At 49.7% G+C, this 70,365-nt stretch overlaps 2 protein-coding genes across 2 annotated transcripts; one reads left to right on the top strand and one right to left on the bottom strand.

Moving 5' to 3' along the window:
* Window positions 1-20,467: 20,467 nt before the first annotated feature.
* Window positions 20,468-54,273, bottom strand: LOC144301118 (uncharacterized). The gene is made up of 6 exons (XM_077877661.1): window positions 54,153-54,273; window positions 53,774-53,905; window positions 34,902-35,075; window positions 33,768-33,831; window positions 23,742-23,915; window positions 20,468-20,601 (listed from the first exon to the last, which is right to left on the bottom strand). The coding sequence occupies exons 2-5, from the start codon at window positions 53,901-53,903 to the stop codon at window positions 23,753-23,755; spliced, it is 531 nt and encodes a 176-aa protein (XP_077733787.1). The 5' UTR covers window positions 53,904-53,905; window positions 54,153-54,273; the 3' UTR covers window positions 20,468-20,601; window positions 23,742-23,752.
* Window positions 54,274-54,491: 218 nt separating this feature from the next.
* DUSP5 (dual specificity phosphatase 5) lies at window positions 54,492-67,477 on the top strand. Its single transcript, XM_077877659.1, has 4 exons — window positions 54,492-55,025; window positions 59,467-59,615; window positions 62,847-63,066; window positions 65,979-67,477. Exons 1-4 carry the CDS (start codon window positions 54,647-54,649, stop codon window positions 66,377-66,379), a joined length of 1,149 nt encoding a protein of 382 aa, XP_077733785.1. The 5' UTR covers window positions 54,492-54,646; the 3' UTR covers window positions 66,380-67,477.
* The last annotated feature ends 2,888 nt before the right edge of the window (window positions 67,478-70,365 follow it).

The raw sequence follows: 70,365 nt of genomic DNA, 5'->3' as shown, positions 1-70,365 counted from the left end.
TGTCTGTCTTAACTCTGTTCTTCCAACATTTCTGGGGTGATCAGTACATTCAGGGGATTGGGTAGGGGGCTACAGGGGGCAAAGGGATTACACTGCACCAGAGACCACCTGGTGGGGGTGACAGCCCCACCCATGAGCTTTAGGGAGGCCTCTCAGGTGAACAAAGAAACAGAAGGCGTTTAAAGAGGAAAGAGGAAGTGGGCAGGGTGGATGAATAAGATTCTTTTTTTGAAATTATTTTAAGAAGTTCTTTTCTGATTATACAGTAAAACACACTCACTATAGGAAATTTGGAAAACGTTTAACAGATGTAAAAATCAGTCACCTGGAATCCCACTCATCCAGAAGTAAACCACTAGTCGTGTTTAGTATATTTCCTGCCAGTCTATTTTCTATATACAAAGGGTTTCTGGTGAACAAAGAGAACATGAGTGGAAGAGCATGTAGGTGAAGGTCCTCTCTGAGCTGCGGGGAGCACTAGATCTTTCAGAAAAGAGAGTCAGAAGCAGGAGGAGACAGAAGATCATGGCAGATAGGCACAGGGATGAGGGTACGTATTGCCACCTGAGGGTGGAAGACTTTGCCCCTAGATCACTGGGCACTGGGGAGCCACCACAAGCATTTGAGCATAGGTCTGGTAAGATGAACCCGGCAAGAGATCTGAGGAGTCTTGCTTTGAGATTTTAGAAGGATATCTAAGGGGAAAAATTCATTATGTGTTTGGAAGAGTAGGTCTGGAGTACCAGGGCGAAGTCACCTCTGAAAATATTTAAGTTGGGAGTTGTAAGAAGAGAGAAGAGTCCTGAGTGTGGATGAGGCAGTTAGGAGACAGGTGGGGATCTGTGGCTAAGAGCATAGATTTGCAAAGAATAAGAGCACAATTGAATCCAAAGACACCACCTACCAACTACGTGGCATTGGGCAATTTACTTATCCTCACCAGGTCTTGGCTTCTCCATCTGCAAAGTCCAGATGAAACTAACACACCTACGTCAGGGGGTCAACGTGGGGACACAGCTAAGAGCCTAGGACGGTGCCCGGCCCACAGAAAGCACCCAATAATTGTTGAGTTCAGAATGAGAGCAACGAAAGCGCTAAGGTTAACACCGTGGCAGAGGATGCTGGGAGAAAGAGAAGCCATTAAAGTTTCCCAGAAGAGAGCATTCTTGTGGACAGGAAGAGCGTGCCCCCCTCCCTCCCCCACAGAGCAGAGCCTCAGGGGTTTTAGGAGGAAGAGTTGGTGACAGCACCAAACACTGCCTGGGGCCCAGGAAGGGCTCAGGGCTCAAAGTCCCTGCTGAGTGACAGCTTCACAGCGGTTGCCATGGTGATGTGGGTGGAAGGCGGAGGTTGAGAGGTCAGGGGGTGCCAGAAGATGAGGAAGCCCAGAGGGCAAGTTTATAAGCCTTTCAAGAAGTTTGGCAGAGAAAGGAAAGGAGAGGAGTCCTAGCTCAGGGAAAAAGCTTGTAGGGAAGAGGGAAAGAGGTGTTTGTTTTGTTTAGGTTGGATGGGAGGGCATTTCAACATGTTTATAGGCTGAAGAGAAGAAATCAACAGAATTTCTTGAAGAGGGGAAATGATGAAAGATGTGCTCCCTTTCTCTAGACTTCAGCTTCCTCATTTAAAAAAGTCAGAATGTGGATAAGGGATCTCTGAGGACCTGCCTGCTTTTTAGCTCTTTGATTTATCCATCCATCCATCCATCCATCCATCCATCCATCCATCCATCATCCTTTTAACACGTACTATAGACCTCACCCTGGGCTAAGTGAGAGGAGGGGTGCAGGGAAGAGTGAAGGGAAGTAGAAGCAAAGGTCCCTCTGTCCTGTATAACGGGAAGAGTAGACAATCAGGCAGTGACAACTATATCACAAAGTGACCTCAAAACCCATACTCATGTTGCCCTTTGAAAGGACATTCTAGCACTTACTCGAATTCTCCCCTCCCTCATCCCCATCTCTCTCCACCTTTGAGAACCTGTCTTCGACCTATTGTTTCACTGAGTACCCCTCATACTCAGCACGGTGCTAGGTCCGTGTAAGCAATTAGTGAGTTAATATTTTGTTGTTGTTGTTTCAAATTTTTATTTAAATTCTAGTTAGTAAAAAAAATAAAAAAATAAAAAAAATAAATTCTAGTTAGTTACCATATAATGTAATATTGGTTTCAGGAGTAGAATTTAGTGATTCATCACTTACATGTAACACCCAGTGCTCATCATTAACCCCCATCTCCCATTTGGCCCATCCTCTACCACCTCCCTCCCGCAACCTTCAGTTTGTTCTCTATAATTAAGAATCTGTTTCCTGGTTTGCCTATCTTTTTTTCCCGCCGCGCCCGCCCCCCCCCCCATGTTCATCTGTGTTGTTTCTTAAATTTCACATATGGGTGAGATCATGTGATATTTGTCTTTCTCTGACTAACTTATTTTATTTAGCATAATACACCCTAGCTCCATCCAGGTCATGTAAATGGCAAGAGTTCATTCTTTTTGATAGCTGAGTAATATTCTGTTCTCTTTTTCCCTACCTCTCTCTTTCTCTCTCTCTCTACACACACGTCTGTATGCATGTATACATACCACTCTTTTATCCATTCATCAGTTGATGGACAATTGGGCTTTTTCCATAATTTGGCTATTGTTGGCAATGCTGCTATAAACATTGGAGTATATGTGTCCCTTCGAATCACTCTATTTGTAACTTAGGGTAAATACCTAGTAGTTCAGTTGCTGGGTTGTAGGGTAATTCTGTTTTTAACTTTTTGAGGAACCTCCATACTGTTTTCTAGAGAGGCTGCACCAGTTTGCATTCCCACCGGCAGTGAAAGAGGGTTCTCCTTTCTCTGTACCCTCACCAACATCTGTCATTTCCTGTGTTGTTAATTTTAGCCTTTGAAGTATTATCACATCCACTAATTCAGTTGTTTGTTGATCTTGTACAAAGTGCCAGACATGGAGAGATAATAGTGAGCAAAAGAGATCCCTGCTCTCCTAGAAGTGGCTGGGGGGCAAAACCATCAAATAGTTATACATAAATGTATCATTCCTGTTGTGATGGGAGAGAGTAGGGCTTTTCCATGGGCAGGAAGCTCAGAAAAGGCCTTTCTGAAGAAGTAACTTGGGATCTGAAGGAACAGGTTTTCACTAGGTAAATAGCCTTCCAGGTGGGGACACAGTCAGGAGACAGCCTGTGCAAAGGTAGGAATGCAGGGGGAAGGGATGGGGAAGAGAGGGGGTCAGAGAGGAGGGGAGAGAGAGGGAGGACAGGGTCCTGACAGTGTAGCTGGGAAGGTGTCACTAAGCCAGACAGGAGAGGCAGCAGGGCCTGCAGCCAAGGGAGGGAATGTTCTTTATCTGGGAGCAGTGGAAGTTGCGTAGTAGTTGCTGCCACCCAATAATAGGGTGAATTGCACCCAAACCAGACAAATGGGGTGGGGAGGAGCTGGGCTTTGTTGCTGGTTTGTGAGCCAGTTTTGGTACCCACCAGACCTGCTTCCCCTCAGAGGGCTCATGCAGGATGCTTGGGGCCCAAAGGGGACTCTCTCTCTGCCTGGGTAGCCCATCCTTCCAAGAAATACGAGGGGAGGAAGGAGGTGTGGAGATCTGAGGAGGAGACCACATTTCCTGAAGACTGCTCCCAACACCCCAGGCAGCAGGAGCTGCCTCCCAGCTAGCCCCACTTCTCCCTCTGAGCTAGCATTGGGAAATGGGGCTACTCTCTGGACACCCTTGTTCTTAATCTCCAGCAAGGGCTTGTCCTGTAGGGAGTGTTTTGTTGACGGTGCCCGGCAACCAGGGCTGCTGTTTTACCAGGAGGTTGAAACCTTAGGGAGGAAAGCCCTGCCCAAGGAGTCCCCAGCTTCCACGGAGCAGAGGGCAAGCTGATAGAGCCCAGGTGGGGCTTAGCTCCCTGCCCTTGAGGCAGGCTCCTCGAGAGGGGACAGGCTTGGCCAGCTGGCCAAGGGAAGCAGAAGGAGGAAATGGGAGCTCTTCTCACCAGCTGGATCTTGCTACTATGCGATGTTTGAGAAGTCACCAAGAGTGCCCACCAAGGGGTGGGGAAGATGTGGTGTTCCCATCTCATGGTGGGGGCTGCCCAATGGCTTGACTGGCTCTGTGTGAAAGGAAATGAGGCTTCCAGAAGCCTGGCTGGGATGCTCTAGGTGTCCTGCTGAGAACAGAGTAGGTGTCTTTTCTGGAACCAAACTCTGGAGAGGAACACTTAGAAGGGTTGTTGGTTATCTGGAATCCCCAAGTGTGAAGGCTATAGCCTGGATCTCAGACTCTGGAGGTTGAGGGAAAGAGGACAGGGGAGGTTTAGACATCTGACAGATCTGGTTTGATGCCCCAATCTTCCTCAGATCCCTCACCTGGGAAATGGGAATGGCGCTGCCTCTATCTCCTGGCATGGCCATTGGGGTTGACTGGGATAATTTGGTGAAGGGCCTGCATGTAGCTCCCCTCTCCAACTCTGTACTTGCACCTGCATTCTCCCTCCCCACCTCCCATATGTCCACAGACCCAGATTCTGACCCAGTGGCCAAGGGCAAGCCTTGCATAGACCACTTCCTCTCTGAGTTTCAGTTTCTTCATTTCATGAAACTGGGACCTCTGTGGAAAGGCCAAAGGTAGGACAAGCAGTCATTTCTGGTCTATAAGCTGTTTTAGCCTCATCGGAGGTAGGGGGACAAAGCAGGCTCTGGCATGGGCTGAGTGTCCAGATGCTCCCTGCATCTCAAATGGCTGGATCCTTTTTATTTTCCATGAGAACTGATAGCAAAGGAGGATTCAATGATCTCAGTCATACCCAAGAGGCATTCCCATTGCCTCACTCTGGCCCAGATTAAACACTCTCTGGAAAAATAGTGGCTTGGTAGAGGGAGGTGGAATGGGAGGTAGGGAAGCCAGAAGGGTCATCTTGCAGCTGGGTAAGGAAATCACCGATAAGCCATTACCAAAATGTTTTCTTTCCTTTCTTTTTTCTTTAAACAGTATGGTAGTTTTTAATTTTATTTACTTATTCATGAGAGACACACTGAGAGGCAGAGACACAGGGAGAGGGAGAAGCAGGCCGTCCATGGGATCCCGAAATGAGACTTGATCCTGGATCCCAGGACACCCAACCACTGAGCCAGCCAGGCCTCCCTTCCCAAACTGCTTTCATCTTAACTCTGTAGAAACCTACCTTCTAGAACTCTGCCCTACAACATACTAACACAAATACACAAAGATATACCCAAGAGCATGTTCATATATATGCGTGCTAGCAAAGATATTCTTGTCACCCTGGAAAGGGGTCTATGATACCATATTATGTGAAAAAGCAAGTAGCAGAATTCAGTGCATGGTATGATGTCATTTTATTATTGTATATGCCTTGTCATATATAACTGAGTATAGTATGTGAACCAGTTCTACACACACACACACACACACACACACACACACACACACACACTTTAAAGCACAGAAAAGAAAATCCTGGAGAACACAGTAAACTATTAACAGCAGTCACCCCTAGGGTGGGAAAAATGTTTAATTTTTTTAAGATTTATTTATTCACTTGAGAGAGAGAGAGAGTGTGTGTATGTGTGCATACACAAGCAGGGCAAGAGGGGCAGAAGGAGAGGGAGAAAGAATCTTAAGCAGACTCTGCACTGAGTGTAGAGCCTACTGCAACACCCTGAGCTCAAGACCCTGAGATCCTGATCTGAGCCAAAACCAAAAGTCAGATACTTAACTTACTGCACACCCAGGCACCCAACAAAATGTTTAATTTTATATGATACACTTCTGCACTGCACTGTTTGAATTTCTTAAAATTAGCACATATTAGCCAGAAGCCTGGCTGGGATGCTCTAGGTGCATCTGATTTAACATCCTGGAACCAGTAAGAGTCAGATGGACCACCTTCTCCTAGGAGCAAGGAGAGGAAGTGAGAGTATAGGAGTGAGGTCCATGTTGCGGGGCAATGCTTTAATAAAGTGGGATCCATGAAAACAGGGGGGAAGCGAGCCACCATTCATTTCTCTGGTGACCAGGGACCCTACCAGTCTACACCTTTCTCCTCCAGCACCCTGCCGGGGCCCCACATAGCACTCAGGGACTGTGCTCCTCAGAACAGCCCCTCGGCTCTCCGAGAGGCAAAGTGCAGGAATGTTAAGCACTCTGCAATCCCACCAGCACTCAAGCATGCTGTTTCTTCATTCTGGGATACCCACTACAGGAGCCCCTACTAATAACTGACCTGGTGGCAATAACACGCTCACTCTTTGCTAGCTTTTCCACGTGCTAAGTATGTGGCACATATCATCTTATCATCTCCTTTTATCCCAATCAGAGTCCTATAAAGTAGGTAGTTCCAACTTTTAATTCCATGATACAAACTCAAAAAGAGACAATTCAAAAGGGACATATAACTTACCGAAGGTCTCATAGCCACAGAAGGCAGATGCTGAATCTACACCCATGCACTCTGACTCTGAAATATACCTCAGAGCCACCATTCAGTGACATGTAATGCAAGTAAACACCAATGGGTTTTTGGGACCATGTGTTCTTTGTAGACACCATTATTTTGAGTGCCAGTGTTTCATGAGAAGAAGTTGGGTGTTTGGTTTGGTGATGTCAGGGGCTGGGGTCTGTTGAGCCAAATGGTCACTAGGCTGTGATGCCTGATACTGCCCATGAGGTGGTTACTACCCAGAGTTAAAAAAAATAAGAATCCTACTCCTTTACATGATCAGCTGGCCATAGTGTTTACATGGTTATAAAAGGTCAACTATGGATAATGACATAACCAAATGACCATATATTACTGTACTGGGAGGATGGAGGAAGGAAGAGGAGATGATGCATGAAGGAGGTAAAAGAACTCATCTCCCAGAACAAGAAATAAAAAAAATTATTCCTAAAACTGGGGAACCTGGTTGGCTCAGTTGGTTATAAGCATCTGCCTTTGGCTCAGGTCATGATCTCAGGGTCCTGGGATCAAGTCCTACATCAGGTTCCCTGCTCAGTGGAGAGTCTGCTTCTCCCTTTCCCTCTGCCTACCACTCCCCCTACTTATGCTCTCTCTCTCTGTCAAATAAATAAATAAATAAAATCTTAGAAGAAGAAGAAGGAGGAGGAGGAGGAGGAGGAGAAGAAACATTTAATAAAAAAAAATAAAAAAAATAAAATCCAAAACAAAAGCAATAAGGACAGTTCTGGCCCCAGGTAGGGTGGAACAGAGAGGAATGGGCTTCATTCAGAGAAACAGGTCCTGGGAGACAGTTTCCCTTGTCAGTGGAACAAAGACAGCTGAGGAGGCCTGAACTGAGGCAATGGCTTGGCAGGGAGATCGTTAAAATGGTTGCTTCATATGGAAGTGATGAAGAAGTTACGGGAAGGTAAGAGGGTAGAACAAAGAAACAAAGAAAAGAAAGTGTGGTTATTCCACAGACAAGGTCAGGCTCTTCTGAAATCTCCTGCTCTTGCTTGGAGGGAAATGACTAAATGGACCCTCTGGTGACACAAATGCAAAATACAGGTGTGGTCTGTCCACCAAGTGGGGAAATTTCTACCATGAGGCCAGTGTGCCATTGAGCAATATGAATTGTTGGACTCAACCAACAATGGTGAGGCCCACACAGTGGACTCTGGGGATGTTGCAGCCTCAGGCACTAAGAGACAGGAACATGACACCACCCTCTTCTGAGAACAAGTGGCCTACATATGTAGGGATCAAAGTCAAAGGTCTCAGGACAGCATGTGCTCTTCCACACTCCTGAGGACTGAACACCCACAGATCCCAAAGGAATCCAGGTAGGAGGAGGGAACAGGCCTGGGTCAAGGCTGTGTCTTTCTGGAAAGACAGCTTCCCTACCCTTGGGGGAACCAAGCAAGCCCAGAGAGGCCACTGGCCTCCTCCAGAATGGCACTTCCTCCTCCAGGAAGCATTTTCCAATGAGCTCACCAACTCACACCTTGCCCTTACATAACTGGCTTCTTAGTGTTCTGATGTCCAGATGTGTGGTCTATAAAGGACAGCTAGGCCCCTGTCTGAGTGGTAGGTACATGATGCACTGGGTGAAAACCCAGCCCTTAGCATCCAAGGCCTAGGTTTGAATCCCAGCTTTTCCACCTGCTAGTTGTGTTGACTTGTTGATGCTGTTTTTTCACTGGGAAAATTAGGTTTGAAAAACTCTTCCTGGAGTTGTGAGGCTTAAAGTGGCTGACATGGGTGGCACAATGGCCCCAAGTGGGCTAAGACTTAGGGGCTGGGCCAAGGTTGGAGAGAGAGGGATGGTGGTAGCACTCTTGGGCACACTGCAGGAGTGATTCACACCAAGGCAGGAAGTTGGACTGGACACCTTCAGACACCCCTCTGGACCAAGTCATCCTCGCATCACTCTTGCCCAGGGACCCTGAGCCCCTCCAACTGTAGTGTCTCCCGTAGTCCACTCCAGCTGGAGATGAGGCTGGTCCTGGTCAAGACCTCCCTGAGATGCTGGCTCAGGGCAGCTTCCCCTGAGGCTCTGTAGGAAACAAAATTCTGGCCACTGGTTTCTCTATGGAGAAACAGGTCTGTTTGCAGTCCTGCTTCCCATGAGCCTCTGTCTCTGTCTCTGTCTCTGTCTCTCTCTCTCTCTCTGTCTCTCTGTGGGTTCCGATGGTACATCTGGGTCTACACGGGTCCTAGATCTTCTTTGGATGCCGTGTATTGTGGCTGCGCTCCTGGGGTCTCCAGCCAAAGTACCTCATTGTCCACATGGCTCCCCACACCGTGATGCTGACCTCTGTGCCAGGGGTCTCACCAACACCTTTCCCATCTTCCCGTTTTTTCCATCTTCACAATGTCAGGGAGGGACAAGTATCTCCATTTTAGACATGAACAAACTGACCAGGAGAGGCACAGTAACTCACTGTCCCTGCCTGTATGGCCTCCTCACCTGCATTCAGCCTTCTTTCCCCAAAGTCACCTCCCTGAAGCTGAATCAGCTTTGTTACTTCCCCCATTCAGACCTTTCTGGTTGTTTCCCCCATGCCCACCAGGTAAGAGGCCTAGGAGGACCTGTCCTGTGTGGTCACTCCCATGTCCCTCGGTATACCCTCCATTGTGACCCATCAGCACCCCCCTCACCCACTGTTCCACACAGCATGTGTCTCCCACTTTGGTGACTTCACTCACCTCATGTCCTTCACCTGGGATTGCCCTCCTTTTTTTTTTAAGATTTATTTATTTATTTGAGAGAGGGGGGTAGGCATGGGCAGAGGGAGAGGGAGAGGGAGAGAGAGAATCTCAAGCAGACTCCCCTTTGAGCACAGAGCCTGACTGGCAACTCAATCTCAGGACCCTGAGATCATGACCTGAACCAAAATCAAGAGTTGGATGCTTAACCAACTGAGCCACCCAGATACTCCTTCCTCCTGCTTCTTTGAATATCAAAATTGAACTCCTCTAGCAAGATCCAGCTTCAGTGCCTCTACCTCCTTTGGGGACTGTCCCCCACTGTTCCCCAGTAGGCATTAATTGCTTCTTTCTCTGCACTTGCTGAGCACTTTTATTTACCTCTCCTGGCACATTGATTTCATTCTGCTTGGAGCTGCTGGTGGTTTGTACAAGTTAATCTCTCCCAGGGTCTGTGAGCAACCTGAGAACCCAAACCCCAATTTAGTTCTCTCTGCAATGTGACCTTGAAAAGTAACTTGACTTTATGGTCTATAAATTGGGGATAACACCAGCTTTTCCTGGTTGGCATGAGGATTAATCACATCATACAGCCCACTGCCCCCAGGGCCCACTTGGAGAATGTTAGGGAATGGGAGCCGTGAAGCAAGTCCAGCAGAGCCACGTAGGGCTGGGCCCTGAGCCACTGTTCACCTCCCTTCTTCCCCAAAATGCATCAGGCAATCTGGGGAAGTGACATTGATGTGGTGCTTAAAGGCAGCTACCTATTGAAATCTCCAACCACCTGTTGCATTAGCATCCCTTGGGGAGCTTGCTGAAAGTGCAGAGCACTGGGCCTCACCCCAGACCTTCCAAATCAGATTTCTGGAGCTGGGTCCAGGCACCTGTGTTTTTAACAAGCTTCCCAGGAGAATCGGATGCAACAGCTCCAGTCACCCTGGGCCATAGTAAACTCGGAGGGGTGGCAGTGGTGGGGACACGGTGCCCACAGCTTTCTATTTGCTCAGGAGAGAGTGGAGGTGGATTCAGAGGCTAGTGGTGCAGACAGCCAGTGCCACTTTTTCACTCCCCAGCCAATTTTTCTTTGAGCTCCCGCCCAGGGCCAGATATGGCACTGATCCTCAGTCAGACTCGGTTCCTGGATTCACCTCTGTCTCCCCAGCCGTTGGCAAAGTACCCTGCTCAGCCTGGATGCTCAGCAAATATTTACTGAACCAACTGAACTCCCCTGGAGCCAACTCTGGCAGGAGATGGAGGACCCAGCCTGCTGGGCTAGACCCCAGCCCCTGTGCTTCCTCCAGGCTTGGCTGTCTCCCCATAGATCCAACGTTGGGTTGCCAGATGGGCTCCATGGGGAGGGTGTATATGGATGGGGTGGGCAGGAGGCAGCAGGCAGAGGAGGTCCTCAGCTCAGGGAATCATTCCTCAGGGAAGGGAATCTAGGGCACAGAGGTAAATGGCTGGGGACACCCTTCCCCCCGCCCGCCATCCCGCTCCCAACAAAGAGTAGTAGGAATGGACACCAGTCAGCAAGAATTTACTGAGCTGAGACCATACACTCAGACCTCACTCAGGGCTTCCAGGCCCCAGCTGCACATTAGAATATCAGAAGAGATTTTAAAATTACCCATATGCTTGGTCTCATCTCAGATCAAAAGAATCAGAATCTCTGGAGTGGTGTCTGGGCATCAATATTTCTGTAAAGCAATCCAGGCAAGTCTGTTGTGTGGCTGGAAATGAAAGACTGCTGGGCTGACCTGTCCTTTCTTTCTTTTCTCTTCCCAGCGCTTACCGTCTGGTCTGACCCAGACGTTGGTAGTAACGATTGCAAGTCATAATTAGTGAGCCCCTCATGTGTGCCAGGCACCACACTGGTTACTATAGGTGTAGCAGGGAATATGCTAGACCTGGACTCTGCCCACCCAGGGCCCAGGGGAGGTCCCCACTTCAGCCTCTGAGGGTTGACAGGGATGAGGAGAGGCTTTCTGAAGGACATGGAGCCTACACACAAAAGGTCTGATGGACAGATAGGACAAGTAGGGATCAGCGGAGGAAGGCAGGTGACACGGCACTTGCAAAGCCCTGAAGCAAAAGACAGCTTTGTTCACGGAAGGAGTGAAGGAGGGTTGGTCCACTGCACAGTGAAGGGAGGGATTCCCACAGGAGGATTCCCGCTCAGAGCAGGGGGAGAGGCAGACAGGCCTAGATGGTGAAGAAGTTTGTAAGCATGTGAAGGAGGCCAATTCTGACCCTAGAAATAAGAAGCCAGTGATGGACCTGTAAGAAGGGAGGGTGGAGGTGGGCATGTGCAGATTGCTGTTTTGTTTGCTTCTGGGGCAGAGTGGCCTGGAGATGGGGCCAGTCTGCAGCTGACTCGGGAGCTGGGCACGGGATGATGGCTGTGTGCATGCAGGTGGTGGGAGCCATGGAAGGAGGTGGGCAAATTCAAGGGCTGCAAAGGAGATGGCATGAACAGGGCTTAGTGACTGATAGGACAAGGGGAAGGAGGGGCACCCAGGATGATGCTTGAGTTTCTAGTTTGCACAGCTGGGTGGATGGGCTACCATGTCTTGAGCTGTAGAAACAAGTAGAATCACAGGTGGGAGGAGGAAGATGATGGGTCTAGTTCAATTGTTGAGTTTGAGGATCAAAATTGTTCTGGCAACAACTGCTCTCAACAGGCACAGAAAGATAATCAGGTGGGCAAGAAGGAATGGGAATGGGCTGTCCAGAGACAGTGGTCTAGGTTACCTCCAGTACGACTCCCCTTGCGACATTGGACAAACCCCTCATCTTCTCGGGGGCCCTCAGGTAATAGGAGGGAAGGGTCTTCCGTATCCTGTACCACGTGGGCCTCAGAGCCCTTCCTCACCTGCTGTGCTCCTGGGATTGCATGTCAACACCTCTCTGGGGAAAAAGGCTGTTGTTCTTGGTCCTCCCATCCAGGATGTTAACCAGGAAGGGGGCCTGTGCCCGAGGGAGCTGCTCAAGTGCAAACAACTCCGAGTTGGCAACAGCGCCCTGTTCTTCAGCAGAGCCTCCCTCAGGGAGGGAGGCTCCACTTGGTCCCCAGGCAACCTCACCTCAGACCCAGGAGGCCCAGAGTGGGGCCCGGGTGCCAGGGCTGTGGGGAGCAGGGCCTGACCATGTCCTGCTCCTGCTCCTGCTCCTGCTCCTTCAATTAGCTGGGTGGGGTGCCCTCCCGCACCCTCATCTCACGCTCCTGCATGCCCTACAGCTTGGAGCCGGCTTCAGGGGGCACAAAAAGGAGATGCCCATAGAAATTTGAGTTTCAGGCAAATACCAAATACTTTTTAAATATAAGCATGCCTGGGTAATATTGGGGACTTACTTTATTAAGATACAAATTTGGCATTTATGTAAAATTCAAATTTAACTGGGCCACCCTACCCAAAGAAGACTCCAGGAGCCAGCCAAAATCCCGAGAGAGGGATGGGGTGATTCCTCCTGCCCCCTCCACCCCAACAGGAGGTCCCGTGAGAACTTGTCATTCGCCACATCCTCGGGTCCTCGGCTCAGATGTTAGGGCTGGCTTTGGAGCCAGGGTATCTTTAGAAAGGTGTCGCATCTAATTAACCTAATAAGTAGGTTGTAGGCTTTGACCGGAACCGGCGAAGGACTCACCCTGACAGATGGGGAGGAGTGGGTCATGCCTGCTGCAGGCGCCTGCCAACGAGCTGCTGGCTGTGGCCTGCGGAAGGGCTAATAGGCGGCCTTGACTTCACATCAGATACAGGGTAAGCAGAAGTGACACCACCACCCTATTAACAGTGACAATAAGTGCCATTTATGGAGCCCTTACCGTGTGCCAAGCTCTGAGCAAGCATTATCTCATTTAATTCTCACATCAACCCTAGAAGCCAAAAACCATTATTATCTCCATTTGACAGGCAACAACAGGACCAAACTGAGGCCCTGAGAGGTTGAGTAATCTGCCCAAGTTCACATAGCTACTAAGGGGGAGAGGAGAAGATCCAGATCCAGCCATTTGGACTCTGGAGTCTGTGCTTTTAGCCACTGATACCTTGGTTCCTTCCTGACCCCTAGGAATTCCTAAGCCATTTGGTGAATGACACATAAATACTGTGAGATGGAAGGAAACCCACTCATTCGTTCTACGACTAGGAATCATTTTCTGTGTTTGAGACACACCTGCCTCCACTGGCCTCAGGGAAATGGTAGTCTGGTGGGAGAAATAAGTGTCAACACATCATTGTTAAAGAAATGAAACAAAACTATGGTCAATGAAATAGCAGAAGAGTTTTAACATGATGTTGCCGTCAATAAAAGCAGTGAGAGGCTCTGGGGGGCTCGGTGGTTGAGCACATGCCTTGGCTCAGGTAGTGATCCTGGGGTTCTGGGATCGAGTCCCACATCAGGCTCCTGGCAAGGAGCCTGCTTCTCCCTCTGCCTATGTCTTTGCCTCTCATTCTGTGCCTCTCATGAATAAATAAATAAAATCTTTTTAAAAAAAATTTAAAAAGCAAGGCAGTGAGGGGATGGTGGTCAGAAGCCCAGACCCCAGAGCCAGGCTGCTTGAGCATGAAATCTCCCTTTCCTGGATGTGTGCCTTTGGGTAGGTTACTAAGCTTCTCTGTGTCTCAGTTTCCCTGTCTGCAAATGGGAATAATATCATCCATCTCACAATGTTAAGATCAGATGAATTAATATTTGAAAAGCCCTTAAATAGTGCTCAGCACATAGCAAGCACTTTATTCAGCAATACCTGCTGAGTGCCTGCAATGTGCCAAACACTGGCCTCGGTTATTGGGACACATCGGTGAGCAAAATAGACAAAAGTACCTGCCTTTGTGGTTTATATTGTTGCTTACATTCTAAAGAGTCATAATTTTTTTCTTTTTTTATTATAATTTTTAATGAACTATTATTGTGTAAATAATATTAACTGTTAGCATTTTTAAATTGTTAGTTTTAGTGATCGGTTACTGGGGCGCCTGGGTGGCTCAGTCCCTTGAACATCTGACTCTTGATTTCGGCTCAGGTCATGATCTCAGGGTTGTGAGATGAAGCCCCATGTCAGGCTCTGTGCTGTGCGAGGAGCCTGCTTCAGAGTCTCTCTCTGTCCCTCCCCACCTTCTCCTCTCAAAAATATAATAAAAATAAAGTGATCTGTTATCATTTAAAAAATCTTGCTTTGTTGATTGTGAAAGGGCATGAAGCAGGGCAGTATGCAATCCCCTGAGTTGGCACAGATATTTCCTGTGGTTTCAGAGATGGGTGGGTGACTTTATTTTAAACCTTCACTGGGTCTGGGGCTGAGGCTCTGGATAACCTGCCAGCCTCGAGGCCGACGGCTTGAAAGCTGCAGATCACCTGGGCCTGCCAGCACCTACGTCTGCCGGCAGCTGCTGGGTGGGCAGCAAAACATGGGGCTGAGTGGATGGGACCTGGGCTTCTTCTGAGAACTCCTTGTACAGCTCTGGCCTGGGAGGAAAGCCTGGCCCTAAGCGGGTAGCTCAAGTCCATGACAGCCTATGTGGAGAGTGAGCCCTACACTGGGGCAGGGGAGGAAATCAGCCCTAGCTTCTGACAGCTGTGACTGACCAACTGCTAAAAACAGGGTTCCAGACCAGACCCATGACACTCCAGGGCTCCACAGACTTCTAGGAACTCTTACCCCAAGCTTGGCTTCCCGCCCTGCCCCCCAGCCCTGGCACACACCTGTTCAGGAGACAATGAGTTTTGATTTGTCACCTGTCATGCTGCCTGCCTGCTCCAGAAGCCCCGTGGGAAAACTAAAGCTGCTGTGAAGATTACAAGGGGACAGAGGGGGAGAAGCAGGTGTGCCCGGGGGAGCCCCAAGAACAGATGCTGTGTTCTCACGTTCTCACTGTCCGAAGAGAAGGAGCTTCTGGCTGAGAGCAGAGATGCCACGTGTCCAGCTCGGTGACCCTCTCCCCCAGCCCGTGTGCGGGGTGCGGGGGCTTGTGGCACTTCGGGGGGTGGGGGGAAGGGGAGAGGGGATTAATTTGTAGTCAGTGAGGGCCAGGGAGGCCCCTGGGACTGTTTTTGTTTGGAGACACACGGTTGGCATTTTGGCTAGTGGAAGGTTTCTTGTGTAGGAGGAAAAGGGGGCATTCTGGCTGCTGGTAGCTGGTGCCTGTGCACGTGTACCTGCACCCAGGAGGCCACATCGCCTTCCATGTCTGGGTGTCTGTGTCTGTGTCCATCTCTGGGTGGATCTGTGTGCGCGTGTCCGGGTGCCTGCTGCACGTAAGTCTGCGTCCCTACACGGATATGGCTCGTGTGTCAAGTTGGGAGGGCAGGAAGGAACCCTACCTGGCAAGGCAGAAAATGTATATTCCCTGGCATCTTCTCCCCACTGGGCCCCTCACGGAGTGGGCTCTTGAGTCTCTCCCTTCTGCTCTCCAGGCCTCTCCTGCCATGGCCTGTTGGTCAAACTACACTGGCCGGTGCTGGTGATCCTGCGTGTGCTGCGTTCCCGGTGCCGTGGCCTTCACTGGGAGAGGATCCGGGGCTCAGAGAGCCTCTGTGGTTTGGCGGCAGAGTCATGGGATGCACCCCATGACTGGCTAATTGGTCCCTTAGCACCAGACTCAGACATCATCGTCCTGGCACTGCTGCCCTGCTGCCTGGCACACCCTCTCCACCAGGCTGCACTGGGAACAGAAAGAGAAGCTCTGTCAGCATGTGGACCCACCCAACCACCAGCCATGCCAGAGGATCAATCAGTATTCAGTGCTTAGCGTGGCCCTGTGGTCTTGGCCTCCTCTGGCTACGTCCTGTTGGAGTCAGCCCTTGTGCTCCCTAATCTCATGGTGAGAAAACTTTGTTTCCAGAGAAGCTGTCCAGCGTGGCTATTAGCAGGGAAGTAGTCGAACATGATGACCATCCTTGAATCTGGTCTGCAAAACAATCCAAAGAATCCATGCCACCCCCCTATTTCTGCTCAAACTTCCTTGTTCTTCATCACTGTCTCTCATTCCTACTGGTTGTCCCTTTGGGGGAAACTCTAGTGCAGTGCAGTCCAATGGAACTTCCCGTAATGACGTAAATATTCTCTATCTGTGCTATCCAATATGGTAGCCACCAGCCGCACGTTGCTACTGAGTATTTGAAATGGGGCTAGAGGATTAAGGAACTGGGTTTTAAATTTTATTTAATTTGGGACAACATAGCTCTAGGGAACCAAGTCCTACAAAAAGGATTAAAAATGGCATCATCCAGGTGCATGCTTGACACCATGCTAATGGTAAAGTGCTTCTGGGCCCATTGGTGCCCATGAACCTCCCAGCAACTCTGCCAGTATAGGGCAGGAACTACTAACCCCCGCTGCACAGAGGGTCAAGGACATGCCAAAGCCGCTGGGCTGGAAGGCAGGGGGCAGGCTGGAGCCCAGGTCTCCAAATCTGAAAGCAGGGCTTGCTCCCTCACTAGCCTCAACCCAGTAGACCTGCAATGGGGCCTTGGCAGTTCAGCCACAGACAACACAGACAATGATTCATACTCAAACTCCAGGCTTGACCTGTGGAGAAGAGAATTTAGGTATATGACATATGGAAGGGTCACTGGAACCTAAAATTTTTCCCTTCATTTACAAATAAGGAGAGAAGAATATAGATGGGGGGGGGGGGGCACTTCTATGCCAGGCACTGTGTAAGGCTCTTGAGAAATGTTATCTCATTTACCTTCACAAGGTCAAGTAGTATTCTCCCCATTTTACAGATAAGGAGATGGAGGCTCAGAGAGGTGGCTGGATTTGTTCAAGGTCATATAGGGAACAAGTGGCAGAGCTAGGCTTTGAACCAGGCACTTTGGCTCTGAAGGTTTCTTTTCTGCTAGCACGTGGCTTGGGATGAAGGCCTGATGAAGCCCAGTGGTGGGAGTCAGGCAGCGCTCTGGGCCCCGTGGTGTGTGGAGCTCCAGCCAAGGCTCCCGGCGGGGTGGGGAACAACATGGGGTCCCTTGGCCCTAGCCCCAGAAAGCTGCTGCTGCCAGGGCTTGGGAAACAGTCACAGGTGAGTCAGAAAGAAGAGTGCCTGGAGTGGCCTGGGTGAACCACTCTGGTCCACCTGGAAAGGCTTCTCTGACAAAGAGAAAAGCATCTTAGTGATTCACCTGGCATTGGGTGCTTTCATTCAGCACTTCCAAGGATAGCTTCCTGACCAATTTCTGTTCCATATCTATTGTTAAGTGACAAAGCACCCCAAAACACAGTGGCGTGTGACAAGTCATTTACTTGTTCATGATGCTGCAGCATGAGCAGGGCGTGATGGAGATACCTCATCTCCACTCTGCTGGGCACCATCAACTGGGCCAACACTTCTATTCTTCTTGCCAGGGGTCATCCAGCTGGTGGGAGGGAGATGGGGAACAGATGAGGCCTGGGACGGACACTGGGATGACTGGGCTTCTCTCCCTCGCCATCAGGGTCACCTCTCTCCAGCAGAGGAGCTGGACTTCTTACCCGGAAGCTCAGGACTTTGTAGGAAGCTCCCAGGCCTTAAAGGTGAGGCCATGTCTCACAGGATTTTCTGGGGGGCAGAGTGCATGTGCAGCATGTCCCCCAGGGCCTGGCCCCCACTACTACCATCGGCTAGCTCTGGTGCCGTGGTGCCTGAAATACTGGTCTCAGCCTGCACACCTAGAGAAGGGATACAGACCTAACGCTCTGCGTGTAAGCCTTCCAGTTTTATCTCCCAAAGCTCTCCCCTTTTATGCCCCACTCTCTCCCTAACTGAACCCCATTCCACCAAACACCCTGTGTGCCCATGCCTCTGCACACTCTGCTCCCTGCTCAGAGTACCCTGCCTCCAGTCATCTGGGTGGGTGGCCAATTCTCCACCAGCTCTCCTCCTCCCCTGGGACTTTCCTAACCATCCCTATCCTCATCCCCAGAGCTGGCTTTCTGTTTCTTCCCCCAGTTGCTCGAGGTGACAGTGGCTCATCTGGATGGTGCACAGGCAGGGCCCAACGGTTGTACAGCACTCTTTAGGAGCCCAAGAAAGCAGCCCTGGGGGAAGGCTGCTCAGAGGCCTGGCCCTGACAGTGACGGTAGTTGCTGGCAGTCAAACAGGGGGAAGGCAAACACAACTCTGAAGCTGGGCTCTGAGGTTCAAAACCCATTTATAGGGACACTTGGGTGGCTCAGTGGCTGAGCGCCTGCCTTTGACTCAGGGTATGATCCTGAGGTCCTAGGATCGAGTCCTGCATCAGGCTCCCTGCAGGGAGCCTGCTTCTCCCTCCACCTGTGTCTCTGCTTCTCTCTGTGTGTCTCTCATGAATAAATAAATAAAATCTTTAAAAAAGAAAAGAAAGAAAAGAACCACCATGATTCAAATCCCACTTACAACTGTTTAGATTGTAACTTTTAGGTACCTCTGTTTTCTCATCTGCACAATGAAGATAAGAATACTGAACCCCTAAGGTTTTGGAAGAGTTAAATGAGGAAACTTCACGGAAGGCACCTGTGCCCACTGTGTGGCAAATGCTCCTTAATTCCTGCCCTTACTGTTAATATGTGCTCCTCATAGGCCGGGCTGCAGGCATCTGACTCCCCATGAGCTGGACTGGGGCCTCAGCAGGACAGAACCAGGGCTGACCCCACTGTGCCCTCAGCTCCTCCCCCAGCCCTGGGAGGCCAGCAGGGGCCACCGTGTGACCTGACACTAGTGTCGTGTTGCTGGGCACCCTGTCTTCACCCCTCTGGTCAGGGGCAGCTTTGGCTTGGGGACCCCACAGGCCTCGCCGTGTGCTGCAGAGCAGGAAAGGTGTGACTCTGAAGGCAAAGAGGCTGCTAAAGAGAGGTAGAAAGTGGGGATCATGGCCCTTTCCAAACTGTGGCTGGTGGCTTGGCGTTAGGCTCACATCATCTGTCACAGGGCTCTGAGACAAGTTTAGGGAGCATCAGCCTTGGAGTATGGGGGGCGGTTCATCTAGTTCCCTAATCAGCCACTTTTGCTATCCATTCTCTTCTTTATTCCACAGTGATTGCCTGGGCACATACTGTGTGCCAGGCACTGTTCTAGACACTGAGGATACTGAGAGAGCAGGCCTAATAAAAGCAGACCCTGAGAGAAGGGTGCCTGTGAGTGGGCAGCCCCTTTGTGGCCTTGAGTTCTGGGGGCCCAGTTTGGTCCCCACCCGGGCCTGGCACAGAGGCAGAGCACAAGCTCTGAACTCCGTGGTCAGACTCCGGTCCTGGCTCTGCCTCTCTCTCACTCACTGAATAGCAACTTGGCTCAGCTGCCTGAGCCTCAGGGTCCTCATCTGCAAAGTGGGAGTGCATTTGGGAGGGCCAAGGATGCCACACCTGCAAAGGAGCAGTGCTGTGGCCGATGCTTCCTAGCACACCACAAAGGGCTTCTGTCCCCCTCTGCCATCATCACAGTCCCCCATCACAGGCTGAAATGTCGCCCTTCCTTCTGCCTTCCTGGGCCTGCACGCAGTTTTGCTGACAACAGCCAAGTCACCTTCTGGCCCCCAGAGGATGTTAGAGACCTTTCCTGTGAGCCGTTTGCCCCCTGAAGCAGGGGTCACAGAGATCTTAAAACCTGAGATCAGAGCAAGCAGAGGGGGAGGGTGACAGGGGCCATATATCAGGGGCCTGGCCAGCTGTTAGCAGGGATTCCTTCCCAGCCAAGGACAGATGGGTCTAGCCTTCCAGAGTCGGATCAATTGAGCACCTGGGGTGGGAGCCAACACTGAGGGTGAGGAATTCGTGTGACCCCGTCATCTCCTGTCAGGAGACTCCCACGCTCTTCTTCCTGCAGCCGGGAAATGAAGTGACAGGTCATTCTGAGGGGCAACTGCTGACAGGCCCTTCTGTAACATTTATTTAGAACTGGCAGCTCTGCCTCCTTACAAAAGGGGCTAAGAGAATGCTCTGATATGCATGGCACGCCTCCCAGCTAACCAGGCCTTGCTGCAGGCACACTACCAAGACACCCCCACCAGAATCCCCATTTTCACCATGAGAAAACTGAGCCTCAGTGAGGTGAAGTGACTTGCTGATGTCACCCAGTTAGCCCAAGGCTGGGCTACACAGGACACCTGGTTCCTTGGACTGGTTCTTAAATGCAGTTAGGACAGGACAGGAGAAAACCCCATAAAAATGAACTACCATCGGGCAGAGAGAGCAACCTCTCCTAACTTCTGGGAGAACCTTCTTCTAAGAATAGGATATACATAATGCATTTATGATGCTGACAAATGCGTTAAACCTTTTCCGGAGAGATATGTAAGAAACCGTGAATGGCACAAGGCTTTAGGAAGAGGAAGTGGAACGGGGGAGGGAAGCAAAGAGAGAGTTTTACTTCACATCCTTGTTTTTCTATAGCATTTCAACTCTTCTCCATATGCATTTAAAAGAAGCAAGAACCAGGGGTTATCTGGATCATTTTTAAACTTTCTTGTTGATTCTTTTCTGAAATAAAAGAGAAAGAAATATGTTACTTAAAAAAGAGAGAGAAAGAAGCTGATGAAAGCTGACTGTATCTGCCCTCCAAATTTTACAAGCACATTTAGTCATATAATTCAGAACTCTTTAGGGGCACCTGGCTGGCTAAGCCTGTGGAGCACCCAACTATTGATCTCGGGGTGATGAGTTCAAGCCCCACACTGAGTGTAGAGATTACTTAAGAATAAAATCCTAAAAAAAAAATTAAATAAAAAAATAAAAAAAAAGAATAAAATCTTAAACAAAACAAAAAAACCAAAACTCTTTGTAGGGAAAATCAGAGGGAATAATTCTAGTTAAAAGCCAGGCCAAACCAAAATTTTCATGACTGAGAGCAGGAAGCAGCTCTCTGATATCTGTACTGAAGCTGCTGTCATCAATAATTAAAAGTGGAAAAACAAAAACCTAGGCTAATGTGGTTTCTGGAACCAAGCATTTCATTTTACTTTGAGCTCCTTCCCTTCTATGGAGCCTTGAACCCAGTAACAGATGCTCAAAAAATCCATTGGTAAATGAATAATTTGCCTGTTGCATTCACTGGGTCCCGAAGCAGGTACCCAGTCAATATTTGTTCATGGAAACCCATAATAGAATACTGTTGATCCCAACCACTATCCCTAGACCCCAGCTCCAACCCCAATCCAGGTGGGAGCAGGGGATGAGTGGTCTGCATTGGGCTGCATTGTGAGGCTAAGCTTCCTTCCCCCACAAAGGGCCTGGGTGTCTGGGACTGGTGGGCACAGGCAAGGTCTTCTTGTCTCGATTGTCATTTCAATATACTGCACCAAGGATGTGCACACTTCCCTGATGCCCCACCCTCTAGCCTCGGCCATCCACACCTCCCATCACCTCCCCTCAGTCCTCACCTGGTACTCTTGCCCACCATCTGGATTGCTAACCCTCTTGTGGAGTCCATATAGATGCTATCTTCCCAGTTCCTCGAGGGCAAAGAGAGGATGTTGCAATGCTCACATATCTCTCATTCTAGCTCATTGCCACAGAGAGCTGGGAAAACTGGTGAGACTGGACCAGTGGGGCAGGGAGGGCTTTTGGGCTTCCTGGAGGAGGTGGACATGCACAGACTCCTGGGGCCCTGCAAGGGGAGAAGGAAGGGCCCTAAGGACTGGCGCCTGTCTGCCTCTTACACTTTGTGATCTCCCTGCTGCCCCTCTCACAAAGACACCCTGGCCTCCTCCTTCCTGTCCTAGAGAGTGTAGACAGCAGGTAATGGCCATTTTGCTCCCACCCCCCCCCCCTCCCCCCGTGGGACTAAGGGCAGAGCCAGTACTGGGTGTGTGCTGAGCTGAAGGACCTGATGCTGCCATTCATTTCATTGTTGTTTGTTTTTAAAGGCTTTACTTATTTATTCATGAGAGACATAGAAAGAGAGGCAGAGGGAGGAGAAGCAGGCTCCAAGCAAGGAGCCCGATGCAGGACTCGATCCCGGGAATCCAGGATCAGGCCCTGAGCCAAAGGCAGACGCCCAACCGCTGAGCCACCCAGACGTCCCATGATGCTACTATTTGAATGGCTGGGTTCAGCTGTGTCAGACACTGGCTCAGTTTGGTCTGTTATCAATCACAGCAGTTCCAGTAGGAATATTCTGTGGCTCGCAACCAGAGAGTTTTTTTTTTTTTAAGGTTTTAGTTATTTATTCATGAGAGACAGAGAGAGAGAGAGAGAGAGAGAGAGAGGCAGAGACACAGGCAGAGGGAGAAGCAGGCTCCATGCAGGGAGCCCGACACCGGACTCGATCTCGGGTCTCCAGGATCACACCCTGGGCCGAAGGCAGGCACTCAACTGCTGAGCCACCCAGGGATCCCCAACCAGAAGAGTTTTAAGTGGGATGTCACTGCCCCATCTGTGTCTGTCGTGCCACAAAGCCCTGTGTGTTCTGGATGGAGGCAAAAGAGAGAGGCCTCGGGACGTGGGTGGCCACGAACAGGGGTGCTATCAACAGAGAGAAGTCTGGAGAGCTGGTGGGCTTGGGCACAGTGGGCTGAGCTCTGGCAGGATGCCCAGATGGAGATGCCCAGCAGGTGGGGAAAGGAGTGTGGGGGCACATCTGCAGGGTGCTGGAGCCTCTGATTCAGATTCGGGAGGTGCAGGAGGACGTGAGATCAGGGAGGGGTGGGCGTGGGGACACGGTCGGAAAGAGGCCTGAGAGGACAAGGAAGGCCAGACCTTGAGGACTGGGAATCTAACTGCAATGGGAGGAATGGTCAGGAAAGAAAGGCAGTCAGGCCGTGGAAGCCAGAGCAAGCTCCTGAGCCACACTGTCTCCCTCAGTTTCTTTTCCCGTTAAGTGGGTTCACAGTCTCCCTGTATTGTGCTGTGGCGAGGATGGGAGGATGAAGAAGGCATGGCAAGCCCTTCTCTGAATGCCAGAGCTCAAGTAACATGAGCAGGTGAAAGGAACTGGGGGACAGAGGCCTACCAGGCTGCACCCCTCACGGAGTCTCCCTTCCTCCGGTTCAGCTGGCAGGTAGCCATGGCCGCTGCCCCTCTATCCAGTGAGGGCGCTTATCTCTGCCTCTGCTAGGATTTGGCCAGCTGGCCCTCTTTCATCACTCCAGGGGCAGTCCTGCGGACAAGGATGCTCCAAACAACAGCTGAGCTCATCCCGAGAAGCGCCTCACACACAGCCCAGCCCCCCCACCACTCCCTGCCCCCGCAGTGGTGGCACCTGCAACACTTCCCCCAAAGCGAGCCCCCGGGAAACCTGCATCTTTAGGACTCCCACTGAGGCCCAAAGAGAGATTCCAGAGGGCTGGTCTATGTGGACTGGGGTGGAAAGGCCTCCAAGAACCCACTGCTCCTGAAGCTGACCTTGCACAACTCCACTAGCCCTGAGGCTCCACATTCCATCCCTGGGGTTTAATTCACTGGGGCTGTGAGTCCTCCCTTAAACCACCCCCAGGGTGGGACACATTCACTGTAGGGGAAAAAAACACAAACACCACCGCTGCTCCCCATGGAGTAGGGGAGAACTGGGACTTGCTGGAGGGTAAGACACAGAAAGGGAAGCAGTGGAAAATCACCCCAGGAAACCTTCCCCTTCTTCCCGCTTTGGTCCTCCCGCATGCTGGGTGGGGCTGAGCCTCTACCTTTCTATCCTTCAGTGCACAGGTGCTGGGCGCTGGTTGCGTGCCAGGTGCTGGGCGCTGATTGCGTGCCAGGTGCTGAGCCAAGTGCCAGGGGCACTGATTTGTTCAGTCAAGTTCCTTGAGGGGAGGCGGGTGGGTAAGACCCTCTCTCTCAATTCACCAGAACCTCGGGGCCTGGAAGAGAGTAGAGGGAAGCGCAGGGGCTGCAGAGCCCTTCCCTTACCTCTTACCCCTCCTATCCTTGCCTTTGCAGCTCCACCTTCTGTCTCAGTGCAGAAGGGAGGCACAGGCTGATGGGACACAAAGGAGTGGAGCCCTGGGCCGCACGATCCCCTTCTACTGAGACAATCACAGGTCTTCTGGCGCAGGCACCTCTTAGTCCTAACCCCGAAGAGTAGAAGATTTCCCCCTTCTCCCTGCCCCCAAGCAATTCCCAGGGATACTGTCCTTTCTCCTCACCACCACACAGGAGAGGGTACAAGCTTTTGTTCCCCACTGAAGCCCCCATTTGCATTCCAGGTGAACCCTAAAAGGCACAACTAATGCCCTTTACCTACAGCAGCGGTTCCCAAAGTCTAGCAGGAGGATCCATCATATCAGGTTACCTGGACACTTGTTAGAAAAGGAAATCTCAGACCGCACCCTAGGTGTGCGGGAGCTCTAGCAATCCACTTTAACAAGCCCCCGGGGTGATTCCATCACCTCCAGTTTGAGAACCACTGGCCCAAAGGACAGTTAGGCTAGAATTTGCTGGGCGCTGGGTGTGAAGTGGGGAGAGGGGGGCAGGACATCCCTGGGGCCTGGCTGTAGAAGGAGGTGGGCTCCTCCAGGGGAAGGAGCTGGGTCAGTTTCAGGACCAGCGGACTGGTCTTCCCTCCAGCCTGGGGTTCTTTTCTTTCTTTCTTTTTTTTTTTAAAGATTTTATTTATTCATGAGAGACAGAGAGAGAGAGGGAGAGGCAGAGACACAGGCAGAGGGAGAAGGGAGAAGCAGGTTCCATGCAGGGAGCTGGATGTGGGACTCCAGAATCATGCCCTGGGCCAAAGGCAGGTGCTAAACCCCTGAGCCACCCAGGGATCCCCTAGCCTGGGGTTCTTATAGTGGGCAGGTGCACAGGTGGAGAGCAGGTCCATGGTTTTCACAAGCTTTTCAAAGGGATCTGAAGCCCAAAAATATCAAGAGCCTTTCTTTGAAAAGCTGTTAACTTACTTAACACACAATTAACATTTTAATACATTCTTACTGGAAAAGTCAAACCATACTAAAACATAGGGAGCATCAAGGAAAGTGCTCCTTTGATGCCTCCAGGGCTAGACCCCTCCCCAGAAGAAGCCACTGTTTTCTATTTATACTTTGGAAGGTCTCTGTACAAGTGTGTATATATATATATTTATGCTATAGATATACATACACACAGTGTGGGTGTTTTTACACAAGCAGGATAATGTTAGGTGCATTATGCTTCAACTCCCCACACCCTCCCATTTAATAATACATCTTAGAGAGCCATGCCAGGGCTGGGCCTCTACTCAACAGTGTCTCCAGTGTGGTGGCTACTGAGACAAGAGAAAAATACATGTTCACACCACATCAGACTCTCCTCCTTTTCTTACGTCCCCCCCAGTGATGCCTACCCTACCCCAGAGCATGCAAGGCATGCGCACACCAGGGTGTTCACACACACACACACACACACACACACACACACACTGATAATGACCCAATGTGAAGAAATCCTCTTTGGTCCTTGACTAGTCTGACAACCCCTGAACTCCCAAGCTTTAGGATGCTGTGGAGCTGGGGCTTCTTTTGGCTCCAGGGCAGGCATTCCTTAGCCCTAAGAGGGCACTCCCTGGAACCTGCGGGCAGAAGGGCACTGGAAGGCTGTGTCACCACCCAAAGAGCTGTGCTTGTACGTGCATTTATCCTGAGTGGGAGTCCAAAACTTTCTCTCAGATTCCCAAAAGCTTCTGAAGCCCCAAAATGGATTAAAAAATCACAGTTGTAAGTTGATTGCCTCTTAATGGGGAAGAGCATATCAGCAAAATAATTCCGGCCTCTGGGTGCCTAGGTGGCTCAGTGGGTTGGACATCCGCCTTTGGCTCAGGTCACGATCCTGGGGTTCTGGGGTTGAGCCCAGAGTCAGGTTCCCTGCTCAGTGGGGAGCCTGCTTCTCTCTCTGCCCCTGCTACTCCCCCACGCTCATGCTCTCTCATTTTGTGTGTCAAATAAGTAAATAAAATATTAAAAAACAAAACAAAACAACCCTGCCTCTCTAGAGTGCTTTCTTTCTAATTAACAGCTGCAGCTCCAGAGTCAGGCTGGGGACAGCAGCAACCTTACCCTTTCTGCTAGCTCAGGCCTGGGCACGAGGAAGTGGCAGAGAGGGAGGAAACGTTAAAGACAGGAATAGGAGGGAGGCAGGAGAGCAACCCAAGTTCCCGGGCTGAATAGTGTCCTCCCCAGCACCTCAGAATGCGACTTTATTAGGTCCTCAAGAGGGTCGTCGCAGATACAGTTAAGTTAAACTGAGGTCCTACTGGAGGGGCAGAGGCCCTTAATCCAATGACCGATGTCCTTTCCAAAAAGAACAGACACAGGAGCCATGGAGGGGAGGAGGCCAAGTGAATGAAGAGGGGGGCGGAGGACAGATGATGTATCTACAAGCCAGGACCCTGCAAGGTGGCTGACAATGTCCAGAAGCCAGGAGAGAGGCATGGAACAGTGTCTCCCTAGGGCATTGACCTGGCCCCCCCTTGATCTGGGCCTTCCAGCCTCCAGAACTGTGGGAGCATGCATCTGGGTTGCTTAAGCCCCCAATCCGTAGTACTTTGTTATGGCAGCCCTAGGAACCAAGATTAATAAAGCAGAGTTCAACAGCGGCTTCCAGGGAGACCCTGGAGCCCCCTTCCCACGACACCCAGCTCTCGGGAACCAGAAGGGCCCAGCGTCTTTGGGTCAGAGTCGGCACCGTGTCCTACGCTAGCTGGGGCTGGGTTCCCTCAGGTGTGCAGGCAGCTCTCAGCCCGGAGAGCCCTCCCCTAATAAACAGCCAAACCAAACACATGTTCCCCTCCAGGCCCCCGAGTCACCTGCCACTTGGCAGTGAGAGGACGTCAGCCCAGTTCCTGGCTGGCAGCACTGACAGGCGCCCATCTGCTCCGGAAGCGCCCGCCTGGATAAACACAGCCAGGCTCTGCCTCCCACGGTTGGACCAGCCGGGTCAGGCCGGTGGTGCGGAAGCCCTGGGTCTCGGCCCTTAGCCCCTCGGGGTCACTTTCCACCCCTACCTGGCCACGCCGGCTGCCCCAGGAGAACAGCATCCCTGGAAAACGGGAGGAAGGACACACAGGAAAGGAAAGCTCATTGCAGGGCTCGGCCCACCTCCCAGGTCACTTCCTCAGATCCCTCCCTGCTGGGCCCCGGGGTCACTGCCCCCTCCCATCTGCCCTCCCGTCAGTCACGCCCACATCAAGCCATCTGCCACCCTGGCCCCCCCTGGCAGGCACCACAGCCTTATGACTCAGCGCCCAGCCCTGAGGCTGCTCTGTGGGTGGCCACTCCGGAACCTTGGTTGGGAGGGAGGTGCTGGGAAGGGGGCCGGAGCTGGGGCTGGGGGAGGGGGAAGACACGTGCAGACCCCAGGTGGCCCTTCCCAGAGCACCAAACCCTGATAGCACTGCTTCCATCCGGTTTTTAAAGCAGACTAACTCCAGCAGTGGTGTTGCCTAAAACCTAATGATCTAATGAAAAAGCACCTAATTCCGTTCCCTTTTTGCCTCCAGGTTCCACCACCTGTTCTTCCGGCCTGGCCCCAGGCCTGACTGGGACCTGTTTCTCTAGTGTATTCCCCGGTGTCCTCTTCAGGGGCCACTCCCAGTCCCTTACAGCCCCTGGAACAGTACATCTGCTCCCACACACCCTTGAGTGGATAAATTCCCATGAAGGTATGAGACATGTCATGTCAGCTCCCTGCAGACTTTGAACAAAGGATTTGACCTCGAGTGTTTATCCCGAAGGACTAGCAGTAATGGTTGAGGCTGCGTGTGTCCTTCTGGGGAAAGGAGTGAGTCAGGGTGGAGAATGTCACCCCTATAGGCGGCAGGCCCAAGCTCCAGGTGTGGTTCTGAGTCAGGCATGGCCCCTAAGACTTGGCTCTAGAGGAAAAACCTACAGGCTGGGCCTGTCCCCCAGCTGGAAGGTTGTGACCTGAGGCCTGGCCCCACCCCTAGAGAGTCAGGAGAGGGCCAGAGGATCCAGCCCCAGAAGGCCGCAGTTCCCAGCCTGTGGGAGCCTGCTTTGGGCAGCTGTCTCTGTTCTCAGGGGCCGCACCCCTTCCAAAGGTCCCGCTTCCTCCAGGGCCTCTTGTAAGCTGTGTGGAGATTTAGCCACCTTGCCTCAAAGCTGGAAAGGCGGTCCTTGGGGGTCTGGCCCTGGCTCACTCTCTCCCTTACCTGGAGGCCCCTGGGGTGCACCTCAGGAGTCTCCTGCAAACCCGGGCCTTGGAGGCTCCTTCCTCTCCCAAGCCCTGTTCCCTCCAAAGCAAGCCAACAGCTCCGCTCATTTCAGAGTGGTTGTTCTCCTGCTGGTAACTGGGAGGAAACAGGTTGGGCTGAGTGAAAGCAAAGAAGACTGGGAAGCTCCAAGAAATCTCAAAATTGGAAGAGTCTGAATGCATTGAATCCTGGCTCTGCAGCAAGCCTCCCTCTCTGCCTTAGTTTCTTTGGCTCCAAGCAGGGTTCATAAAAGTACCTGCCCCAAAAGCTGTCGTGAAGGCGAAATGAGGCAGAGAACTGTGAAAATGCAGTTCGAAATGCTTCCTCCCTTCACAGAAGTGCCCAGGACCTAGCAACAGTAATAATAATAGTCATGTTCATCTTTCATTCTTTCTGTGTCCCCACCGTGAGCATCACACATTGTCGGAGGGCTCAGCGGACACTACCTCCCTTAAGCCTGAGTTCCTTTCCCCCAGTCTTTCTTTCCACATTCTTTTCCAAGAGATAGTTCTACACCCCCAGAGACGCCTCCCCACTCCCCCTGGGCATTGGGATATTTTCCAGGCTAACCCTCCCTCCCGGGAGAGTCTCCTAGGCACATGTGCTGCTTCCCAGAGCAGGAAGGTGGGCTGAAAACGGCCCCAGCTGGAAAATCAGAGTCTGCGTTTCTACGCAACTTCTTTAGAATAATAGACTCAGAGAAAAAAACCAAAACACTCTGCTCAGAGAGGTCCTCTGTTTGCTTGCGTACTCCCAGCCTGCTCCATTTCACAGCTGCAGAAATTGTGATTTTCCTGAGGCCACACAGCAAGTAAGTAGCAGAGATTCCACCAACACTGAGAACCTGCAATGTGCCAGGTACTGCACCCACCCACTTCGGAAACACTGGCAGCAGTCACACCATGCTCCAAGCACCGGTTAGAGCACCATGGACATAGAGACAGGAATGGCATTGAAATTCTATGGAGAAGATCCCAAACAAATTACAAAGGTTGCTGCCATCACTGATAAATGCTATAAGAAAATAAATCGGTATAGGATGGATTGGTTGGTGGATTTAGGGGAGCGGTGCCCTGTTTCCCTAGAACACACTGGAAACACTGAGCAGAGAACCGAATGATGAGGGGCAAGTATGCAAAGAGCTAAAGAGGTGTCCATTTAGAGAGAATGGCAAATGCAGAGGCCTTGGGGCAGGAATATGCTTGGGCGTCTTCAAGGAATGGGAAGAAAGCCAGTGTGACTGGAGCAGTAAGAGTGAGGGGCAGTGGGAGAGGTGAGGAAAGGAGGGAGGCAGGGGCCAGGTCATGCTGGGTCTCAGCCATGGTAATGAGTCTGGATTGTATGGCAACAGGAAGCCATAGGAAGGTTTTGTTGTTGTTGTTGTTGTTTTATAAATTTATTTTTTTATTGGTGTTCAATTTGCCAACATATAGAATAACACCCAGTGCTCAAGCAGGGCAATAACTGTTATGACTTATGGCTTAGAAAGATGGCTCAGGCAGCTGTGTGAAGAGTGGACTGAAGTGGGGCAAAAGCTGAGGAAGCTATGGAGACCTGGCCCACTGTGCCAGCTGTGGGGATGCAGGGAGGCAGAAAGCAAATACCTTGACACTAACACATGTGAAGCACTGAGCCCGAGGCCTGGCATCCACCAAGTGATACTCAACATAGAATTGGGAGCCTGAGAAGGGATGCCAGTGGGTGGCCAGATGTGTGGCCAGGGTTAGGAGATAGGGTGGTGGTGACAGGGACCTGGGGAGGGTCCTTTCCTGGGCTTAAAGCCACAGGAGACTAGCAGCTTTGGTTTGGGTGTGGGAAGGGGCAAACTTTGGGGATCCCACATCCTTCTCTCGGTTTCCTAATGTGTATCATGTCTCTCCATTCTTAAAAAGGTCATTGTCAGAGCCACTACCTGTGGACATGTAAGTGTTCCAGAAATAAAAGCCTGTGAGTAATTAGAATAAAAAACAGCCTACATTCATTTTAATATTTCAAATTGTGTGTAACTTGTACCTACCCATGACAAAGACTTCAGAGTACAAGAGCACACAGCAAGAAGTAACTGCTCCTCCACCTCATTTTCAACCCTATAAAATATTCTCTGTTACCTGTTCATCTTTGTCTAGAAATATTGTCAGCATATGTAGACATATATAGACCATATACTACTTTCAAGTATGAAGATAGGATAATTGTACCATCTTTTCACCAAACAATATTTCATGAAAATCATTTCATATGAGTCTGTGAATACGATTTCATGCTTTCTTTAGTGGCTACGCAGCTGTATCCGATAGAAAAATAGGTATTGAGATAACTCCCAGGTTTGGGCTAATACAAACCATGTCACAACAAACACTTTCACATGTAGGTCTTTGGTGTTTCCATCAGATAAATTCCTAGACGTGGAATTTCTAGCTCAAAAGATAATTACATGTTTTTCCCCCCTTGTTTAAATAAATATTGACAAATTGTTGCTTGGAGTCGTTGGACCAACTCCCTTCCCAGTCATACCCCTAGCTGGCCCTGACGGCATCCCCTTCACGATGTCAACCCAACACATTGTCCGAATGATTCATCTTCACCAATCTTAAGGCGCCTGACAATTTGTGCATAAAGTGTCAGCCCACCTTCCGTGGCGTGGTGGATGTTTCCACTCCCGCTCTGTAGATGAGAGAGCTGGCCCCAGGACAAAGCCAGTGTCCTAGTTCTACTCTGAGCCACAGGGAGGACTGGAACCATAGGCGAGAGTAGTATAGGCAGGGCCCACAGGGAGGAAGCAGGTGCCAGAGAAGGCAGTAGTTGCCTCCACAGACACACAGGCTCTGGCAATCAAGATGGGTGAAGGACACGCACAGGTCAGAAGCCAAGAGACCAGTCAACGGTCAGATCTTATAACCCCCTCCACCAGGACCAGACACAGTGCTGCCTCTTCGGCATGCCTGCCTGGGCCAGCCTGAGGCCCGGATGTGGGTGTTGCTGAGCCATGTTAGGGCCATGGGAAGTAGGTCACTTGCTGGAGGAGTAGGGAATTTAAAGGCAGAGATAAGAGTGCGTGTTGACATCTGGGACTGAAGCCCCAAGTTTCCTTTCTTCCCACTCTAAACAGGTTGGTGGCTATAAAGCAGGAAAATATAAAGCAGGCTCCATTAAAATTGGGAGAGAGAGAGAGAGAGAGAGAGAGAGAGAGAGAAGTCTCTGTCAATAAACCACAGTAGCCAAATGAACCTAAGTTTAGCATCTCTCAGCCTGTTTGGGAGCCTCTTGACTGCCGACTCTTCTAATGGGCTCCACTTCCGTGAACTCAAAGGTAATGGAATCAGCTTCAGCAAAAACAATGTGCTAAATAAAGAAATGCAATCAGAGCTGCTGACCTTCAACAGAAAACTCTTTTTGTAGGCCTTGGACTTGAAGTGAGGAATGCATGCTCTGAGAGGGTGTGTGGATGTGTGTATGTGTGTGCACACGCTCACGTGTGTACGTGTGTATGTGTTAAGATGAAGAATTTTGGGGGTGGCTGAAAACAGTGAGAAAGTTCTACCATGGTACTAAGACTTGCCTATAAAAAAACAAATTTTAAGAAAAAAGTTAGAGTAAAGTTGGGCAAGGAAACCTGAGTGCTTTGAAATGGACATCAGGGCCCGTCTGGATGTAGGGGGTATTATTCATAGATAGGATTCCCAAGGGATTGGGTTTTCAAAGTCCCCTCCCGGGCTCATGGGACATGCCTGAACAGACATTTGAAAAGCTCCTTCTGGAATGCTCCAAGGTGGGCAGTGCCAGGCACGAGTTCCCCAGAGCAGGTCCATACTAGAAGTTTGTGTCTGTAAAGAGCTTGCTGAGCACTGAGGGTCAGAATCAGGCAATCACGAAGGCCTCCAGGAGGGTCCCAGGACATTGGCCCAGAGAAGCCCAGAGAGAGATCTCTGCTCAGCACTGATCATCTGAGATGGTGGAGTTGCCAGTAGTTTACCTCTCTGAATGAAGATGATCTCTACGTTTTCTCCAGCTTCCAACTATGTCTGTCTTTCATGCCATCTATCCATCCACTCTACTATTGAAGACAATCAGTAAATGCACCATTTCTTAAGAAGATTTTATTTATTTATTTGTTTGACAGAGAGAGAGAGAGCACAAGCTGGAGGAGTGGCAGGCAGAGGGATAGGGAGAAGCTGAGCTGAGCAGGGAGCCCGACGTGGGGCTCGATCCCACAACCCTGGGATCATGATCTGAGCTGAAGGCAGATGTTTAACCAACTGAGCCACCCAGGTGCTCTAAGTGAACCATTTTTGATCATACAAGTCCAAAACCCTTCTAGGTTCAGCTGAGGAGACAGAAGTAGGTCACCAAGTTGGTTGGGATGTTGGCAGTGGCAAGGTGGTGGGGGAGGATAAGCAAGTACAATCACTTTAGAAAACGATTTGGGACTATCTTGTATGGTTGAACTTGCACACACTGATAACCTAGCAATGAATTCCTCTCCTAGGCATACACCCTCGGAACTCTTGCACCAATGTGAAAGACAAGTACAAAGATGTTCAAAGAAACATTGTTTATAATAGTAAAATTATCAAAAAGCCAGATGTCCATGACCAGGAGAGGGGAAAAATTGTGAATTGTGGTCTGTACCTATAAGGTAGTATTATGCAGTAGTAAAAATAGATGAAGTATAGTTACGTGCAGGAAGATGGATGAATCTTAGAAACAAATGGTGTGTTTTAAAAAAAGCGAGTTTCATATATTAAACCATTTTTTCTAAAGCTTAAAAACAATCAAAGCTAAAGAACTTTGTTCTAAGGAGGTCATATAAATGTGTCCTAAAATTGTTTTAGAGCAAGAGAATACTAAGCATAAAATTTAGGACAGTTGTTACCCCTAGGGGCAGACAGGTTATGGATGGGGGGCAGCCCACAGACAGGGTCATGTCTGAGTCATACTCTAGTTCTTAGGCCACATAGCAGGTTACGAGTGTTCATTTTATTATTATGTTTTATCTGTTGCCTATGTCCTTTTATATAAAAATATGCAATAAACTCTTTTTAAAACGATTTTATTTATTTATTTGAGAGAAAGCAGAGTGGGGGCAGGGGGCAGGAGGAGCAGAGGGAGAAGGACAAGCAGACCTCACACTGAGTGCAAGCACAGAGCCCAATACAGGGCTTAATCCCCAACCCTGAGATCATGACCTGATCTGAAATCAAGAGCCAGATGTTCAATTGACTGAGACACCCAGGCGCCCCCACCATAAACGTTTTTAAAGAAAGAAATAACTCCAGCTCTGAAGGAGATTGCCATCTACATGAGAAGACAGAAGCACAGGCTCCCAAAAAGACACTTTGCATATGATAGTGTAAGAAAGAATCTTGTACTTGTTTGGACTCTTGGTTGCAAGTGCCAGAAACCAAATTCAAACTAGTTCAAGCAGAAGTAAGTAGTGAGTAAATAATAAGTAAATAAGTAAATCTGGCTCATTAATTGAGGTGGGGCCAGGTCTAGGGACTCCAAAAAACTCAAATAATGAGCAACTCACATCTTCTGTGCTTCTCTTTGTCTGTTGGCTTCATTTTCTCCCACTGCAGACAGATAGCTTCCATCTGGTAACAGGAGAAGGGATGCATGGAGATAATCCCAGCCTGGCTTGCATCATGCCCATTTAGCAAACCCAAGGGAAAGACCAAGAGGTTTTTCTCCCCATGTTCCATATACAATCCCAAGCAAGGATTCTGATTGGCCTGCCTACTTTGGGTCACATGCCCATCCCTGGGCCAATCACGATGGCCAGGAGAAAGGGCACGAGGTGCTTAGAGACCCCATCTAATCTCAAGGAGTGGAGGAGGGGTGGCTCCCTAGAGACAAGGGAGTGCTGTCATCAGAGGAAAGAGCAGAAAAGATGCCAGACAAACACAACAGACATCCACTCTCAGGGCTCAGGCAGCAAGGGGAACAGGCACTCAAGGAGCAGAGACAGCAGGGAGGTTCTCTGGAAGAGAAGGTCCTAACAGTCTAGGCTGAAGAAGGAGCAGAAGTGGACACCTTGGGAAGCTCCTCCAGTCTCTCTGGAGGTAGGAGACTAACTCTGTGAGGCAGGAGTGGCTCTGGGTGACCCTGGGGGAGCTAGTCAGCTCCAGGGTGTAAAAACAAACCCTAATGGGAGGGATTCCCTGGGAATGGAAAGTAGGTATGCAGAAGGCAGAACACAGGATGTTGCAGAAGTACAGAGGACGCCCCCACACAGGCCTCGGGCTGACTCAAGCGGACGTCTGGGGCCATGGAGGGGGCAGGCTTGGAAGAGAACACAGCTCTGGGCCAGGACTTCCTTCTAGAAGGAGTTGCCTGGAAGGATGGTTTCCAGCCGGGTCGATTTGGCTCACCACCCCCAGACCATAGCCCTCAGCTAGCTACATGCCAGAGGGGTGGCTCAGCATGAGGACCAGTGCCCAGCAGACCCTGGGACCATTTTAATGGCCTAAGGAGAGGCAGGAACCATTAGGCCCAGAAGTTCCTGCTTTAGAGAGATTAACAATGCCACACACCCATTATGAGTCCAAGGCTGTAGGGTTTGCCCTAGATTTGAATCCTCATTCTTCTATTTGATAAGTGTCCTGAACAACTTGCTTCACTCTGAATCTCAGTAAAATTTCCCACATAGAGTAGTTGTACCTACCTGAGGAGTGTTCATGAGGTTCAGATGAGAAGAGGTTGGCATGAGGTTCTCCATCAATGTTTGCCATAGCTATAGCCATGATGTCATAACTTACACTGTCCATGAGATGAGAGCCATGGGCCCCAGACAGTGCAGACAGCCACTCAGAGGCCAAATGACCCCTTGCTGAGGACCCTGTAGAGGACAGTGTGTATTACATTTGGAGCACTTTCCCAGCTCAGGGCCTTTGCACATGCTGTACCTCACACTTGAAACATACTTCCCTCAGACTCTACATGGCTAGCTCCCCTTCATCCAGGTTTAGGATAAACGTCATCTCCTTATAGAAGCCTTTTCTGATTGCTCTAACTGAAAAAGGAATCCCGCCCCTGCTCTCTGTCCTATTACTTTCTTTTATGGTCTTTCTGTCATTATTACCCTCTGACTTAAATTTATATGTTTTATTTGCTTTTATCTAATTTCTCTCTAGAATATAACCCCACTACGGACAGACACTCATTTCATGCCTATATCTCCAGGCTACCATGGCAGCTGACGGATGCTTACATGTTTATGAAATGAATAAATGAAGAATACCCTGGTAACACTCAGACCTTGCATTTCAGCTGAAGCTCAGAAAGTTCACTCACATCTCCCAAGGACTTACTTGCATCTGGTTTCTCAGGGTTCTTGGCAGTGAAGTCTTGGTTCAAGTCAAGCAGCGAAGACACCAGAGCTGGGCACTTACCTCCTAGACACCCATACCAACCTGGCCCTGGCTGGAGTTCATGTGACCCATCCAGAACCTCTGTGTAGGGTTCAGGAGGGCTGGGTAGGGATTAGCTAGAAAATCCATCAGTCAATTAATGCACATTTGCAGACTGCTTCAGTATCTGCCCTTGGGGAGTGTCCTAGTCTGATCTGAGGAGACAAGGCCTGTTGGATATTCTCCTTGGCCACTGTCCTGAAACCTCCTCCATAGTGCTTAGTAGGTAGTATAATGTCTAACTCTGAATGACAATTTATGATCTCAAACTGGTAAATGTCACTGAGATGCAAGCCTGACCCTCCAGTTTGCTGATTGGCTTGACCTTCTCTCTCTGCAGGTGACTATTTTTCAAGGTATAGTCTATGGGCAACCTATAATAAATCATGAGATGCTTGTAAAAAACAAAACAGACTAAACAAAAAACACAGGCTTCTAGCCAGCCTGGACCTGCTAGATCAGAATCTCTGCAGCGGGTTTTGAAAGCTGCATTTTTCTCAAGATTAAATAACTGGGCAAGATCACACAGCTAGAGAGTGGCGGGGGAGGATTCACATTCAGCCAGTTGGGCTCCCAAACTCTTGCCCAGTGGTGGCTCTCTATCCCCCACAGCCGCCCGTCCCACTAGGGACCACACAACTGCCTTACTAACTTCCTTCTGTACCCTTCTCCCCTTCCAACAAACAGGTCCAGTCTCCCTGCTCATGGCCACCACCTTTCTTTAGTTGCACGCAGTGAATATGTGGGTCTGTCTGTCTCCCCTATAAACTCAGAGGGCAAGCAATGGTATGGGTCACATCTGCATCCCTGGAAGCCAGGACAGGGCCTGGCCAGGACTGACTCTAGCATCTGTGGGTGGCTAGAAGGATATAGTCGCCCAACTAATACTTCCTGTTTCTACCTTGTGCCAGGCCCTTTTTAGATACTCAGAATTCAGCAGTATAAAACCAAACAAAAAAATCTCTTTCCCTCAAGGAGCTCACATGCTATGTGTGAAATACATGCGTGAAATGATAATGCCTTCTGTAAAGCCTGTTGGGAAGTAAATGAAACAAACTGTAAGTGTGGAGAGATAGGTAGAGCTCTGTGAGCCAAAGCAATCAGGGAGAGCTTCCTGCAAGAGGCTTCACTGGCACCACTTTCCTTATTGTTGAAATCTCCTGAAGACTTGGATTTTCTCCCTAGAGCCTCACTCCCCATGGCCAGTGCTAAGGTCCTGGTATATCAGGCACTGTTCTTATAGTTCACAGCCCCTCGATCAGGGTCTGCAGGAAAGGTCTAGAGTACTTGGATAGAGGAGCAGAAGGACAGTTATTAGTGGTTATGTTCTGTTATTTCAAGTAAAATCATTGTTGGAATCCAATCCTGACCTGCTTCTCTTGGGTTGCTTTAGGATTGAATACTTAACTTGGAGCAAAGGAGGAGAGTCAATGAATAGAAGGCATCATTGCTGTTTTGGGTAGAAAATAATTGCAAATAGTCCCAGCTTATGTTTTACCTTAGGAGTCAAGAAAGAGGGATAGGAGATAATCTGGAAGCCTCTCAGATTATGCAACATCTTACAAACCCTGGTGAAAAAAACTGGATTTAACTGTGAGATGGGAAGCCGTTGGAGAGTTTTAAGCAAGGTGATGATGAAAGATCATCAGCTACTTCGAGAGGCAAGAGAAGAAGCAGAGATCAGATGGGGGGTCACTGCCAGGGTCCAGGTGGGAGGTGGTGGGGACTTGGACCAGTAGTAAGAGATGAAGCTGAGAGAAGTGGACAGACATGACTTGGATGCATCAGATGTGGCAGGGGTGAGACACAAGGGAAAGAAGAATCAAGGAAGACCCCAGGTTTGGGATAGATAAATGGGGGTGCCATATTCTGAGACAGGGGAGATAGAGGAAGAGCATATTTAGGGGACAAAATCAAGAGTCCTGTCACGTTCATGCTGGTGGTGGGATGCCCTTCTAAAGATGGAATCTGTGAGTATGCGAACTTTATGGCAAAAGGAACTTTCTAGATATGATTACATCAAGAATTTTGAGGTGAGGGGCACCTGGGTGGCTCAGTGGTTGAGCATCTGCCTTTGGTTCAGGTCGTGATCCCGGGGTCCTGGGATGGAGTCCCGCATCAGGCTCCCTGCAGGGAGTGTGCTTCTCCTTCTGCCTCTGCCTCTGCCTCTCTCTGTGTGTCTCACAGGAATAAATAAATAAAATCTTAAAAAAAAAAAAAAAAAGAATTTTGAGGTGAGGAGATTATCCTGAACCTGATGTCAACACAAGGGGCCTTATAAGTGAAAGAGGGAGGCCAGAGAGTCAGAGGTACTCAGTGTGAGAAGGACTGAGCCCACCCTTGCTGGCTCTGAAGATGGAGGAAGGGAACCAGTAGTCAAGGGAGGCAGACAGACTCTAGGCGCTGGCAAGGGTAAAAAAACAGCTTCCAGAAGGAACACGGTCCTGCTGACAATTTGCTTTTAGCTCAGAAAGACCCATTTTGAACTTCCAACCAAGTCTATTCTACCTCTCTCTCTTGCTCACTAAGTTCCAGCCATAGCGGCATCCGTGAACACTCAAACAAGCCACATTGGTCCTGGCCTTTAGACCTGGAATGTTCTTTCCCTGATTCATACATGGCTGGCTCATTTTAATCATCTCGTCATCAGTTCAAACGCCAGCTCCTCAGAAAGGCCAGTCTGGCTCCTGCTCTGCTTACTCTCCCTTCTCTCCAACCCCGACCACAGAGGCTGGCTTTGCTGAGATATCCATGTGTTGTTACCTCTCTTCCCCACTACCAGGAAGGTCCATGACAGCAGGGAACTCATTTATCATTTACTAATGAATTCCTAGCACTTGAGCCAGCGCCTAGAACAGCCTAGAACATAGTAGGTGCCCAATAAAAATAAGTCAAATAAAAATAAATGTGGTTTAAAGAAGAAGGGGAACTTGGCTGGCTCAGTCAAGAGTGTGTAGCTCTTGATCTCGGGGTTCAGTTTGAGCCTTATGTTGTGTGCAGAGATTACTTTAAAATCTTTTTTAAAAATAAAAATGAAGAAGAAGAAGAAGAAGACGACGATGACGACGACAGTCCATGGTCTATGTCTGCAGAGATCTAGAATCAGAATGCTATCAATCAGCACCCCTTGAATTCACTGAGCCTACTCTGTGCTGCTTTGTGGGACAGATGGCCAGAAGTTGGCCTCACTATTTGCAGGAGCTCACAGCCCAGGAGGAATGCGTCAAAAGGAGGGGCAGGCTGAGAACTCAGATACAAGACCCTTCTGGCAAGTGCTGCAGAGCAGAGGAATTAGAACCCCGGGAACTGGGAGGGGGCTGACTCTGCCTGGGAGGAGAAAGGAGGAGCTGCTATCTAAGGAGCTGGGGGTCTGCAGGCCTGGAAAAAGGTCCAGAGAAAGCTCTGGCTTAGCTCTTTCTGAGAAGGCAATCCCTGTTAATTTAAGGCAATTCTCTCTGAGGAATACAAGCAACCTAAGATCCAATTTTTGCCCTAAATAGTTTGTAATCTGGCTATAGAGACAAGCAATAGACATGTCCAGGGCAGTGTCAGGAGGGACATGGTGCAGAGAAATTAAGAGTTTGGGTTTGGGATCAAGCAAGACTATGCTATATCCACTCCCACTTCTGCCCTGACTGCTATGCCACAGTTTCCTTACAGGAATTTTCCCTTCTTTACCGAATTGTCATGAGGCATGAAGGCAGATAATAAACATAAAGTGCTCAGCACAGAGCCCTGCACTCAATAAGTGTTCAATAAAAGGCAACCACTTATTATTAAAATGAGCAAATGGAACACTGGTGGGACTCTCTTCCTATTGAGATTCCAGGGGTAAGAGGGGAGGGCAGCGTGGCCAAGAGAGGAATGTCTGGGTTATAGAGATTCCACTGGGCTCTGGATCTCCAGGATCTCCAGATGGAGGCCTCCTTAAGAGTGAGTGCAAGGTCCAAAGGGTCTGTGACAGGATCCAGAAATCTGCAACTTCACCACCACACCCCCTGCCCTGTGCTGTTCAGGTCTCTCAAGGCTGGGGACCCTTGCCCTCAGGGTGGCCGTGCTCAGCAGGCCAGCCTCCTCTGGTTTTGCCCTTCAAAGCAGCAGCATTTGGGTGCGTTTCTCTTGGAGGCTGGATGCTTCAACCTTGCCTTTCAATGTGTAGTCGATTGTTGGAGAAATCCCTGGTCCACAGAGCCCTGGGCCCTGTGTAAAAGGCAAGCAGTAGGACCTGAGGAGCCCTGCATAAGAATCTACAGAATGAGACCAAGAAAGCTACAGAAAATTGAGCTCCTGAAAACACTGGCTCACTCTGCCCTCTGCTACTGGTGCTTGTCCCCCATAACTGCACCTCCTGAGCTCCTTCATCTTCCATGGCCTAAACACCACCTCTCTGGTCCCACTCCCACCCAAGACTGAACTCCACCCTCCCATCAGTGCCCATGCTCATCTGTGACTACGAGTATCTCATCACGTTGTGGGGTCTGGGTACATCATCTCCCAGCCCAGACTCCCTTCCTCACACACATCTGTTCATTCACCGCTCTAACCTCAGCTCCCAGCAAGCCCTGTGTACTCAGCAGGACCTGCATGAATCTTCCAGGTCTCAGTGGAGGAGAAGTGTTAATTTTCTCCCCTCCCCCTCATCCCTCAAGACATTAAAAATTTTAGAAGGCAAGACTGACATCCAACACTGGCCTTGCTCTACAACCAGTCTAAATACTTGGTGGAAGGCTCACTTTCTTGAAGTCAGGACTTCTCAGGGTTCCTAGCAACTAATGCTGGGCTATTCTCACATAATCCAGATTTCCTAGCAAAGCAGGGTTTCTACATGCTGATTCAGTCTTACTTAATGACTGGAGATGACCTGTTTTCCACTTTTCAGCCCGTGTGGTGGCCACGTTGAGGAAGCCAAAGGGAACCAGCACCTGGAACCAAGATCAAGGACCATTGGCTACACATTGTCTTTATATTTAATCTACAACCAATGGTTTCCCATCCGGTTTAGAGCCAAGTCTTTACATGGCTATTCTCCCTCCCCATGATCAACCCCAGCCTCTAACCCTCTGCTCCTTATTTCCCAGACATGATCTCCTGCAACTCATCTCAACCAGAGTTTCTCAGATTTGGCCCTAGCCATCTTCAGGGCTGGATAATTCTTGGGGAAGCAGCGGAGGACAGCATCCCTGGACACTAGTAGTACCCACCACAAGTTCTGACAACAAATAATGTCTTCAGACACTGTCCTGGGGCCAACTAGGGGAGCAAACTCACCCCCTGTTGGGGACCACTGGTCTTAACTACTTCATTCCAGTCCCACAGCCCTCCTTGCAGTGGTCCTTGCTTTCAGCTCCAGGTCTTTGCATTTACTCTTCTCCCCTCCTGGAGGGCTGGAGGGCTTTCTCTTGCACTTCTGAGTCTTTACAAATGTTATCTGCTCTTCCAGACCTTCCCTATTTAAAATTGCAACCATCCCAATAATTCCTAAAACCCTTCTTGGCCAGATTTTTTTCCATGGCATTTACCACTATCCCACATACCACAAGTCTTACTCATTTTGCTTAGTTGTCTACCAACCTCCAGTAGAATGTAGCCCTCTGATTATGAGATTTCATTTGTTTGTCTGCTGTTTTGTTTAGATCTTCTCTGCCCACTGCTGCATCCCTGGGCTTAGGTCTGTGACTGTCACATAGCCTCACTCACCAAGTACTCACTGAATAAATGAATGAACTGTTCTGATTCCTTCCCAGAAGCTCCTGGCTCAAAAGATAGGACAAACCTGAGTCACTTCTAGCTCTATCACCATCTAACCCATGGGGGCACTTTGTGGAGGGGGAGGGGGGATGGACTCTGTGCTGGACCTATAAACATCTTACCCTTTCCTGCATCAGTGTTTCCTTTAACTCCCCCACTTTTGAAGATAGAGAAGATCACACAGCACAAGGGCTTTCAGAGCTGGTTATTAACCAGCAGACATTCTCTTTTCTTTTCTTGCCTCTGTTTTTATGGCTATATATGTCACAGGAATGCATGTGCAGCCTCACAATACCCCTGTCCTTGGGACCAAGCCATATATATGTAAATATTTATATATATGTATGTGTGTGTACATATGTGTGTGTATATATATATATATATATATATATATCACACAAGTTATGCAAGTGATAATAACAACTGACCTTTTCTGAGTGCATCCTGAATTCCAGGCATTGTGCTAAGCAAAGGTATCTCCTTGCTTAATCCTCCAAACACCCCTGTGAGGTTGGTTTTGTTATTATTGTCATCCCACTTTTACAGATGAGCCGCAGGAACTGCAGTGTCTGATCCAGAGACACACATCGGAGTATGAAGCCAAACTGGAATGGTCTAACTCCAGCGGCCTCTCATTCCTAACCACTACAATAACTGCCTGTCTCAAAAGATGTGCTATTAGAAAGGCAAAGAGTAAGAAAGGAGAGTCCACCGCATTCCCCAGAAGAAACTGCTGATAGCTGATAACTTTTATACTAGAGTGTTTTTTATACCAGCACAATGCACGTTAAGTACATAAAAAGGTCTGTAGAATATGAAAACACACACCTGTCTGGGTAAGCGGGTTTTCCCTTTTCCTGCAATACTACTGCCAGACTTTCTGTCCCATTTTTTTTTTTCTCTCTCTCTCTGATAATACATTTTGGACCAGACCTTTAAACTTCACTAAGTTGATGCCTCCCTTCCCAGGAGTTTTAGGTTGCTGCACTGGCTGCCAGGGTTCAGGATGAGCGATGTCATGAAGACAAGCTAAGGCTGAAGCAAGAGGTGGTATATAATATGTGCTGGCCAGACAGCAGCTCTATGGGTTTGGACTCTTAACTAGGTCCAGAGATGCCTGTAGAAGGGGTGTTTGGTTGTTGCTGCTTTTGTTTTTAGCTTAAGTGGCTTAGGGTACCATCACCTTGGCTAAGAAATGAATAGGCTTCCCACCTGGATAAGAGGTTCTCAAAGACAAGCTCTCCAGAGCAGCCCCAGGAAACACCTTGGAGACTGGGCCGAGAGACCCAAGGGCTTCCATTATTCAGATCCTTAAGTATGAGAAGCATGACTCACTGCTCAGCTCCCAGGGATAGCCACTGTGCTAGGCGCCAAACTCCTGGCAGTTAATTCATTTACTCTGCACAATCCTATCAGGTATGTCTCACTATGTCCATCTTAAAGATGAGAAATTGACACTGAGAGGGGTTAATAATTCATCTAGGAGCACATAGCTAGTAGGATGCAGTACTGTGTCTAAGGCCTCAAAGAATCATAGCAGAAGGCTGGAGCTGTTTGAAACCTTGTAATTCCAGCCCCTGATTCCGTATAAATGAAGCACACAGCCCAGGGCTCTGACAAAGCTGGCTGCAGGCTGCACAGCCAGTATAAGGAGTTGGCTAACGTTCTGGTTTTTCAAACTACATTTGCTGTAACAAACCTCCAGGGAAGTTGGTGGAATTGAATGAAATAGACTCAGTGTTGCATCCTGGTGGCCCACAGGCATTGGAAGAAATGACTTCCTGAAGAGGACTTGCCCACAGCTAAACAGAATTAGCTGTCTGTCAATAGGAATCAAGGGTGGGGATCCTAATCTGTAACTTCCCCCAAAGAGAAAAGCCCTACACCTGCCAAGGAGAGTCAGCTGATAGAGCTGCCCCAAGGGGAGTGTGGGGTGTAGGGATATTATTTCCAGAAACCTAAGACTCCAGAGAAACTGATCCTTCAAACAGACCCACTCCCTCCAGCCAGCCACTTACCAACAGGGACAGTCCTTGAATCTGGAGCACTAACCCCAATCTGCCAAAACCACACGTGTAGCCCCCTGGAAGTACTTCTTTTTTTCAACCCATTCTTGAAACAAATGCAACCCTCTGTCCAAAGGGATATCAGGAAATATGTCCTTCAATGGGAGACTCGGGTAAACAAATCATGCTAAAATGTACACTGTGGAATCACCAGAGGGCCCCTCCCCCAAAGAATAAAGGGCATCCACAAGATGACAGGGTCACTGAGATCTACTGGTAAATGGGGTGGGGTGGGGTGGGAACGAGTTTACAGAATGATGAGCAGAATAAAGAACTGAAAATAGGCAAAGATACAAAAGGAATATCACAACTTCACAAGGAAAAATTTGGAAAACAGAGGAGGGGAGGATCACCCCTCCCCCACCTCCCACTCTGAAAGATGGGTTGTAGGGTTTGATATGTTCCTCTCTGGTCTCCTTATCAGATGTTTCACCTAAGGTGGCAGTCAGCACACAGTGGAGTGGGACCAGGGCACGAATCACAGGGCTTCCCCTCTCTACCAGGGTGAACCTCAGTCTCCAGATCTGTTCCGTGGGAGTAACTGCACCCTCTCAGGGCTGTTGTATGGATTAAATGAGGCCAATAGGGAAAGCATGTAGAAGTGGCTTTAGGAAATAGCGCTCCATAAAGGCAGCTATTGTTATTATGTGTAATCTGCCATTTCCCTTAACATTTTAAGATAATTGATTCTGAATGTTATTCAGAGGCTTTGAAAACATCACATCTCACGGCTGCTGGATATACCAATTTCTTCACCATTCTCATGAGAAATGTTTTGGCTGCTTCCATTTTTACCTTCTTATAAATAGCTCTGTGATGAACACTGTTGTGAATATAGCTTTACCTCCCCCGGATTTTGGAGATTTTCCTTAAGATCACTTCCCAGAAGTGGAATTACTAGGTCAAAGGGTAATAAACGTTTTTAGACACCATATACATAACACCTGCTTACACGAAGCAGGTGTTTTCTCCTAGATCTAACTGCCCCCACCTTCTCTCGGGTCCCAGAGCCCCCCTGCACCCCACTGGGGTGATCTCCCTGGAGACGACACCTGCCTGCCTCCCCCTCCCACTCCTGTGCTGCCTCCTATTCTGTCTCTTTCAGCTACAGAGCCTTTCTCCTCTCTGCCTGAGTAAATGCTCCCCGGTTTTCACTCCTTACACTTTCCCCAGCCTGCCCTGACTGCTTCGGCCCTCAACTATTTCCTTTCCCTCCGATTTTAACCACTGGCCTCTTGAATCTATAACCAAGCCCAGCCTGACTTGTGGACCCTCCTCTTTCAGAATCAGGTGCATAACGCCCAATAGTAGGTCCCTAAAGTCGGGAACGAAGTCCTGAGCTCCTTCTTCTTCCTTCCCCACTCAGCCCAGAGCTGGGCAGTAGGGTGCTAAGATCATACTGCTTTTCATTATTCAATGGGCAAAGTGTCTTACTAGGGTCAGCTACGGAACAGGCTAGAGATTATGGCTGCAAGGGCCTTAGGAGCTGGCTTTTTGGACAGAGGGAGAGAGGGAAAAATAAATAATCGAATGTAACCACAAAGAACAGGGCCTTTGACGCAGGTTTATAACAGAGGAAAGAGAAGGGAGGGGTCAGCCCAACCAGGTGGGTTTGCTCAGGGCATTATACTTGAATGTCTTGCTGTGTGATCCTGAACAGGTCACCTAGCCTCTCTGAACCAGAGTGCCCCCAATCTACACTAAGCTCTCCTTCACTGGGATGTAATTCACAGGTTAAATGAGTTATTTAGGTGAACTTGCCTGGCCAGAGGCATGCAGCAGGTGCTCAATAGATGTTTCTCATGGTCAGATCTCAGCAGAGACATGTGGGTTAATAAACTGTCTGGGGTAGCACTGGCAAAGTGCTTGAGGCTATGAGATTTATGCTGGCCTGTTCTCTTGGGAACTAGGCTGTTGGGTGCTCATTTCTTCCAGCAAGAAGCAGGTTTCTTGAGGGGTCTAGCTGCCTGGGTCTTGAGGCCAGAGCCCGGAGCGACATGCTTAGGGGCTGGCATCTGCTAGGCATGATATATACATACAAGGAGTTTGGTCGTGAATCATCTTTGCTTCCAGTGCGGTGAAGCAGTGGGATAGAATGTTGAAAATGCGTCCTTTTACATCCTTTTTCTGGGCACGCAGCAAACTTGCTCCCACTTACACTGCAAATCATCCTGCCCTAATAGGGAGGACTTTGGACAAGCTGGCTGAGGCATGGAGGCTTCCAGGGGTGATGTCACCCAGGGCTCCAGGAATACCAAGGGCACCAGGCTAAGTTCTCTAGTTATTCATCTTCCCTGTAGTCAAGGCAAGCTCGGTGCAGGCCCATCTCTGTAACAGTTGCGGCTCAAGGTTTTGGCCAAGGTCAGGCCTGTTAGCAGTGTCTTTTGGTGGTGGGGGTGGAGCAGGGATTACTGGCCTCAAGTTTAGATTTAAAGTTGAGAGAATCCTTAGACACCATCCAATTCAATCCCCCTTCCCTTTTGTGGAGGGGAAAACCGGGCTCAGAAAGGTTAAGACAGGGACGCCTGGGTGGCTCAGCAGTTGAGCGCCTGCCTTCGGCTCAGGGTGTGATCCTGGAGTCCCAGGATCGAGTCCCATGTCGGGCTCCCTGCATGAAGCCTGTCTCCCTCTGCCTATGTCTCTGCCTCTCTCTCTCTGTGTCTCTCATGAGTAAATAAAATCTTAAAAAAAAAAAAAAAAAAAAAAAGGTTAAGACAGCTATAGCAGGAGTTCTAAGCTAAGACTTGACCCTGGGTCTCCTGACTCCTGGTACCTTGCTCTTTCCAAACCACACAGATGCAATAAGTTTCATCATTTTCTGTTCTATCTGGGGTTACCTCTCAACCCACCCTGGCTCTCCCCATATACAATAATCACTCTAATATTGACAATAGAGCTACTATTTATTGGATAAGTTCTGACGTAAGCACCAGGCCAAATGTTTAGAATGTATTATCTAAGCCATTCAACACTTCTAGACATTAAATACTATAACTCCTTGCTACTCAAAGTGTGGTCTGGGGACCAGCAGTATCGGCAACCCCTGGGAGCTGGTTGGAAATGCAGGCTCTCAGGCCACACAATGATGATCTGCATGTTTCAGCAGGTTCCTCTGATTTCACGCACATCAAGTTTGAGAAGTGCTGCCGTAACTGACATTACTTTGGAGGCCAAGAGACTGCAACACAGAGAAGGGAAGTCGCTCCTGCCCGCAGGGTCCCCACAGCAGGTCAGGTGGCAAAGCTCGGGAGTCCTCTTGGTCAAAGACCTTGCTCAAGGAATGTTTTCCACTAGCTCTGGGCCAGGAGAGATAGGATTCCAGACCCCACCTTTCCTAAGAGCAAGGAAATTACTGATAGAAAATAATTTCCCAAGCACTTTATAAGGTACTTTAATGCCTATTGTTTGGTTTCTACTTTACAACTTACTAACTATCCCAACTTGACTCAAGTAGCTAGCTCAGGAGAGTTTCCACCATGTGTTCAAGGCTACACGGGGGCCAACATGGAAATGTTTCCTGTTTCCCCAAGGACAAAGTGGTATCCTGATGGCAAGAGAGGTGACTGTAGGTAGCACACAGATGAAAATCTCCCATTTGAATTGTCATATATTTTAATCTTTACTACCGAAAATAGGATTAGATTATTAAACCCCAGATCCTTTTGTTTAAGACAGAATAAGGGATTTTTTGTTTGTTTATTTGTTTAAATGAGTCTCTGTAAAGTTAATTTTGGGAATGATAGAGGAGGTAGTATTCAGATATTGCAAAATCCATGAAGGTGGGAAAAGACTGGAGTCTGGGAAACATCTTCAAACACCACAAGACACACAGGGAGAGGGGAAAAGAGAGAGGGAGGGAGAGAGGGAGAAGGGAAGGGGCAGCCAAAAGAGCTCTACCCAGAGTCTGTTGACATTTCAAGTCTGGGTGGTTTCTCCCATCCTCCTTGTCCCCAGGGTATCTTACTGTGTAGTTAATATTAGGCTCACTCAAGGGCACACACTCACCAGTAAATACACACACACACACACACAAACACACACACACAAGTTGCCACAGCCATTTATCTTTCTGCCTGGAATCTAGAATCTCTAGGTTGAAGCTGGGGAGACCACACACTTGCTCCTTCTAACTTCCTCCCACCCCAGCCCACTTCCTATAGCATTCAAAAATGCCCCCACATTATCAAGACCAAATTTGAACAGCAGAATAAGAAATGAGCTGAGGCTGGATAGGAGGATCAAACCCTGCTCCTATCCTTCAGAGATAGATAGTTTGTGGCTCCTCAATGGAAGGGGAAGAATTGCATTTCTTTGCTTTGGTACTTTCTCTCCCACATCTCTTCCTTTCTCTAATCATATCCAGGGATTTTTTTTTTTTTTTTTTTTGGTAGAACCCAGAACTTTGAATGAATGGACATTCTCTGCTGCACCCAGGTTTCATTCAGGGATCACAAGTAAAGACTTCTGGCAAATAAACAAGTCTTCCAGGAGTCTGGAAAACTATTACTGTGAGGAATGAGGACTACTGTCTTAGAAAAGAGATAGCAGGGTAGGGACAAGATGACTATTCAAATATTTCAAACAGGGTATAGATTTATACTGTGTACTTCTCTGACCTAGAAGCAAAGGATGGAAGATACAGGGAAGTCAGCTCCAGCTATGTGATCTGGGCCAACTGTAAAGTGGAGGCAACAGTACTTACATCATAGGGTGGTTGTTAAGAATAAGTGAAATGCTCAGGACATCCCTGGCATCTCATAATATCTCAGAACATGCTTGTTTCCTTTTTTGGCCTCATTCAAAAATGTCTCCTGAGACAGTAAGTTCCTTTCTGGAAAATTTCAAGGTAGAATTAAAATTCCTTACTACTAAGGTTCTGTGCTTTGGTGCTACTCATCACTTATCACAAAGAAAAATAATAGCTCGCATAGGGCCCTCACCGCGCTCCAGGCACACAGAGGAGAGCTTTTTGTAGGCACTTTATTTAATCCTTTCATCAGCCCTTCTAGGTAGGTACTATTATAACCCTCCCCCCACTTTTTTTTTTTTCTTTTCTCTAAATAAGAGAATTGTGGCTTAGAAAGGTGATATAACTTGCTCAAGTTCACACAACAGTAAGATGCAGACCAGGGACTTGAACTTCAGGATGTTACACTCCCAAGTCCTTGCTCTTAGAATTGGCAAGGTTATTTGTCAGATCTCAACTCCTCTTCCAGGCTCACCTGCTCTAATACTCCAGGCTTTAGCCATCTCTTTTCATAAAATGTCTTCATTTCTCAGCATTTTCAAAATCACCCAATTTTGCAATTATTATGTGAACTGCTTCTTTTCTCTCCTACCTTACTATAACTGGGTCTGGGGATTTTTACTCTTTTTTTTTTTTTTTTATCAGGGAGCTGGATTCCTCGCTGCTCCTTTTTCTTTTTTTTTTTTTTAAGATTTTATTTTTTTATTTATTTATGAGAGACACAGAGCGAGCAAGAGAGAGAGAGAGAGAGAGAGAGAGAGAGGCGGAGGGAGAAGCAGGCCCCATGCAGGGAACCTGATGTGGGACTCAATCCAGGGTCTCCAGGATCACGCCCCGGGCTGCAGGCAGCACTAAACCGCTGCACCACCAGGGCTGCCCTGGGGATTTTTACTCTTAAATATTTCCCTGTACTCAGCAGACTTTCAGAAGAACAAGTCTGTAGGCATCTTATAATTCTTTGATTGCCAGATGAATTAGGCACCTCTTCCCTGCCATACCCTACCCCCATCTTTTTTTCCTGTGCCATTAGAAAAGTCTTTTCACTCCCATTTTACAGAAGAGGAAACCGAATGTACCCAGTGCATCAGGATTTGACCAGGTAAATGCTTTGCTGATGGATAGTATTAGCAACAACAGCTATACAAATATCTTTTGCTTGCATCATGTAATACGGCTTTATGTACATTCTGTCATCATCAGTCACCATTAGCAAATAGACACTAATGTCCCTATTTTATAGAAGAGGAAACCATGGCTTTAAGAGGATGAGTGATTCTCAACAGTCACACAGCAAGTGCTGTTTGGACTTATGAGGAAGCACTGTATTGATTCCAAGAAACCTGGGGGCAAGGGAGAAAGAGGTCCATGGGGAGAAAAAGAGCCACCCTACACAAAAAGCATTTTACTAATATTAACTCAAGAATCAAAGCTGGTTACAGCAGAGATTGGATAAGAATCCAGATCTTTGACTCCTAGTCCAGTGCTTTTTCCTTTATGCAAGATGGTGGGAAGCAAGTCTAGGATCCAGACCTGTCTGGCAGCCTTGATTTGGGATCATAAGCCTGAGAGACAGCAGTGCTTTTATTAAGAAAAAGAAGGGGGGTGTGGAGGGGAAGCAGCATTTTCACTTCCCTGCACTTCCCTTATCCACAATAAGCACGTGCTACCTGTATCAACAGAAACAAAGAAGGGGAAGGCAAAGTCATCCTTCTGAAAGGACCCTGAGGCTGGCCCTGGGGTTGCTCTGGGCTCCTCCCTGGCATTTTTGGGTACTCTCTGATCCATCACCACAGGCCATCTGGGTCCATCTTATGGGCAGGGGGATGGGAAGCAGGGCTGGGGAAGAATTCTAGAAGTTCCTACTGAGACTGAAGTGAGCAGACACAGACACAGGAGTTCCCAGGTCCGTGAAACACCCTGACATTGGAAGCTGAATGCTGTAGGCCCACATCTTTTTTTTAAAAAAATTTTTTAAAGATTTTATTTATTTACTCATGAGAGACAGGGGGGTGGGGGGCACAGACACAGGCAGAGGGGGAAGCAGACTCCACGCAGGGAGCCCAACACGGGACTCAATCCCCGGTCTCCAGGATCACACTGGGCTGAAGTGGCGCTAAACCGCTTAGCCACCTGGGCTGCCCCCACATCGTTTTTAGAAGGGGCACCCATGACCCTCCAAAGGGTAAGAATCCCAGATCACAATGATGAACCAGAGCTTCAAGGTTGGGATGACTGCTCAAACAAGCACCAAGAAACCTAAAAAATCTTGTCTCCCTCTGAGAGTACCTGGCAAGGGTAAGAGAAGTATGAATAGAACAAGGTCCTGCCTCATGTACATCTCACAACATTAATTTGAATTCTGCTTTTTTTCCCCCTGAGCCGATCTTTTCCCCCATTCAAAGCAGTAGGGTAGACAGGCATAATTATTTACAGCTCCAATCTCAGACACCCTCCTCTTTCTGCCTGGCCTGTAGTTGATAAAGTACAGTTTCTGATCCTGGGGGCAGTGTGTCCACAGCTTCTTATCTGGTCTCCTTACCCAGGGACTAAGCCTCTGATTTCCATACTGTGGCCAACTTTCTTCCCAGGTGCTTCCTAAAAAGTCAGCTGCAGGTCTCAGCAAGCACTGAATTCCATTCTACCACACTGATCCAGCTCCTACCATGTGCTAGGTGTTATGACGCAGTCACAGTTGGTGGAATAAATTCTCAGTGTGGCCTGGGAGACTGCAGGTTAATGGCAGGACAGATAACACTCACCTGTCAGGTTGGGGGAGGGAGAAACTGCACAAAGGTGAGACACCACCCCACCACCCCCTGCCTAGGAGGACAACTGATTAACAGGCTCGGGATTGAGGGGGTAGCTTCTTGGAGGTGCAACAGTAGCTCTGGAGCTGTGTATGAAGGGGAAGGATCCCTCTGCAAAGGAATGGGGGAGGCCTTGTAGTACTGTAGGAAGGGCAGAGGCAGTAAAATGCTGGGCAAGTTTGGGAAATAGGCAGCAACTAGAGCCTGGGTTGTGGTGGGGAGGAGGGGCAGAAAGGAAGGAGAGAAACAAGGTTAGAAGTGGGTTATGGCCAACTGGCCAGAACAAGAAGGACCTTGGTGTTCCACTAAGGAATTTGGATTTTATCAGACAGTGCGTAGGTGTCATTGAGGGTTTTAGAGCAAAGCAGGTGGGCTCTATGCTCAGATCTATGCCTAAAAAGATCACATTGTAGAGGATGAGAGAGCAAGGAGAGAGCTTGGAGATTGGGAAACAGGACATGACTATACAGCCCAGCATGGGAGATAATGGGGCTCTTTAACTACAGCCAGGGGTGGGACCAGCTACATAATTTATGGGGGCTGGTACAAAAAAGAAAATGCATGGTTTCTCGTCCAAAAATTGTTAAGAATTTCAAAAGAGTGACAGCAGAGCATTAAAGTAAGCAGGGGCCCTGTGTAGCTGCGCAGGTCAGACACCCACGAAGCAAGCCCTTCCCCAGGACTGGAAAGGGCAAGTCAGAAGAGAAATCTGGAAGGCAGAGTCCTGGAATCTGGGATCATGCTGGACGTGGAGAGGCTGACAGATGACTTTTCTGCAATGGTTGCCAGGTCACCCCGCTGCTTACTGGGCACCCCCTTGGGTGGTCCTTGATCACCTCTAACTTAACATGCCTGAATTTCAGCCCCTTCTCCTCCTGCTGCTACTCACCCAGATCTGTTCCTGTAGGTTCCCTAATCTAAAGGTGTCACCATTCACCCAATTACCCCAGTTGAAAACCTTGGCGTCACCCTCTGTCTCCCCATCCCGACCCTTCCGGCAATTTACTTCCTAAATGTTTCTCCCATCTGTGTGGCCTCTCCAATCGCTGCTATCACTGCCAAGTTCCGGCAGGCCCTTATCAGCTCAGGCCTGGATTACCCACAAAAGCCTCCTATCTGGCTCCCTGACTCCAGTCTGGACCCCTACCCCCACTCTCAAATAAAACATCCATCCTCCACAGTGCTGCCTCACAGAGGTTCCCAAATAAATGTCCCCCCGACCAGGTCACTGTAAGACACCTCATCCAGGGCTACCCCAGCCAGAGGGTAAGATCCAAATGCCTTAAATGACACACAAGGCCCTCTGTCACCTGACCCTGCTTAATTTTCTAATAAATGCCAGAGTGTCTTAGTCTCTCACAAACCTCCAGCACACATCAAGCCAGCATTTTGTTTTTTCTTTACCTCTAGCAGTTTCCTCTGCCTGGAATGCCTTCCTTCCTCCCCCTTCAGTGGCCTGGCTAACTTCAATTCATTCCTTGAAGTTTCCCTCAGCTCTCCTCTCCTGCTCTGGGAGGCCCTCTCAGGTCCCCCCACTCCCCACACCCTGGATGCTATTCCATACGGACTGCAGGACCTTAAAGAGGCCTGTGGCTGTGCCAAGCCTCCTCTCTGGGCTGGGGGCAACCAGTCTTGCTCACTCGGGTGTCCAGCACCCAACATGGAGCTGGGCCATGTGGGTGCTCCATACATGTGTGGCTCTGGGCTGAAACATCTGGTGGTGGATGTTGCTGGTGACACTGGAGGCGGGTGCAAACTGCAGGGAAGGCTGGCAGGAATAACCCCAAAGAGAGACCCCCCCCCCACATCACATCTTCCTTAGGGCTCCAGGGGCAGGGCCAGGACAGTGCTCAGATTGGATGGCAGCTATGCTCACCACTATACCACCAACGCACAGTGCTCAGATTGAATGCAGCTGTGACCCAATAACAACTATCTAGCGTCCGGTTTGATTGCATTTGATTTCAGAATTTGATCTCTGCTTCCTTCTAGAAACCTCATTCTCCTGTGTCTGTAGTAAACAAGCACCTTTTTCGTGGAAGCAGGCTGTTTTGTACTGAGCAGCTCCCTCCCTGCTCCAGCTAATAAAACGAAAATGGTGGGTCTCCAAGCTGGAGAGTAGAGGCAGGTTCCCTCACACCTGTTCCTGCAGCCAGCGGAGCCCTGGCACGAAGCTGGCCCTCAATGAATGCCTGCTGAATGGGTGAACGTGCCCCGTTCACCAAGATTGGGGATGGGAAGCCTGAAGCTGCTGGGGACTGCTGGGGAGCAGACAGCCTGGGATTAGGCTTGATCCACAGATAATCCCCCAAATCCAGAAGCCACCTGGACAGTTGCCTGGACTGAGCTCCGTCAACGGATGCATGTTGACGCTGCAGCCGATTCCGTGATAGATTTTCCAGGGGCCAGAAGACGGCTCCTCAAAAATAAAAAAAAATAAAAATAAAAAAACCAATTATTCTCATTATTGTTGAAGTGTTACAGAGAAAAAAGGACTGCCCATCCTTTGAGGGCAGAATCCATTTGGGGAGATAAACTGCTGGCTCTTCTCTCCATTTTGACTTTGAGGTTGCCTTTATTTTATTCTTTTTTAAGATTTTATTTATTCATGAGAGACACAGAGAGGCGGAGACACAGGAGGAGACGCAGGCTCCACGCAGGGAGCCCGACGCGGGACTCGAACCCGGGACCCCAGGATCAGGCCCCGGGCCGAAGGCAGGCGCTGAACCGCTGAGCCACCCGGGGATCCCCGAGGTTACCTTTATTACAGAAAACGTCAAGCACACAGAAACGTGGAGAAAACAGTGTAAGGAGCCCAGCAGACGGTGGCCGTGCCTGCACTCCACCGGTCACCGACGCAAACCCAATCTGGAGTCTTCCATAGCTCATCCCTAGAGGCGAAGCGCGAAGCACGTCGTTCCCGCGTCAGGCCTCGGGGAAGCCCAGGCTCCCGCACCGGCTGCCCCGCGGGCACAGGCGGCGGGGGGGGGGGGGGGCTGCCCTCGGCCCCGGCTCGCTCCGCGCCCGGCTCGGCCCCCAGCAGCCTCGGCCCCCGCGTCTAGGAGGCTCGGAGGCGGATCGCGCGGCGCCAGGCCCTGCCTCCCCCGCCGCCCCCTCTTCCCGCACCGCGTGGGTCACCTCGGCCTCGCGGCGCTCCTGACAGCGGCGGCGGCCCCGGTGATGCGCGAGTGAGTGTGCCCGCGCCGGCCGCAGGGCCGAGGGAGGCGCCTTCCACTTCCTCCCTCGCCGGCTGACTAAGGCCGCGCCCGCCCCACGCCTCCGGCTCGCTCCCCGGGGCGGGGCCAGACGCCGGGGGCGGGGCGAGGCCCCCTCCGGCCTTATATGGGCAGCCGCGTCACGGGGCGCTCACTCATTCACATAAAACGCGGCGCTGCCGGCGGAATCCCCGGCTTCTGGGGCGGCGAGTGGCCGGGCCGGCTGCCGAGCGTGCGGGGCGGGAAAGAAGAGCCGCGCGGCCGCTCCGGCTCCGGCTCCGGCTCCGGCGCCGGGCTCGGGCGGTCGGTGGAGCGGCCGCAGCCTCGCAGCCTCGCAGCCTCGCAGCCTCGCAGCCTCGCGGGCCTCCCGTGCCTCGCCGGCGGGCCCCGGCCGGGGGCACCTGCGGGGCGCGCGGCATGAAGGTCACGTCGCTCGACGGGCGCCAGCTGCGCAAGATGCTCCGCAAGGAGGCGGCGGCGCGCTGCGTGGTGCTCGACTGCCGGCCCTACCTGGCCTTCGCCGCCTCCAGCGTGCGCGGCTCGCTCAACGTCAACCTCAACTCGGTGGTGCTGCGGCGGGCCCGCGGCGGCGCGGTGTCTGCGCGCTACGTGCTGCCCGACGAGGCGGCGCGCGCGCGGCTGCTGCAGGAGGGCGGCGGCGGCGTGGCGGCCGTGGTGGTGCTGGACCAGGGCAGCCGCCACTGGCAGAAGCTGCGCGAGGAGAGCGCCGCGCGCGTCGTGCTCACCTCGCTGCTCGCCTGCCTGCCCGCCGGGCCGCGGGTCTACTTCCTCAAAGGTGAGCGCGTCGGGGCGCCCGGCCCGCGCCCCCGCCCCCGCCCGGCCCGGGGGGTTGGGGGGCTCCCGTGCGCTCCTCGTGCGGCGCGCCCCCCGCCACCCCCGCCACCCCCGCCCCGGGCGTCGCCGCCTCCCGAAGTCCGCACCCGGGGCTGACGTGCGCCGGGGAGGCCGCTGCCCGCGCCAGCCTCGCAGCCTCGCCCTCCCACCCGCGTTCCTCGAAAGCTCCGGGCAGCCGGTCGGCCCGGGGCGGGGGGGGGGGGTCCCGCGGAGGGGGCCGTCGGGTCGTGCCGCGCGCGCCCAGCCTCGCCGGCTTAGCCGCCCTCGCGGGGGCCGGGGCTCCGAGCCCTGCTCCGGGACTGATCTGGCGGGATCAGCGGGTCGCGCCCCCAACCCCCCGCCCCCGGAGCGTGGCGCCGCGGCGCCCCCTTCCTCCCGCCTGGACGGTTAACGTGTGCTGGGCAGTCTTCGCCGACCCCTCTTGCCTTTTTGACCCTGGCCAGCCCCTCCCCTTCCTTTCCACTGCATTTTACTGCTTTTTATTGTTTTCCTCCGGCCTTCCCGTCTCCCCTCCCAGGTCTTTCTCTAGCTCCATTTGGAACCGACAGCCTTCCCGCTCTTCTTACCCCTTCTCTTAACTGCCCCCCGCCCCCTGGCCCCCAGGTCATCCCCGGGGCCGGCTCCCTGACGGCTGCCAGGGGTGGGGGGCGGCCGGCCGGGAGCCAGGATTTGGGAGAGGCGTAGCGGGCTGGTGGCCAAAGGGACTCCGTCGCCTTTGGTCTGAGTCGCCCCAGGAGGTGCCCCACCAGTCCGCCCATTACACCTGCTGGAGAGAGGACTTTGACTTCTGAGCCTTGTAGTGAGCAGGTGACTTACTTTCAGACTACGGAGCTTTGATTTCTGGATCCCTTCCTATGACTTCTCGCGCCTTGTCTTGAGTTCTTTGTAATCTCCGATGTGTAGAAGACCTAGTCCACAGTGCAGAGATGAGAGTTCAGCCGAGCTGTGCCCCAAGGCCCTGCCAACCCTGTTGCCCACTCCTTGAGATACAGCAGGAATGTGGTTCAGAACTCGGATGCAGTGAGCTGAGGATTAGGGCCCTGTTTTAAAACCATGCAGTTTGGGGAATTTCACACACTCTAGGCCAGGAGATCACACGCGCAGCCCCCACCTCCATTAGCGCCTCTTACAGACTGTCCCCTGTTTATTCCTGTTAGGGAGATGACAAGCAGAAGATGGTCATCTTCTCAGCTTGCAGGGGATGGAGAGATGCCCTCCCAGCTCTGCAGAAGTTTCGCACTTAGCCTGGGATTTCTTTCTCTTCCTGATGTGGTTTTTATGTCCTGTTCTTAGTAATGGGTACAGGAAAAGCTACTGCCTCCCCTGTAGCATGAAAGAAATGTTCCAGGAAACCCCTCCGGGTCCTGCCTCTGCTCCGTACCCCTCTGGGGGGGGGGGGTTGGGGGGGGGGCACGCTGACTGTTTAGTAGAAGTTACTGCCACAGGAAAGAAGGAGCTCTATAGACTCACATCTTGGGAAAATTCATGTCTAAAAAAATTTTTTTTGAGAGTAACATACACAAGTAAAATTATAAAAGCACAAAGGCTGTACAATGAAAAAAGTGTCTTCTGCACACCATTGAGCCCGGTTACACTCTCCAGAGACAGCCACCAACTTTTTTTTGTTCATCTTTAGACAAGCTGATTTTCCATGAGTATCTTTAAAAAGGAGGATGGTTTTGTATATTTCCAGTTCCTGCTTCTTTCACTTAACTAGATCTTGGGAGACTAGTCCATATCCGAGCGTACATGTCCCTTTTACTTTTTAAACCAGTCCTCTACTGGTAGCCAGTAGGTTTCTTTCAACCTCACTATTTGAGGCAGTGTGGTAGGGCATATTTTTGTCCAAATGCTTGGTGTGTGTACTGTCTTTCAGTAAAATTCTGATAATTGCCAGGTTGATCGTTGTGTGCCTTTTAAATTTCAGTAGAAATTACGGGATACCTACTGTTACAACAGTACAAAACTTAAGTTGTTGCTCAAGAAAAATTTTATTTACTTCTCTACATCATGTCCGGATATGAATTCAGGTTTTAGTCTAGTGGCATTTCAGATCTTGGGGGCAATGCCTTTCATCCTTTCTTTTAGCCTCCGCACACCCCACCCCACCCCGTCCCCAAATAACACTAAAATGAGATGACTGAATGGCATTGTCACTGTGTATTTATATACAGTGTCCATACACCTTCTCTGTTCCCCTGGTCATGCAGCAGTGATCAAAAGCGGAATCACTCTGAAGAGGGTTAAAGCAGCCAAAAGAATTGCCACAGCTCTGGCAACTCAAGAGTGAGGCACCAAGGAAGAATGATCTGTCTGTCCATGCCTCTGAGGGGACTGGGTGAAAGAGACCACCACCTAATCTGAAGGACTCCTGACCCCAGGTTGAAGAGACAGGATCCTGTTTATCTGTCCCTCAACTACACTGAGACTCTTGGCCTGCCTGCCTTATTTTGTCAACAGGCAGGCGGAACCCAGCCCACACCCGCACCTCCTGTCTGTCCTGACAGCCATCTCTTAAGTGTGCTATTTAAAGACGAGATGTGGTGGCCTGAAGGCTTCTCTTTCCCAAGCCTCATTCTTGGGAAAGTTGGGGAGGGCCTGGGCCACTCTTACTCCCGATTCCCATCCCATATCACTCCGTTTGTCTCCTGGAACCCAAAACATTGGAGGCCCAAGCACAGGAAGTGATTTACTAACGAGGGTCACCTCTTTCAACAAAGCTGTGGGTCACTAATTCGAACATTCTCTCTGCCTCCTAGGAGGGAAAGGGCCGCCCAGGAGGGAAAGGGCCGAGGGGCTACAGTGAGGGGAGGGGGAAGCTAAGTCACAAATACCACTGCCTCCCACCTCAGTCATTCTCTGACATGTGGGCTCCTGTCATGACTGGGAGGACCAGAAGCTGATCTGGGGAGGCCCATTGGGCTTTTTGTTGAAGTGACCACAGAGGAGATTGGAGTGTACTCATGGGGGCGGGGGCAGTTCCAGCAAGCTGGGAGGAAGCAGTAATGGCAAGATGACTCATTCTAGGAATTGGCTGCAGCTTCTGGGAGGGAGCTGGAGACCGCCATGCTATCCATTAACCATTTGTCTACTGCAGGGGTTTAAAACCACCGTGCGCTCCACTGTGGGATGATCACAACACCCAGAGACAGAAGAAAGAAGGGACTTTGGAAAATACACAGTCTCAGGATGCATATTTAATCAAATATTTGACCCTAAGTGAATTATTCGGGTCAGAAAAATATAGAAGGGTTTTTTGGAGGCTCTCAGAAGCCCCTTAGGTCCTTTTGGATTGGGAGTGAGGGTTTCCCCAAGTGACGGCTGGCCTATTCACCTGGTAGCACTTGGCATGTTTTTCATTTGGTTCTTTCCTACTTAGTGCTGGGCCTGAGATTGCTTTAATATACCCAAGTTTCTGTGCCTTGGTCACAGTAGCTTTTACCTGAAGTTTCCCATCTGGAGAAGTTTAAATGTAATATAAAGGATTTTTACAGAGTCCTACCTGCCGGTAGTTCTTATCTGAGGACATGCTGTGGGGAAGATCAGAAGGGAAAGTTAATAAGGTAGAAAGGGAGGGTAGGTAGTCTTGAGAGGGAGAGAGTTTTTACTTATTGGGACTGAGAATTAAGTTCTAAGGGCCTCGTGCCTCTAGTTTGGTTTTTACTTATTTGGACTGAGAATTAAGTTCTAAGGGTAATTAGATTGATTACTCAAAATTGGACCTATAGAGAGGATTATCAACAGTGTTCTTTAGCACCTTGGGAGTGAGAAAGGGCAGGGCTGTTTTAATTGCTCTTAGTTTAAACCTCATACTAGCCCCCATTCCCTTATGAATAGAGGGGGTTCCATCCATAATCCAGTTCAGAGCTAATGGGCCAGGGATAAAACTGACCAATTTAGGCGTCTCTTGCAAATGAATGAAATTCTGCATAATCACACCTGCATTTTAGACAAATGAGTGAAAATAGCTTTTGTTTTCTGGAGGGATTTGGTTAATATTTGCCAGATGTCAGATTTCCTTTCAGCTGCTTCTGATAGACACAAAAAGTTAATGATTGCCTCTCTGAACTATAACTTTTTAGAAGAGCGAGTGTGTGTGTGTGTGTGTGTGTGTGTGGCCCATTTCTGTTTTAAAGCTATTCATTGGTTGGGCTCAATTTTTATTTTATAAGACCAGAATCTATGTTAGCTTAATATTCTTGACTCTTAAAAAAAAAAAAAAATATATATATATATATATATACATATATATATATATATATATATTCTTGACTCTTCCACACTGAGGGTATTGATTAATTCTGGACATTTTCTGAAAGCCTGAGAAATCAATGCTTAACATTTATCTTCCTTTTTTTTTTTTTTTTTTTAACCCCTTGCAGGGGGATATGAGACTTTCTACTCTGAATATCCTGAGTGTTGTGTGGATGTACAACCCATTTCACAAGAGAAGGTTGACACTGAGAAAGCCCTCATGAGCCAGTGTGGGAAACCAGTGCTCAGCATCAGCTACAGGCCAGCCTATGACCAGGTAAGTGGTGTGGAAGTGCTGTCTTGGCTGCTGACTCTGTTCCTTCCTCGGCCCCCTGGCTCTTCCTCTCCCCACTCGCTCGGTGGCACTGGTTCGTTCTTTTGTGGATCAGGGTGTTGGCAGAGCCCTCTAGCTTCAGAGAGCTATGGCTTGCCAACTTGAGTTTCCATCCAAGAGTAAATGGGCTTCTTTCCAGCAAACAAGCTGACAAGAGCAAACTGAGCCACAGGATGCTTGACAGCTTCTGGAGAAAAGGGGAAGTGAAAGATACATTATGATTAGCTGGCCTCGGAAGTGCAGAGAGGCTTCAAAATACTAGTTTAGGTTTCCCTGAAGATGTTTCAGAGCTGACTTTCAGGCTTCCTGTGTTAATCTTTGTAATTGTTCATGCTCTGCAGTTTCTGCACAACAACCTAGGACCTGTCAAGATGTGTCTTACTGTTATTTTTAACCGAAACAGGGCTGGAGGAATGGATGCCTATTTGGATGGCTAAGCAGGCCCCAAGGGTTTCTGGTGCTTACAATTCCATAAATTCTGAAGCCCAGAGAAGATCAAGAGACACCATAGAGAATTTCAAGCTCCTACAAATATGTGGGGTTTTTTCCTTCAAAGTATTCTACTTTCCAGCAACTCTTTAAAGGCTGAAAATGTGGAAGACTCAATCAGGGGTTCCCTCCAGTGCGGGAGGATGAGGGAAAGGCAGGCAAGGATCAAAATCTGGCAGAAGCCAGAGCTCGAAGCCCACCTTCCTATTTTACAGAGGGGGAGGAAAAAATGTATCTCACAGCGGAGATGATCTCTTTGCAAAGAATCCTGTAGCTGGGCTCCTGGTAACAGTAGGCCCAGAGCTCCCCCCTTCTCTTAACTCTGATTCTTTTCAGGACCTTGTTCTGTTTTCCACAGAAGCAGAATTCCTTTTGGAAAGGGGCCAGTCTGGGCACCTGACTTGGCAGGAGGATCTTTTCAGGTTTTCCCCCCAAAATAATTGCATATCACAATCCTAAAGAAGGAAGATGCCTGGATGCTGTCTAAAATGACTGCCTGTCATGAGCAGTGCTCTGCCCCTGGGAATAAACTTCCCAGTAAAGCCAAGTGGCTTTCCTTGAATGGGATCCTTGGTTAGGAAGTCTGTTAGCTTGGCAAGGTGCCAGGGTTATTATTTTGTTTGTTATCCTTTATTAAAAAATACAGCGTATTTTTTTTTTTTTTTTTTTTAATTTTTGAACCCTTAACATTCAAGTTTGGGCATGTGGCTTCACTGGATTTCTATTTTTTGTTTGTTTGGGTGGTTTACCCTCGCTTCGCAGAAAGTGAAAGAGAAACAAGAATTGTCAGGATGTTGTAAAAGCACAGCAGACGTTTGGCCAAGAGAGGACTGGGGAGGCCCTGATGTGTCTCTAGGGTTCATCTGGGGAACCCCCGAGTGCTATTTCTTAGAAGCGCGTCTGCATTGAGAGAAGCCAGGCAAGCTCGCGTTAACCTTTGGGGTTTCTGAAGGCCGTTGGTTTCTTCCTCTGGAGTCTAAACAGAGGGATCAGAAAAAGAAAGATACATGGTTTCAGGGGGTTGTTGTTTTAGGCTTTAGAAGTAATTGGATAAGATCCCAGGTCTGGTGTGTCAGTGTTTTCCAGGCACTAAAGAGAGGGAGACATCCATGTAGGTACATCTGAAGTGTTAAGTCCAGGTGGGGCACCTGGAGGGGCTCAGCCGGTTAAGCATCCGACTCTTGATCTCAGCCCAGGTCTTAATCTCAAGGTCATGGGTTTGAGCCCCTCACTGGGTGCAGAGTCTACTTAAAAAAATACATGTATATACTGGTTGTTACTCTATCTTTTGTAAACTAGAGTTACAGAGGAGTTTGTAAACTCCTCTATAACTTCCCCCAAGTGACCAAACCGGCCTTTGCTTAAACACTTTTTCTCAGGAAAGAAAAAGCACACACCGCATGCCAGGTAATTTGAAAATTGCATTTTGCTGGCAGGAGAAGAAGGGGGTACCTTCTTCTACCTACCCCTCGTCCTATGCCCCTTTCCCTGTTACGGGTCTGGCAGTTTCCATTCTGCTTTTATTCCAGGACAGGAAATGGAAATACAGGAAGCGGGTGGATGAGGGGAGAAAGGCTCCCAAAGACACAGCCACTGTCCCCCCAACCCCAGTCTTTCTAAATCTCTAGACTCTCCCATTGTTGCAGTTAACTTGGGTTTTTTCTTGCCACCCTGGAGGTGCTAAGACTGCCAGAGTCTGACCGGCAAGCTGTTGTTCTTTTTAACTTTGCCTCAGGGTAGATGGTCTCTGCTTCTAATTGGGATCCTCCTTCACTGGAAACCTGGTGTGTGGGTGGCCTTCCAAAAGGGTGATGATGTCAGCATCTCTCACAAATGCTCAGCCCCACGTGAGGAAGATCAGGGGTAGGAGAAACCCCTCTCCCCTTGGCTTAATAGCTTTTCTTTAAGGGTTCTAGGTAAAAACAGTGGTCATTTCCACTTCCAAGAAGCATCCTTTCTTGGGGGCACATTTTATTTATTTATTTTTAAGATTTTATTTATTCATGAGACACACAGACATAGAGGGAGAAGCAGGCTCCCCATGGGGAGCCTGATGTGGGACTCAGTCACAGGACTCCAGGATCATGACCTGAACCAAAGGCAGATGCTCAACCACTGAGCCACCCAGGCACCCCTTTGGGGCACATTTTAACATCTCTGAAACCCACATGTATCTTAGGACCAATCATCCGTACTCTAGGCTTGATGAAATAACACTGTAGGAACATCGGGGCTATAAAGTGGAGGTACTTGTCTTGTTGACATCTGTTTCATCTAGAAAGAAACTGAGGCTGCCCCACAGTTAGAAGGCTTGCCCTGGTGCTGTCGGAGCAGCTAGAACTTGAATGTAAGCTTCTCAGTTCTTCCCGTCACGCACATCTTCTCATCCTTATCAGCACAGGAAGGCTGTTAGCATGTCCTCTCGCCTCAATATGTATAAGAAAATGAAAATCTTTGCTGTGTGGGCTTTGCCATCACTGAGTCACAAGGCAGCAATGTCGGGTAGAAAGTCGGCCAGGATGGAGGCTCCACCCACACTCCTGGTTCAACTACCCTGGCTCTGAACTCTCTACCTGGAAACCAGAAAGGGAACCTCCCACCTTAACGACAAGTAGGTCAGGGTTGTTTTGTTTCCTCTCCTAAAGGAGCGAGTTAATCCAATGTTTCCTTCACCCTTCTTTCCAGGGCGGCCCCGTCGAAATCCTTCCATTCCTCTACCTTGGAAGTGCCTACCATGCATCCAAGTGCGAGTTCCTCGCCAACCTGCACATCACGGCCCTGCTGAATGTCTCACGGCGGATTTCCGAGTCCTGCACGACCCACCTACACTACAAATGGATCCCTGTGGAAGACAGCCACACAGCCGACATTAGCTCCCACTTTCAAGAAGCAATTGACTTCATTGGTAGGTTCAGTCATTCACCCTCAGTCATTTGGGGGTGTCCCAAAGGGGCACCTGTTCTTGGTTTTGAGGTACTGATGGAGGCTCCCTTTGCCAAGAAGAAAAGTGTCTTGTATCTGCAACCACCAGGCGTTGGGGCCAGGAAGAGATGCAGCCACCAAAGAGGCAGAGGGGAGGATTCAAGTTGCTATTAATAGGAGCTTTAATTTGCAAGATAAATGAATTAATATAATTTTATGGCAACACTCACTGCTGCTCTTGTTATTTTCCCTAGCTGGGCGGGAAGCAGAGTGTGTCCGTGCGTAATGCTCCACGCCAGGGAAGCAAGGGAGGGAAAGAACCATCCTAACTGTGCTTCTACGTAGGTTGGGGTATTTTTAAAAAGCAAACAGAAGGATTGAGAGAGCACCAGTTACACACTGAGCCCTGAGGGCCCTGGCAGCTTTTCACAGTTTTTGGCAGACTGCTTTAGGGGCAATTTGTTTTGCATTTTCAGCTAATTTTGGATTAAGGATAGCATTTGATCAAGCTCCATGCTCTGTGCACAGAGAAGTTGGCATCTCTTATACCTTGTGTTAGGCAGTTATCATTCGCTCCCCTGCGCAGGCCTGGAAAACCTCTGGTCTCTGCCTGGAAAGGGCTTTGGGCTTTGGGTTTCTATCTCTTCAGCCTAGCCTGGATTGTTCCCTTATTTGACAACTTCCCCCACACCCCCAATTCCTCCCACCTCGGTGGCTAGGCTGACTTTTTTCCATTTCTGATTTGCAAGCACCACTCCCCAACCTTGTGGCCTGTCCTCTCCTTTCCATTTAACATGCGTGGAGGTTGAAGCTGAGATGTGATTTTCCTTACCTTGACTTGAGGGCTTTAGAGGGGGAAACGCAGAAATGCAGGTGTTGGGCACAGCAATAACTATTTAGGGCAGGTAGCAATTAAGGAGAGCCCTTCAGCCACATGGTGAGCCCTGTGCTCATCACACGTGGTTTCTCCTCTACAGGAAACCCATTGGGAAAGTCACCAGAGGGGATCCCTGGGTGGCGCAGCAGTTTGGCGCCTGCCTTTGGCCCAGGGCGCGATCCTGGAGACCCGGGATCGAATCCCACATCAGGCTCCCGGTGTATGGAGCCTGCTTCTCTCTCTGCCTCTCTCTCTGTGTGCCTATCATAAATAAATTAAAAAAATTTAAAAAAGAAAGTCACCAGAGGCAGAGGGCTAAGCCTGTCCTGGTGCTTTGAGCCTCTGGGCTGAGAGGTTTCCTTTGGATCTCTGAGAGGCAGCCCAAATGATAGGTTCAGAATGGGAAACCCTTGACGTTGTCTCCCTGACCCTGGGAATGCCTTGCCCTTCTCTGCCTGTTATTTAATTACCTAGATAGCTACTGCGTGAGCTCATGAAACCCGCCCCCATCCATTTCTCAGAAGCCTCCCTCCCCATCCTGTGTATTATGTACACAACCACACAAACCCCCACAGCCTTTTGAAAGCACAGGATGCTTTTCCCCAGACTCCTTGCCCTGCTGGTGGAAGGGGGAACTGAGCCCATACCATGCACTGGCACCTTCCCAGGGCCCTCCTGGGAAGGCCACGTGGAAGACCGGTCCTGAGGGGTAGAACAGAAGCAACTCTAGGCCCTTTGCTTTCTTGGACATGTCACTGGGCAATGAAAAGCTAGTCTACAAGGAGCAAAGGGAAATTGTGAGTCCTGACCCTACAATCCTAAGGGTTGAGGGTTGAACAAATTTACAGGAAGTTTTTTTGAGTCAGACTAAATTGGGGGTACCTCTAATGAGCTCCACTGAGTATGGCCTTTGGGACTTGGGTTCTGTTGGGGAAGCTCCAGGGTTCCTCCCTAACTTGATCCAAGTTGATCTTTTCGAACTTGTGAACTTGGGGAGGGAGGGAAGGAGGGAGGGAGGGAAGGGAGCTGACTTGATTTGCCCTTCAGAATCTTACATGTTTTTGTGTACTGTGGCCTTTCACAGTGCCAGGTACATCAGACTTCCTGTGTTGTGATGTAATAGTTTCCTCACTAGCAAGACAGGGAATTGGAAAGACTGTTTTTTTTTGTGGTTTTTAATTGATGTGTACATATATGTGTAACCTTTTGCTCCTCCTTTTTAACTGTTGTAATTCTTCCGGGGTGGGGGGAGGAGTGGAACAGAAAAGGAGGCCACCCCCTTGACATATTGAGCTAAAGAATGCTAACTCGTGGTGGTAGGTTTACAGCAGTGTCTCCCATTGTTGTGCAAGATGGAGTTTGCGAAAGCCATCTCTATCCCCTGGTCTAGTAAGCGTCACTTAGCCAGGGCTGTAATTAGTGGCTGTGCACTATTCATTGGACGTTCGGTGGTGGGAACTCTGGGAGCTGAGCCAAACATCTCGCCCTGGCACAGCCAGATAGGGTGCCCAGGGAGGCTGGTAGGCCTCTAGCAGGAGGGACGGGGCTAGGTCATTCCTATGAGAATCAGATCCCAAGAGGCAGGAATTGCTTTTCTGAGCCAGTCTTTAAACCTGCGACCCTCTCAGGAAAATATACATACCCAGTAGATTTGCATGCAATGTCAAGGATTTTCTAGTGGCCTCTTGAAACCCATTTCAGGAACCCAAGTGAGGATGGCATCTCCAGGAAGGGATTATTACTCCAGTCTAGCACCTTCAGGGGCAGAATATATGCAAGTATCCTGGAGAACAGGGAAGCACCTCTAAAGATTAGAGAGGTCCCACACGAGGATAGACTCTCCTGGGACCCCAAAAGCTCTGTCCCTGCCAATGAGCATTAGACTATGTGGGAACCTTCGCCTCTGGGCAGATGTGATGTTTGATAACTAGGTCACTTTTGTGTTTAATTCTTGTATCTTTGGCATTGCCTTTGGGTTTCAGTCCCAACACCTCCTCACTGTCTTTTCTTCCTTCTAGATTGTGTCAGGGAAAAGGGAGGCAAGGTCCTGGTCCACTGCGAGGCTGGGATCTCCCGCTCGCCCACCATCTGTATGGCTTACCTCATGAAGGCCAAGCAGTTCCGCCTGAAGGATGCCTTCGATTACATCAAGCAGCGGAGGAGTGTGGTCTCGCCCAACTTTGGCTTCATGGGCCAGCTCCTGCAGTATGAGTCTGAGATCCTACCTTCCACGCCTCAGGCTCCTTCCTGCCAAGGGGAGGCAGCCGGCTCTTCATTCCTCGCCCATTTGCAGACACTGAGCCCTGACATGCAGGGTTCCTACTGCACGTTCCCTACCTCGGTGCTGGCACCCATGCCCACCCACTCGACAGTCTCAGAGCTCGGCAGGAGCCCCATGGCCACGGCCACATCCTGCTAAAACCAGGATGGGGGAACCAGCTGAGCCCCAAGAACAACTGTGATTCTGCTTTTTTAAAACTCGTGGACATTTCATACCTGTGCAATACTGAACACCTCACTGGCCCGCCGCCCCAGTGGGACAGTGAGTGGTCACCAGGCTTGCAAACGAACTTCACATGTACAGCGGGGATAGGTTTTGGGGACCGAAGGAAGGCCAAGCCATTATTAGAGCACAGCACGTGCCGACTACTGTACTTCCAGACCCCCTGCCCTCTCAGGACCGCCTAGGCCCTGCACCTCCAAGCTCGCCTTTTCATTTCAAGCGCAAGGCAATAAATACCCACAGCAACGTGGGAGAGAGCAGTTGCTAGACCAAGAGAAAAGGCAGTTACAAAGCCAAGTTGTTCTGAAGGAAGCACAATTTCCACCTTACTTTTTTAACTTTGGCAGTCTCTGCATCTGTCTCTTGCTTCAGGGCATAAGCTGATCACCACCCAGTCAGGAAAGTAACCCCTCCAGGGTGTGGAGGGACAAGATCAAGATGCTTATTTGAACCCTCACATGGTTTTGAGACTCCCTCTTGGGTCCCGTGTGAAGGCAGGTGGTTGAAGTAGCAAGACGTTGACCTGTCTGGGTGTCCTTTCCACTGGGGGTTCTTCCCTAACTTTGGACTTCGCATGATTCTTATTCATACTTGAACCTTTCTCGTCACCCCCCTCCTCAAAGCATCTCTTGTGTCATTCGAAAAGAGCTCTTCAGACCTTAGACCAAAAATCACCCCTTTGAGGGGGTGGCTGTGGGTGCCAAGAGTAAAAGGGACCCGCTGCGTCCGGGTCACTGGCATTGAACTGGTCGTTTCCCCAGCTTGCTGTCCTTAATGTGTGCTCGTCTTGTCTCTTGTGACACATGTTTTCTCCCCTACCCCTGGGGGTTGTCTTCAGACTGTGGACTTCTGGGGTTTGCAGATTTTGTAATGTGGTACTTCTTTTTTTGTCTGTAGTTTCTCTCTCCAGGGGAAAAGGCAATAATTTCCTAAAATCCATATGAATGTGAAGAACAGCAGTATGTTACTGGGTGTTGTTTTTTTATAGTGCAAAATAAAAAGATTAAAAGAAAACACTTCTTCATACTGGTAAGTTGGGGTCATAAGGTAGGAGTACATTTAGGTGAGGACCCAGCCTCTTTCACTGGATCCAAACACTTTCCAGGTGAGCACTAGGGTGATGGTGGACATGCTACTGTAGGTGTGAGTCTGCGTGTCTGCTTGAGAGCTGGTGATCTTAGGGATATAGAATACTGCTTTCCAACTGAGAGGCTTCCCTAAGCTCCTTGCAGGAGGAGTCCTTAGGCGCCAGCCACGTGAAGAGGTGGTCCACCCACTCACAGCTCTTCACTTCCACAAACCCAGGCAAGGTGGTCTTGAACCTCAGATGCCTCATCAGTGAAATGAGCTAGAGGATCCCGAAGGTCCCTTAAAGCTCAAGGCCTTGATTGTAGCAAACCCGAGTGCCAAGCTTGTGGTCAGCCTCCTTCTAGTGCCTGGCACATGGCAGAAACACTCAGAAAAATTTGGAAAAATGCCCGAGGGACAGAGAAGTGAACTAGGTGACAGTTCACCATACAGGCCTGTCTCTCCCCCTTCTTTTTTACCCTTGGAACTAATTCTGCCAGGGGATTCCCTCAGTGAGTGAGTGGGTTTAAGTCCAAGGCTGGATCGACTTGCCTACTCAGTTGTTTTCCTCTGTTGGAGGAAGGTAGGAGCAATACTGACTTCTTTCCACACCTGCTGAGGCCTCTGTCCCAGCCTAACTCTTGGGGCCTGTTTTCCTAATCAGGACCTGACGTGGGAATTCTAAACATACCCCTCAATTCTGGGGGGCCCAAAGAGCTGGCCAGCTCCCCTCTCAGGTACCATGTCCACAAATAGCAAGATGGCAGCCTAGCCCAGGGGAGCCCGGCTCTTTCTAAACATGTCACCTCCAAGGCTTGGCTTGAGGCCTTGCTCTCTGCAAGCCTTTCGTTTTCACCACTCTCCCTCCACAGATGCCTCGGAAAGAATTCCACTCGCATTAGAGAGGCTGCATTTCCTTCACCTTGTGCGCCTCCTCTGCATAATCCAAGTGGGGATTTCACAAAGTGAAGAACATTGGCCGCGAAGCGTGAAGTCCTGGCTTCTAGCCCTTGCCCTATATCCCTAACCCTAACACCTTTGGAGCTAATCTCAGCCCTGCTGGACTGAAATGCTCCAGGGCTTGGGCTAGTTCCTTCCAGGGTTTCAAATCCCTGAGCCTCTGCTCGGGCCTTGGAATGTGGCCCGGAAACCTATCCAGGTGCGCAGTGGCCACAGGGACCTGGAGCAGGGAGAGCCAGGGGGTGGGAAGCTGGGTGCAGGCTGGGGTGATGTGCTAAGCTGCGTCCCACTTGCTGACATTTGCTTTATTGCATTAAAGTCTTTCTCTGAAGGGTGAGTAAGTCCTCTAAATCAGGCGTATGAGGATTGCTCATAAGCCCGTGAGTCACTGAAGGGTAAGCCAAGTGAAGCCCCACAGCTGGGGATGGCTTTTGACTCTCACTCCCTTAATAATCTCATTAATTACACCTCCATCTGTGTCAAGACCAACTTCACACTGGCTTCCAGTGCCAGGTGGGGAATTGAAGCTGGTACTGTCTGGCTCCTTCATCCCCAGATTTTGACGAAACACTTTTGGGTTAGTCTCTAGGAACAGTTCTGGGAGAATAGAGATAGTAGCTCTCCCCCGATTGTTTCCCAGTTGGGTCTGTGGGTGAGCACCTTGAGGTCCATTCTTGCTCCTGAGCCGGGCCTGATGGGGCAGGAAATGTACGAGCAGCCCCACGCCAGCGTGCTAGCAGAAGCCCTGTGTACCTGCTGGTCTCCTTTGTGTGAGGACCTGGAAAAATACTGTCTAGGCCTCAAAACCCTAAGCAATCTCTGGATTGCTGGTGGTTTATCTTCTGAACACCATAAAGCTCATGCCTGCCCTGTTTCCTTCCTTGCTCAGCCCACTAGGCAGCCCAGAATGAAAGTTTTCTCCTTCCTTGTGACAATTATACGATTGTCCGCAATGACGTTACGGCATTTGTCTCTGAACTTTCTTTTACTTCTATTTCCACAGTGACTTACCAAAAAAAAAAAAAAAAAAAATACAAATCAACCCTTGGGTAGTAAAGTTGAGACATATCATACGCATTTATGGAATGAAGTGGTGTATGAATACATGTGGGGAGAAGCCTGTTTATGTTCAGTGCTGCTACTCTATCTCCTTCTGGAGGATTCATCCACCCAACTAGGTTCCTTTGCCTTCTCAGTAACTGCCAAGGTCTATTCTTTCTGGAATAAATCCTGTACAGACTCCAAGGCCCATGGCTCGGGCCCTCGGTCCTTGTCTCTCAATTTCTGCGACTGCCCTCCACTTCAACCTGGCATTCTGCTGCCAGTAAGCTCTGATAGGGAGAACCCACGAACAGATGGACAGATTGCTCCAAGCCACAACACAGCCTCTCCTGATCTCTACACACCCGATGTGAGGGATGTGATCTGTGCTTAGATAACCAGCACTGCTCCATCCATTTAGCACTGAGCACCTGCCAGCACCTGGGATTCAGTAGGGCAGGATGAGAGCCAAGTGGCCCTACACTTAAGGACTTCATAAGTATTAGTGACTTTCAGCCCCAGACTGGAGCTGGTCTTTGAGGCCCCACACAATCCCCTTCCCCACTCCCTTCTCCTAGACTCCAGCTTCAACCTCTCCCCTCTGGCTCCAGCATACTTCATGCAAGCTCCCTGCACATAGCAGCCTGTACACGTGGCCATGTTCACCTGTGCAAAGAGCTGAGCTCTGGTGTGGTGCATCCCGAAGTTTCTCTTGTATTGTTTCCTAACTTGTTTTGAATGCTGTATTAGCCTTGGCCCCCACCCCCACCTCCAGGTGGCTCAGTGGTTTAGCACCACCTTCGGCCCAGGGCGTGATCCTGGAGACCTAGGAT

The sequence above is a fragment of the Canis aureus genome, chromosome 29 (genome assembly GCF_053574225.1).
Source record: "Canis aureus isolate CA01 chromosome 29, VMU_Caureus_v.1.0, whole genome shotgun sequence".
In the NCBI taxonomy this organism is placed as follows: Eukaryota; Metazoa; Chordata; class Mammalia; order Carnivora; family Canidae; genus Canis; species Canis aureus.
Note: the sequence above shows the minus strand (reverse complement) of the source record. Positions and strands in the feature narration are given on the sequence as shown.

Bases quoted from the DNA above. Each gene is read 5' to 3' on its own strand.
- LOC144301118 (XM_077877661.1), bottom strand. From the start codon at position 53,903: ATGAGCTATGGAAGACTCCAGATTGGGTTTGCGTCGGTGACCGGTGGA. The intron at 33,832-34,901 runs GTAGGTACAACT...TCCTGTTACCAG, and splicing joins ACCTCATGAACACTCCTCAG to ATGGAAGCTATCTGTCTGCA. The intron at 23,916-33,767 runs GTGAGTTGCTCA...ACTCTCTTCCAG, and splicing joins CAAAGAGAAGCACAGAAGAT to GCCCCGAGGTTCTGGTGAAT.
- DUSP5 (XM_077877659.1), top strand. From the start codon at position 54,647: ATGAAGGTCACGTCGCTCGACGGGCGCCAGCTGCGCAAGATGCTCCGC. The intron at 59,616-62,846 runs GTAAGTGGTGTG...CCTTCTTTCCAG, and splicing joins ACAGGCCAGCCTATGACCAG to GGCGGCCCCGTCGAAATCCT. The intron at 63,067-65,978 runs GTAGGTTCAGTC...TCTTCCTTCTAG, and splicing joins AGAAGCAATTGACTTCATTG to ATTGTGTCAGGGAAAAGGGA.